This window comes from Sceloporus occidentalis, unplaced genomic scaffold (genome assembly GCF_023333645.1).
Source record: "Sceloporus occidentalis isolate IW3139 unplaced genomic scaffold, rSceOcc1.0.p SCAF_3, whole genome shotgun sequence".
In the NCBI taxonomy this organism is placed as follows: Eukaryota; Metazoa; Chordata; class Lepidosauria; order Squamata; family Phrynosomatidae; genus Sceloporus; species Sceloporus occidentalis.
Window position 1 is genome coordinate 190,619,486 of NW_028316983.1, and position 72,089 is coordinate 190,691,574.

The 72,089-nt window shown below is 39.3% G+C and overlaps 2 protein-coding genes across 3 annotated transcripts in view; one reads left to right on the forward strand and one right to left on the reverse strand.

The window, feature by feature from the left end:
- Positions 1-3,749: 3,749 nt before the first annotated feature.
- Positions 3,750-47,361, reverse strand: SS18 (SS18 subunit of BAF chromatin remodeling complex). 2 transcript variants are annotated; one of them, XM_089517211.1, is made up of 11 exons: positions 47,205-47,361; positions 42,227-42,303; positions 40,429-40,513; positions 30,807-30,960; positions 18,797-19,024; positions 16,887-17,054; positions 15,376-15,480; positions 13,028-13,120; positions 12,198-12,314; positions 9,739-9,872; positions 3,750-5,365 (listed from the first exon to the last, which is right to left on the reverse strand). In XM_089517211.1, exons 1-11 carry the CDS (start codon positions 47,271-47,273, stop codon positions 5,339-5,341), a joined length of 1,257 nt encoding a protein of 418 aa, XP_089373337.1. In that variant the 5' UTR covers positions 47,274-47,361; the 3' UTR covers positions 3,750-5,338. The 2 variants fall into 2 exon arrangements, with proteins under 2 accessions (XP_089373337.1, XP_089373336.1); XM_089517210.1 differs by lacking the exon at positions 47,205-47,361 and adding an exon at positions 43,778-44,121.
- A 21,088-nt stretch (positions 47,362-68,449) lies between these two features.
- TAF4B (TATA-box binding protein associated factor 4b) overlaps positions 68,450-72,089 on the forward strand; it is a 107,685-nt gene continuing 104,045 nt past the window's right edge. Inside the window, exon 1 of the mRNA XM_089518363.1 lies at positions 68,450-68,660. Within this exon, the coding sequence (XP_089374489.1) occupies positions 68,450-68,660 (211 nt within the window). The remainder of the gene's footprint in view (positions 68,661-72,089) is intronic.

A 72,089-nucleotide genomic window follows, 5' to 3' on the forward strand; every position in this document is an offset into this window, starting at 1 on the left:
GTTTGTAGGGCTCTCCAGTTAGATTAACTGGTTGAGAGCACCTACTGGAATAATTCTGGCAGTGTATAGGCAGAATTTGGAAAGTAACTTTTAATTAGGGTTGCCATAATTCTCTACTAAAAACCGGAACAAAATGTAGGACAAAATTTAGACCAAAAGATAGGACAATTGTAGGATAAAATTTAGCCCAAAATGTAGGACATTTAAGGTCCTCCATTTTTCTTAAATGTCTTACATTTTGGGCTAAATGTTATCCTACAATTGTCCTATATTTTGGTCTAAATTTTGTCCTACATTTTGTCCCGGTTTTTAGTAGAGAATTATGGCAACCCTACTTATAACTACAACAAAGGAGTCAGTGATATTTATAATTTTTATTTTTTTAACAACCTCTTTATTTGCCCGTTTGTCAAAAGTAACTAAGGTTGTTATTTATAAGTTAGTTTCTTTTGAAAAATCTGAATATTATTAGCAGCTGGATTGTAGTATAAAATATGTTTTCCTCTTGTTGATTCTTGTTGTCACTGCATGTAAAGTAGAGCATAAACCAGCACTTAACAATGTGATATTACCAAGTAGTGATGCCACAATCCTATATCTATAAAATTTAGAATTTAATAGCACTACAAAAGAACTAATATGAGTTATAGCGAAGTTACAACAGTAATGTAATGCATATTAGATGTTCCAGAAAGGAACTGATTATAGTTAATGCTTAGTTGTAAATACAGTGGGCCCTTACCTTATGTGGGGGATCCATTCTGGACACAAACACCCCCCCACACACACATAAGGGGAATTCCATGTATGCTCGAGCGCCATTAAAAATAATGGAGCTTGTGCCTGCGGCATGCACACCACGGGCGCACGCGCCATTACCCCTTCTGGGGATGCCAAGACTTCTTCTGGCACAGCTTTCAGCATATGCGGATACACTGCAATTACTTCTCAGCTCTAGTATTGCCAGTGGGAGATGAGACCAATACAAAGACAAGACAATTCAGAATATGTTAGAATAAGAGATACACCCTAGAAATCTCAAGTGCCTCCAGCTCACATTGTATCCCCAGTTTAAGCCTTCCATGATTCAGTTGTTGCCACTTTCTGCTCTAATATCCCACTTCCAATTCATCATGATTGTGTGTCATTCTGTAGAGAAGCTTACAGTCTCACCTGTTTTACTTTGGTCACATACACTCACAAAAGCTAATTAGCATGCTACATTAAAGAATGGGAGGAGCAATTAGTACTAAAAGCATAACACCTGAAGGCACTGAGAAGAAGAAATATCAGGAAACACATAGATAGGTAGCACAAGCACTCATTTGAACAACTGTCTCATTACTACATATTGAGCAAAAGGCGCCTTTGGATTTACTGTATCCTCCACTGCAGTTTGTGGGCGGAAACATCTAGCTGAGTCTTGGGAGAAGAACATCGTGGGCTAGATGGAATGCATTAGGAAACTTTCTACCATGGTAAGAACAGCAGTGATGTTGCAAAATCATTGGTATTGCCATAGAGAAGTAGATCATAACTTGCCAAATCTGTGATGAGTGCACAATATCTTTCAAAATATCACTAATAATCCCGTTGAGGAATTCCTCAATCTTGAGGAAGACAGAGAACAGAGCAACCTTGGCTCCTATATCCATTTGGCTCTGTTGCCCTCCAGTTGAAAATTTCTGGAAATGCTAGAATGTATATCCAGAATGACAAATCAACATTTGTTGTAGGGCATTCCTTTTCTCATCTGATTTTCACGGGCAGGAAGAACAAGGTATGGCATAAAGACTTAATACTTCTTTTTCTAATAGCATGGCTTGACATTGCTAAACAAGGGAGGACAATAGATTGAATTTCTGTCTCAAAATGGCTGGATAGAGTATGGACAACTGTACTTATGGATAAATTAACCTGTCAAATTCAAGTCTCCAAAAGCTTAATAACAGATATATAGTGCTCCCTTACTTTACACGGAGGATCCGTTCCAGACTCCCCCGTGTAAAGCAAATACCATCTATGCTCAAGCCCCATTTAAATGAATGGGGCTCATGTACGCAGCGGTGTGGTGGCCCCATTCAACCGTATGGGACATGCCGACCCTTCTGAATGTGAGGGCTACGCTCCAGGACTGTATGTGTAGAATGATAACCATGGATAATCACAAACTCTATTTTTCCTACCCAAAATGAACACCATCTTTAGCTTCCAGTGGAAGCTGAAGCATACCATAGAATTGTACTAGAGAACCTAGAAAGCACACTTCTCTAAATATTTCTAGGTTCTCCAGTGTGATTCTATGGTATGCTTGGGGAAGTTGGACATAGAATTGTACCTTTAATCTGACCAGACCAGAATACTACATCCATTAAAAGCTCTTACTGTGTCTTTTGTACCTATCTTGACCTTCTAATGAACTTCCCTTACATCAGAATTTTGTCTCAGCATGGTACTATTCTCCCTTGCTCCACAGTGGGCAAAAATAAACATGTGTTCAGACAAGCTGCTGAATGACCATTTGTTCACTAACAAGGTGGCTGGCATATTTTCTAGGGAGGTAAGCATACAGTAGGGAAGGCTGCTAATCACTTATGATAGCTTTACAACCCAAATTGTGGAGGTCATGTGAAAAAAACAGACATTAGTCATGACACAGATCTGCAGTAAACTAACAAGTTCTACAGATTTTACTATTGTTATTGCTGAAGAAAACTTATTATACAGTCTCAGGAACATGATTCTTTATTTTGGCCACAGAGATTTATAGGGTCACATTTTATTTTTATTTTCCTTGAATATGATTGCTACATTAATTGTTACCTTTAACTGTCTACCTTGTAGATCTTTCGTTTTTCCACCTCAAAATACTTTTAACTTCAGCCACAATCATATTTACTGTACAAGGAGACAGCCACTTGCAGCATATAGTACATCATAATTTTGCCATTTTGTGGTATTCTCTGAATGGAATCCAAGTTTATCCTACCTAGAATAGACCAAATGAAATTAATGAGACTTTGTCTCAACTGAGTTAAGTTTCACTTGATTTCAATGTATTTGCTCTCAGTAGGAATAATGTAGGATTTAACCCATTGTTTTGGCATTTTACTTGATGTAGGGTTCAGAATACATTAAACTAAGTGCAAATAATCAAAAGGGAACTATCTCCTAATTTGTTGTTTTAAGGCAATATCAGAGGAATTAGGTAATGTCTGTCACCACCAATTAAAAACTTTTATGAAATAGGAGTGTTATAAAACAATTAAACCTTGAAAACACATTATTCCCTAGAAGAGAAACCCTGGAGGAAATTCTGCTTATTAAAACTGCAATTTTAGTTTCCATTAAAAATGAGAATAAGACAACAGAAGATCGTCTGGAAAGACAAATTATTTCTTAATATCAGCTGAGCTTATTTAAATGAGATAACATATCTATAGTAGGTTACGTTCAACACATTTTTTGTCTCAACTCATTTATCTAATTCAGTCATCTTGATTATAGCCTCATGGACTATCATATTCAGAAAGAGTTGTGTAACAAGCAGCCTTCACATATAACAACATGCTGATTACTGAATAGTTAACTCTAATTAACTTGACTAAAGCCAGAGAATTTTGATTACGTTCTAAAATACAAATACTATTTGGTTATCCTGGACCAACCATGACAAAATAAAAATTCATAGCAAAGCCTCCAAATGAAATGCTAGAGCAATAGAGATCTAATTTAAAGGAGCAAATGAAGAAATTAAAATCACAAATAATTTATTCTTCTGTTAGAGCTGATGGAATACAGTTTTAAACAGCAATGAAGTACACAATGGTGGAGAATTGGCACAGAACCTAAAAGCACTGCATTCATACCAATGTACCTCACATTTTCAGTTCAAAAACTTGATCTTAATATTCAATCAATGTAAAAAAAAAATTGTTCTCCATTAAAAATTATGGAGGAATGTGACTTTTGCTGTCTTATTAATTCTGGTTCAGTTATTCCCATTAAAAATATAGCAATACATAATAAACATACATAAGTTTTGGGCTAAATTTAGTTATATCCTTTTAAATATTTACCAAGACTGTTTAAATGCATGTATCCCTGTGCAACACAGTATTCAATAATGCACCTGAACTACAAGAGCAGGATGGTCTTGAACAGTTGTGTCTTCCACAGCTCTACTGCTGATTCAGGTAGTGGCTCCCTTACATGCAATGCTGTAAGCATTAATACAGTTCACAACAGAATTTGGCATTTAAAAAAAAAGACTGCACTAAAATTGCTCTTGGTCTCATATTAACCAGTACGAACATGGACATACACAACAAATGCCTTCTTTCTTAAAGATATTACCTCTCAAAGTATACAAAAAGCTTCTATACTATTTTTGTTACATAGAAATCATACTACTAAAAGTTAAATACATTTATGAAATAAAATATCTGTCAATCTATCTATAGTTTATTTTAAATAATTTGTATATGTAAGCCAGGTTCAATGAACACTTTTTCAAATTCCTTATTACTGCAATCTGAAAAAGATCACAGCTTGACTTTATATGAAAGCATTACAAGACCTTTATAAATTCAATTCAAACATTCCCGTTACCAAAAAAATACAGAAAATTGCCACTGTTAGAAACCATTCTTACAAAATAGCTTCACACAAAGTATTTCAAATTAATTCTTCATACTAGACTATGCCTTTGTTGTCCATGATCATCTTTTCATTCAAACAGTTCAGATACAAATTCTTCATACAAACATCTGTCAAGAATGTGTGGTGAGCAACTCTCCTCCTCATACAAGACCAACACAGTAAAGAATTCATCATATCCCAATCTATATTTCCTATCTATATGGGTTTATGACCTTGCGTAGTGTACTGCCTTGCATATTCCATAGGAAAAACATAATATATAAAATATTGCTGTTGTAAAAATTTTCCCCTTCCCCTTACAAAAGAATCTGTGGAAAAATATTAAATTCCCTTAACCTTCATAAACATATAATGCTGTTCACATTTCAGTCTGTAACAGTTTGATGTCCAATTCTAAGCTCACTGCAAAATTGTTTGTGAGTGTATTTTCTGTCCAATATTGCCATCTAGAGTACAGATGCAAAAATTTTTTAGAAAGACTATCACTTTTGTTTATAACTAACCCAGGAAAGCAATATATTGCAAAACAGCCATTTATCAACAATGTGGGGGTATTTTCTTCTGTGTCCAAAACTAGACTGAATTGAAGATTCTCTTCAAAAGGTGACATCCACAATGCTGAAGTAACAATACAGTGGCTAACTTGTACTTGCTATTTTGTATTGAATGTATTTTTTCATTGCTGGTAGTTTCCATACTGCCCCTAAAAATAAATTGAAAGGGTAAATAGAATGTAGCTTTCATATTTTCTCAAAACAAAACCAACATGCAGGGCTTAAATCTAGAAGTCACATAGCTTATACACATTCTTGAACTTTTTATTTCTTCTAGAATTGACAGAATATTAGCATTTACTTATTTCATATCTCAAATGTACACTTTTTTTACTTTAAAAACTGATTATGCTGGAAATTAACATCATACTTCAAATAATTGTTCTCTAATTTCCAATTTATTGAATGCCCTTTATCAAATTTTTATATCCTGTACTTTCAAGACAGTGTTTCCAGTGTTCATAATAAAAATTAAGCATATTATTAAAATAAATGCACAGTATAAGATATAACAAAAACAACAGATTAAAAACAGCAGCAAAACTCAGCAGACAGAAACTTCAGGTAGTACAGCAAAGTAAGAACACTACCTCAAACTCGTCAATGAAGCTGCTTTAACTGTAGCCTTATTCGGGTGTTCAAAAGATTACATGAAGGTACAAACACTGGGCAAATATGCCCAATGTACCTGCATGTGTTGCTCCCACCACTCCGCCTTTGAACACTCAGCACAAGCAGTGATGTTTGAAGAGAGAGTCTAAGCAAATTCAACAGTACATGCTTAGCATTCACTCCAGAGCAAGCAGGAACCTTATGCAACCAGAGATCCTAATAATGGAGCAGCTTTAAGCATGATCAACAGAACATGCATGACTTCCATACTCAACATAGGAAGATTGAGGTTGGCAGCTTTCCCACACTGGGGACAAAGTTGGCATATAAGGCTTCCAAGTCCTCTCCATAATGCATGTCATCATGCATTCTTTTGAAGGCTTGACTAGAACTACAGGCAAGTGACAATCCCAGTGCCTGCCCAATATCAGTGCAACTGTATTTTAAATCAATTCAATACCGTATAATTTGCATAAAACATAATGCAAAAATCTAGCCTGAAAGGTACAATTTATATACTATTACATAGTAATGACAGACACTGTGGTTAAGGGCTAAATGTAGGAACAAAAAAGCGATCTTTTCTAAGTTGAAGAAATAGTAGAGGCCTAGAATTTTTAAAAAAAATGAATACTTTCAGCAGCAAATAAGCCTCCTTCAATACACTGTGATACCTTCACAAAACCTTTAAGTTAAGATAGTGTTAACTGAAAAGACTAATATTTACAGATAATAATTCATATTATCAAAGTACAAATCTTTGGTGCAGAATACCCAAAATTAAAAATAGAGATGCCCCTTGCCCTCTAAGCATTCCTACATTAAGGATATGATCTGCAGCAACACTGGTGTTGTCACTTTTGTAAGACATATGAGAGCAACATTTTTGGGAAAACTTATAGGAGGATGGCAAACAAATCCTAGTGCATTCCTAATAGTCACGTGCTGGCCCTTCAACACTACCTAGCCTATGTACATGCATGCACACACATACATACATAGCTCATTAAGGGAGCTGGGAAGGCAGGATAGAAAAAACTGCAGGAGAGAGAGAGGAATCAACAGACATAATTGAAAAAGATATTTGTCCTATGTCTGATGGTTGTGTGATTGTGGATTGCTCTTATAGAGTATCAAAAGAATTGGCTTTTTCTTGACTAACCACATGGATGTTTTCCAACAGCCAGAACTCAAGAAAGTCAGTATGACGCATGTGCAATTACAATACAGTGTTTATATTCTACAAGTTCTGTCTATTAGATCAGTATTGCACTGTGAAACTTCCTTCCCCTGAATTTCTCCATGCCGTCTGAAAAGATAGCATCCAGCTACAGTGCTGTGGAATAAAAAAGGAGCTACAAGTGGGGAAAGACTGGTCCACCCACTTCTAGTGGATTCCACTGTTCAGACAGCAAAGTACAATACTGGATGCTGTTCTTACTGTCTAGTAAAACAAACAAACAAACAAACACCACCTGACATGGAAGTGATCAGATGTTTAACTGTCAATCTGGATACTAGGTTTTCTGGTATACCGCCTTCAGGTTAATTTTCATTCAAACAGCTTCATTTATATACCGCTTCATACTGAACTAACAGTGTCTAAGCAGTTTACAACTGTAAGCTATCAGCCTCCAACAATCTGGGTACTCATTTTAGCGACCTCAGAAGGATGCAGGCCTGAGTCAAGCTTGAGCCCTTTCACTGGTATTGAACTCGCAACCTTATGGTTTTGAGTGAGTGGCTGCACTACAGGCATTTAAAAACTGTGCCACCAGGGTTTTTAGGCTGAAATTGAAAGAGGTTTACACATTCAGTGAGATATTTTATTTTCTCCCCCCCCCCCAGGGGATAGGAGGTCCACCTGCAAGACCTGAGACTGCTTCTGAAAGTCCCAGTTTCAAAAACTGTTTGGCATGTGTTTTCAGGGGCTACTATTTAAGAAACCAAATCCCAAAGCTCTCAGGAGCATAGAACATACTGCAGTTTTCTTTGGATTCTGTTCATAGTTTTTAAAAGGCAACATGTCTTGAATCCTCCGCAAAGGGTAGAATAAAAATATAAATAGCAACTCCCACAAGTGCAAGGCCCCTGCAAAATAGTATTACAAAAACATTACCTACAAAACATTGATTTGTTCATTTGTCTCTGTTTTTCTATGTCCAATGGCATATTTTCATATCTGAAGTGAATGGAATTACTCTTTATTCTGCTGTAGGCCTCTGTGGAACCACACAACTGTTCCAGAGTTATTTCTGAGCCTTCTGGAGCAGGTTTATAAGATGCATATGGTGTAGCGAGTGGGAGGGAAAGAAAATCCTAATTCTGAGGGAAGAATGGGTTCCATGAGAAATGCACCACTAGATGTACTACCTTAAGTATTTCATTATTCAGTTTCTGAGTATAAATTTCTTCAGTGTACAGAAGTCTTTCCTCTCCTGAATTTATACTGTGTTGAATCTAACATTAGACTAGTGAAAAAATACTACAATAGCCTTGTTGCTAGCACATGCAGCAACTAATTTGATGATGATGATGTAATGAGTTGTGCAATGTTTGTGGCAGTCATGTAGAACCTTAAACACTAGTATGGTGATGATGACTGACACAAAAATCTATTTCATTAGCTTTCATGCAAAAGCCAAATGCCAATATGAATCCATTATCCTTTACAATACTAGAGGATTCTTTTTTGCCTTTACATCAGCAGACTGACCAGTTACACCTCTGCAGTGTCAGATCTATATTCAGATTTAGAAAGGAAAAGGAGAACCATTATAATGCAGAGACACCAAGCAGTGTTAAGACGTACTCTCCAAAAGTCTATGCATTCAGGTCAAATTCTCTTCTCCATATTAATTCAGTGGATAGTCCTACCCTGAAAAGGGCTTTGTTAATTTTCTTGCTTGGTCAGATTATCTACTTTCTCTTCAAATATGCCTTTACTTCTTCCCGCACCATGCAATTTTCTATATGAATGTGAGTCTTCTCCCTGCCCCCACAAAGTATTGCTAGAAAGGGCAATGAGAGTCCATATACAATTCCAGTACTACTTCTCACTCCAGTTGAGAAGCTCAATATAAAATACTGTGGCTTGGCTTTTACAGGCCTGCATGACCAAAAATGAGGGATGTGGTGGCTTACTGGTTAAGACACTAATTCTGATTACCATAAGGTTGGAAGGATGGCAGTTCGAGGGCCAAGTGCCACTTGATGGGGTGAGCTCCTGTCACTAGTCTCAGCTTCTGCCAACCTAGCAGTTCAAAAGCATGAAAATCCAAGTAGATAAATATGTACCACTTTGGTGGGAAGGTAACAGCATTCGGTGCAGTCATGCTGGTCACATGACCACCAGAATAGCCCTCGGACAACGTAGGCTCTTTGACTTAGTAACTGAGATGAGTACCATGCCCTACAGTCAGTTACGACTAGACATTCACATCAAGGGACGACCTTTACCTTTATGAACAAAATAACACCAACATGTCCTGTATCAGGTCATGCACTAGCTGCAGTCAGAAAAGTAGGCCTCTGAATTGTAAACTTTATTCAGTTCAGTAGAACAGTAACAAAAACTAGAAGTCCAATCTTTACTAGTCTAGTCCCTAGGATAGTGGCAGGACTGAGTAAATTCATTAAGTACTAATATCCTCAGTACAATTAGCCATGTAATCTTGGTGGTATTTTGCTTTATCATTCAACAATTATTCATAACCAAACTGTTACATAAAAGTAACAAAATATTTGTAAATATTAGAAAATCATAAATGATACACATATTTGGCATCTGATACTATCAAGTTGTTAGATGTGCTTGTCAAACATATGCTGCCAGAATGATTCTAAGAGTTATCAAAAAAAGTAATGTTTTCTAGTTTTGCAACTATGTATACAAAATTAAAAAATGTACCTGATCATATCCATAAGGCCTTTGTTGTGGTGGCTGTGGGGGTCCAGGTTGTGTAGGTCTATATCCTCCATACTGTTGGCCTTGCCCTTGAGGATAATTGGAATACTGAGGTCCTGGGGCATTTTGTGATGGACCTGAAATATTTAGGTACCCAGATTTCAGCAATTCAACCATTAAAGCAACACAACCAGAAAGAAAGTAATAAAATATAACAGCACCTATACTTTTCATTTCCTTGAAGCAGAAGGCATTTATACTATTTTTAAAAAAATATATTTAACTATCTAGCTTTACTAATAGGATCACTATTTAAAGCAAAGCTCCTAGCCTTTTTTAAAAACAAGGACGAATTATAATTACAGTAGGCTCTTCCTTTATGCAGGAGAACCGTTCCGGGTCTCCCCGCATAAGGGGAATTTCGTGTATGTTCGAGCCCCATTCAAAAGAATGGGGTCTGTGCCTGTGGCGTGGTGCGTGCACGCGCCATTACCCCTTCCGGGGGGCGCCGACCCTTCTTCCGGCGTGGGTTTCAGCATATGCTGAAACCTGTGTAAGTCATGCCCGCATATGACACAGGTGCACTGTACCATGTTTCTCTGTTAAAGTTCAGCTTTGATAAACAAATCCTGGTTGTTGTTTTTTGTTTGTTTGTTTTGCTTTCTGGCATGAAGGCAGGCAGGGCATACGAGTATACTAGAAATATTCCTATCAGAAGCAAGTGTAAGAACTCTTTTGGAAGCCTTAATTGTTCCTTTCCAAGCACTCCACGTGCTTGATGATATCATCTTTGTTCTACTGTCAAAAGGAAAACATAGCTAGTGGGATCTAGTGTCCAAATACTCCAATGCTTCCTATGAGTCTGTGGAATCCAATTAAACTAAAAGAGTTATAACTATCTAAAAACAGTAGGGAAACTCTCAAATATAGCCAAGCCTATTTGTGAAGATAACTTAACTTGATTCATCACTTGGAAGCATGTTTTTAATATGTCATGAATCTATGAGATAACACAGTGGGTCCGGTCCACAAGGTAATACAATTGTCACCCAAATACCCTTCACATGCTCCTTGCCCCACACAGAGAGAATGCTTCAAGAAAAGTATTTTCTTGAACAATTGTGGTTAAAACTGTGGCAATTCAGATACAGGAGAACTACCATATTGGTTCGGGACAACAGTGTATTTACCCATTCTCAGATATAGCACAATTAACAAAAGGATGACTCAAGTGCAAGACAATTCCCTGCCTGAAAACCAGTCTGAACCTCTTTTCAGCTTTAATATTCCAACTGGAGCTTTATTCCACCATCTAAATATGTCCTGCTACCTAGGTTGGTATCCAGAAGTTAGTATCTAGTTGGTATCCACTCATACTTTTAAGATTAAAATCAAGTTTAGAAATGAGTATTAGTCAAACAGAAAACAAATCCTGTCAAGCAGCAAATGGGCTAGTAAAGGGTTTTCCATCCAGGTGCAGAGCCTGACCACTGTGCATGCAAGCTCAAGGCTATTTTTTTTAATGTGCAACAATAAGTCACAAATGAATATTATGTCTAACAGGTGTTTCTGTTTGCTTACTAAACAGTAAAGTCCCACTCAGATCTTTCCATTTTATCTAGTTAATGGGTGAAATTCTGAAATAGTCCAGAAGTTTGAGGTCCTATTTTTTTTCCTGAAACCAAACCTATGAATTTGCATGCACCCTGAGAAAGCTCTGTTATGTTGGTTTCATGATAGGCTTTACGTAAGCCCCATTTTTTTTACTGTTATTATGAATTGCAACATTCCAAATGGTAGGTGATGTCACTTATCCCAACACTGGAAATATTGCCATTTTACAACAATGTTACCCGAGAGGGTGGGTTTTGTTTTGTTTTGGACACTGAATATATTCTACTACAACAGGGATGGAAATCAGGCACCCTTCCAGATGCCATTGGACTTCAGCTACTAGCATTCCTTACTATTAGCTGTGCTGGCTAGGGCTGTTGGGACTTGAAATTCACCAACATCTGGTAGACCAAATGATTCCAATCCCTTTGGTATAAGATAAATTCTTGTTTCCTGTTTCTTTTGTTATCTGGAGGAGGAACAACATACTTGAAGATGGCAGGTTATCTCATAGAGCGGATCCAGTTTTAAAATAGTCTTTGATTCTGAGAAACTGTTGGCAGACTCTAACCCTACAGAGAAAAATTAGGCATCTCCTTTTATTTGTTTCAAATGATTCAAGTTCCTTACAATACGTCTGTATTAATTCATTATACTGTACACTGCCTTTGGATTTGAATATTCTGTATCTTCCTGCATTCACAATTGCTCTGTTGCACTGTATTGCCACTTTTAAACAAACATTTTCACGGTCAAAAGAGAAGTATGAAGAACAACTGGAATGAGGAAAGCAATCACTACTGTCTTTCCTTGATATTTTAACAAATAACTTATCTCTTCCTACTTACCATAGCCTTGCTGTTGTCCAGGATAACCCTGCTGACCTGGGTACTGCTGCTGCTGATAGCCCTGCTGTTGAGGCGGTGCTTGGTATGCATCCTGCTGTTGGGCATACTGTGAATTTCCTGAAATATGAGGTTAAGCAAAAAGAATTAAAGGCACTTTCTATGGTTTTGCTCTGTTTTGTTTAAAGATGCACAGTGAACACCACAAAAACAAAATGTAAATGCAATTTTGATCTCAAAAACTGAACAAAATGAAGAAAACAAACCAAAACAGAAGGAAGTCAGCCAAACAAACTGCAGTTAAAGCCAAATTTTGCAAGGCTAAACTGCAGCATTTTCAGCATCTCTGCCAAACGAGCATTAAGTTTACTGGAACATGATGCCATGACTTGAAAAGGCCATGACTATGCTAAATGGAAAAAAAAGGACAAAATTAAGGACAGCTACAGAGCACAGACTAGCTACACAAATCAGCAAGCTGTTTCCTAATGGCACTATATTTATATGTTTATGTACACACAAAATATATAACTAGATCAATGGGTTTATGTTTAAATAAAAGATACAGTTGAAAAAAAATGCTAACATTGTTTTAGTCATTTTACTGCTGTTAGAGAATTGACAAATTTAAGGTTATAAGTTTAGATGTTTGCAAGAAACTAATTTGAATGCTTCAAGTCCCCTGCAATTTTCAACAGCCAGCAACTAGTAGTCTACAAGAGCTTTGCATGGGTAGGAAACAAGTTATGTTGTGCAAGAATTGGTGTTCCTTTGTGGAAGGGGAGAGGAAAGGGAACGTGTGTGCGCATGTGTGTGTGAAGGTATATAGATACCTCCTTCGTAGTAATGTTGGGAGGAATCCTCATAAGGCCTATCGTAGCCTTGTTCAGGATACGACGGTTGCTGATAACCGTAATCACTATGACCTACATCGATTCGACAAGAGACAGGAAGAAACGTTAATGGCCTCTGAGTGAAAACCCTAAAAAGATTTCATCTTCAGTGTCAGCTGGAAATACATAAAAAGAATCTTTGAACTGAATTATAAGGATTTACCAATAGGATTTCTTTTCATACTGAATTAACATGTGACACGGGGAAAAATTAGCTAATGAAGAACATTTAGAAAAATCACAGAGAGAAATGGTCTTAAGCTTCTAATAATCTTTGTAAGGGGGAAACGTACTTTATCTTCTTTTTAATGAAAGCATTTAGTCCTTTCACATGTAAATAACCTGAATTTAATTCAAATGAACAAAGAAACCAATTATCATACTTTGCTGAACACCTGTTCTACTGATTTCCAAGTCAAAAGCATATGCTGTTAAAAGCAGTGTGAACTACAACAAATAAAGCTCGATGAACTTCTAAATAACTTTTATACAATAGTTGCATGAAATATCTATCAAAAATTAATATCAGCCACACACACCCAAACCATTATTCATCGATTGTAAGGTGTACAAAGAGAAATTCTAGTACAAATTCTCATTTACCATATTTGCATAACCAGGGAATATTAGGGACGCCTGCCACTGGGATCCAAGTGACTTCATGTTTCCTTTGCTTTAGGATTTCATATAGTTCTGCTTGCAGTTAGAAATCTAGTTCGTTATGTACTCTTGGACAGATACATATATAATCTAATAATTCTTCTTAGAACTTTTTGTTGAAAGGGGGCATTACATATTATCAAGACACCTACCAGTTTTATAGGCATTATCTGGCTTAAAATGTTTATTTTCCTGATTGTGGGTTTCTCACATTTTATTCATTGATATATTCATAACTAATTTTGTTTACAGTGTTTAATCCCAATATCTTGCTATTTTTCTGGTGGTTAAAGCAAGTCCTTTTATAATTACTACTTGGTTTGTAGATCACGTTTTACATGTCAACTGTTGGTGAGTGGTACTCAAAAGTAACAGAACAGTGGAGCCTTTAATTTACCTTATTGCAGATCAACTTCAGAAAATGTTTGCCCAAATTGTCTAAGCCATAGTCTCTAAAGTGATCAAAATAATTATTTTGGTGCTGGGTTACGCATAGCATAAAGCAGCCATGTGTGAGATCTCTTCTGGGAATTATTAACCACATTATTAAGATAGGTTTTTGTGGAACTCTGTCTTACCGTTTTCTTACATGTCACAAAACTAACTCCAGGCTGGCCCAGCACAAATGTTACTCAAAGCTATGTTGTGACGTGTATTAAGTAAACCACGAACATGATGGTGACTAATATCAAATGGGTTGCTTTAAAACTTAGCAAAACCAGCTTGAATACGTTTAGAAAATAACATACAATTGATCTGTAACAACAGTCACTCTGAAATAAAGATTACATTGCAAGAAGTAATCTACCATGCACCCTGAACTTCACAAACTAACATACAAAGTGTCATGCTTGCTTTCACAGTAACCATGAATTAATAAATACTTCTTTTGTCTCTCCTTTATACCATTTCTAAAAAGTGAATTTAAAGCAGATTTACGTCTCTTTGCATGTATAAAAATATCTAATTTAGAAAAATAGCTTTGGAGCTCAGAGAGACTGACTTTGTTATCCCTTGAAATGCAATTCATTCCAAAAATTATACACTGTCTAGAATCAGAAGTATGCATAAAGGAAAATTATGCGGTCTCTGTAGTTATTCAAATGTGTTATTATGGGTATAGCTTCCCAAACTTTTATAAACACACATAAACATACACACAAAGAGAAAGAGAAAGACAGAGAAAATACTAACTATTTTTGAAAGCATATTGATTGTTTTGTTAAAGGTTCTGAATGTCAATGCAATCAGCTAAATTCAATTTAAAATGTGTTTTTTTAAAAGTAAAAATGGACTGTATATAGACATATTACATATGTCTGTGAGTAGACATACTGCATCAACTAATCTATACAGAGTGTGGGAAAATGCCATACTTGTAGACAAACAAGGGGATTCTAATAAAAAGTTATTAAAAGCTGTACCAGGGTAATAGAACCAATTACAAATTTAATATTTTAGCTATAAAATAGAGTTACTGATTTGGGCTTCAAATTACTGAACTTGTAAGCGTTAGCAAATACTGTATAAGACGCGTTCTAGTGATCAGTTACTAAAAACTGTTCAGCCAATAGTTTTGTTGACGGGCAGGTATGTAAAATGGGAAAGTTAACATTATGAGAGATTACCATCAGGGTAATATTGCTGGTTCATGCCTTCTGGAGGACCTTGTCCACCATGACTGTATTGGTCCCCATAATAGTCTTCCTGGCCTGAGTACTGCTGTGGTGGGCCTGAAAAACCACAACCAGTCAATATGTAAATAACTTATTTTCTCACTTATGTCTCAATTTAATATGAGAAACAGCCCTCATCTACAGACTTCCCCCACCCATGTCATTATGTTTTGGAAAGCATACTTAATGTTTTGTGATTATACATTTATATATTATGCAAAGCTACTGAACTTTGCTAAATACCAGGATGATATAAATATATATTTCTAAAAACATAGAAACAATATATATAGATATATATAGATATATATAGATATATATACAGTTGTTGTTCTTTTAAAAAGAGGAAGAAAGCTATATGAACATTTAAAGTAATGACCTTTTTTAGCTTCAAGTACTGTTTTGGGGGATAATGTAATGCTATAAGCTTGTAAATAGCCATTTGTCAGTGTACTTCGGGGGGGGGGGGATCTAGATTTGCCTTCAAGTGCCAAGGAAAGGGAGCTTTACAAAAGCTGGCTCCTTTAGGCCTAAGATGACCAGAGAGTAGGCAGGCAGACATTTTTTAAAAAATCTTATTTGCACACTAGTACTTTCAGTATGCATCTGAAAAGTTAATACAAAGAAATGTAGAAAGTATGCAGGAATATAGATAGAATCATATACTAACTGCAGTCTGACCTTCTTCCAGTGCTGGGCCTTATGTAGCCAAAATAGCACCATCCACGCAAGGGCAAGCTCCAGTAATTATAGGACAAAAACTGTTGGCAAAAAAACCCCTAAAGGGTATGTGGTGCGTGTGTAAAAAAAACAACAACAGCTCAGTAAGAATCATAGAATCGTAGAGTTGGAAGAGACCACAAGGGCCATCCAGTCCAACCCCCTGCCATGCAGGAATTTACAATCAAAGCATCCCCGACAGATGGCCATCCAGCCTCTGCTTAAAGACCTCCAAGGAAGGAGACTCCACTACACTCGGGGGGAGTTTGTTCCACTGTCGAACAGCCCTTACTGTCAGGAAGTTCCTCCTAATGTTGAGGTGGAATCTCTTTTCCTGCAGTTTGCATCCATTGCTCCGGGTCCTTGTCTCTGGAGCAGCAGAAAACAAGCTTGCTCCCTCCTCAATATGACATCCCTTCAAGTATTTAAACAGGGCTATCATATCACCCCTTAACCTTCTCTTCTCCAGGCTAAACATCCCCAGCTCCCTAAGTCGTTCCTCGTAGGGCATGGTTTCCAGACCTTTCACCATTTTAGTTACTCGACTGAGTATACTCCATGGTCACAGTATTTTGACTACTGGGAATAGGAGAAACTGAACGGAGGAGTCAAAACCATGAGTTCTCCATATTACAGCGTTTCTTCCAGGTCCCACTAGTTAAGATATAAACAAGATGCTCAGCTGAAAGCTTCTCATGTGTACTAATTAGTCAAACATTAAAACATGCAACTTCTAAACTTACCCTGCTGTGGTGGCCTGTATGGAGGAATCTGCCTCTGTCCCATCATGTGGTTTCCTTGGTTAACTTGGCCCATCATTCCCATTGGTGGCTGTTGTCCCTGATAATGCTGTCCACCTCCCTGGGGCATGTTGTACTGCTGAGAAGGAGGTTGCTGGTGCATCATTGGGCCTACAAAGTTAAAATCAATAGCAACTTTTAAACCTCCTGTCTTCCTGTAGCTTAAACTGAAGAATACTCTAGCCATAATTTAGTGCAAAATTGACCAAAACAATCCCTGAAAAATAAAGTCTGTACAAGATATGTGAAAAATAGGTGTGGCATGCAGAACATCATATATTTTCTACATTAATTGTTTGTTCAATTTATACCTTGGCCTTCCTCATACACAATAAAAGAAACCTATTCATGGTCTCTTACTAAGATTGAAATTGAAAGTGAATTTTTAAAAAGTAATTTAAACTGCAGTAAGTACCATGTTTCTTTCCTTCCAAACTACCAGAGAGAAAGGCTGGATATAAGTGCAAGCAAGCAAGCAAGCAAGCAATAAATAAATAAAGTTCATGGCAGCTCATTTATGATAATTTAAAAGCCGATAGTATTTTTGGAATAACATAAAAGTTATTTAAAAGGAGAAACAAGGTCTGGTAAATGCTGAAGATATTCCAAAAGAATTTTGAGTTCCGCAGTCCTTGTAGTGTAGCTAGAAGGTAGCATTGTTCCTTTCTTCAAATAAAAATTCTGAATCCCAGAACATTTTTCTTCACTTCCGAAATTTCAAGCAATGCAGAGATTGAGACACTGAAAATCATTCTCACTTAGAACACATATATTAACATTCCTTTGGTCGTTTTGCCTGTCCCCTTCATTCGGATGCCTAAACTCTATTGCTAAATGCTAAATGAATATTTAAATTACTGCAATTTCATCCTTTGAGGGTAAAGATGGGTGCTCAGAAGGCAATTGCTTCTTCACCACTTTCCCCCATTTCCCAAGTTTCCCATTGCTTTCAATTATTCCCACTAAAACTTCAACTTTCTTTAAGCTAAGACTACTCCAGAAGAATCTCATGAAAAACATTATGTGGCTACCCATAATACACAGGTCTTCAGTTCAACGTGAAGTCCAATTCATGTATGAACACACTATATTACTATGGGGAAGGTTTCTCACTAAAGTTGGAAAGATATACAGCAAACAATAAAATACAGCACGCCTGCGTCATACGCGGGCGCGCCTTACGCAGCTTGAGCATACGTGCTCAAGCCGCGGGGCGCGCGTGGGGTGCGCGCGGGGTGGCGCATCCCATTCAATTGAATGGGCGCGTGCGCCCGTTGCGCCCGCCGCGCCACGGTGCATGAGCCCCGTTGTTTACAATGGGGCTTGAGCATAGGCGGAATTCGCCTTACACGGCGGGATCCGGAATGGATCCCCACATAAGGCGAGGGCCCACTGTATGTTCCTACAGCATGAAAAACATCCAGAATATGATGAACTGTACATCTCCTTCTTTTTTAGTTCATGGTTCTCTTTATAACTGAGGAGATGGAGGTGGGAGTATGGAGAAGTGGAAAAATGAGCAAATATTGTTGATACTAGTTTCTGTGTTCTATGAAGGGTCAACAGAAAATAAAATTATATATCTAATATGAAAATAAACATCATATAATATATACTGTACATGTATATTAGAAACTTATTATGGCTTTCCTTCGCATGCTGCAATCCCTTTCTAGACTGCAAGAACATTCAGAGAATTGACAGAAAAGGTGTTAAGAGAAACTAACTCAATACTTGTTCATCTCACAGAAGAAAAAAACATGAAAGTACACTTTGATTGATTTAGGAACTTTAAAAAATCTCCTTAATTAATTTTGCTTTATTTATGACAGTCAAGACATTTCTTCATTTACCTTGATTTGGTGGCATACTTATGTTTGGTCTGGGACCATAGTTGGCCATAGGCTGTCCTTGGCTCATTGTCATTTGATTCTGTCCAGGCATACTCTGAGAAGATGGCACTGAATGATTGTAACCTCCCATGGACCCATGACTATTTGCAGGTATGTTCATAGAACTGTTTGACATGTTAAGTTGGTTCGGTCCAGGTCCAGGTCCCTGCATAGGCATGTGGTTAGGTCCTTTGAAGAAAAACAAATTATTAAAGTATCTTGAAAATACAGATCATTCTGATAAAATTAATGATTGGCCAGATCAACAAAATCTGTCATTTAAAAATCTAGTACATGACAGGTGACAATTACCTCATATGTAATTTATTGACTTCCTCTGAACCCAAACAAAAAAGTTTTATGGTAGCCTAAATCCAATTGTTAGTCTCAAATAGAGTAGCCATACTGAGTCAATGGAATTGTGTAAACTGGATTTTTTACGCCATTAATTGTTAACATTTATAAATCTACCTGTATGTTTCTACCTGCAGATCACGCAGCTACTGATGACCAAAATAGATGTTTATACAAGTTCAAACACTTTAAATTAATACCTGAAGGGTAAAACCATGGTTTTTAATTGCTGTCCCTTAGAAAGGGTTCTCTAAGAAGAAAATACATTAACAGAGATTCTTCCAGCTAGGAAAGCTTGCCAGGCATAGCCCATCTCCCCCCTGCAATATGCAGCCAGGATAGCCAATGTTAAAAAATGGTGAGTGTTAAAGTTGAACAAGATCTGGAAGGCCACAGAATTCCCATCCCTGTTCTAGACTGCACATTTAAGTTTTGTATGGCAACAGTCAAGATACAGTTGTCATCAGCCATGTTAAAACAGGGTTAAAGTAACATATTAAAAGAAGTGGGGAGTTCTCACAGGAGAGACAGGAATCACATGAGGCCATGGCACACTTTTCTTTTCCTAACTGTAGTTATGAGATTGGGAATGAAAAACAAGCTACAGTTATAGTTCATATTACACAAATGAACAGCTTCAAAAGACTTATGTTTATTATAAGTTTATTATAAAATTACTCTTGACAACAGTTACTAAAGTAACTATGTACATGCACAAAAGGAAGCTGCATATGCCACAGATGCTCTCCCCACTTTTAATGACCATACTTTGCCAGCTGATATGGCAAATTTACTGTTTACACAGAACAGCAGTTTCACTTTTCACTAGAAGGGTTCAGATTACAGAACTAAAGAAAGAAAACCATATATACCACTATATTTCCACAGAAACACTCTCATGGCTTCAAACTCTCAGGAAATCCTCAACGGATGAATAATCTTATCATATATACAGAAAAATCTCTTAATTAATGTATTTTCTAGAACTCTAAGTTGCATCCTATTCCCTCTTTCCATTATATCCCCTTACTAGGTTTTTTAAAACATATCATTAAGATACCATAATTTTAAAAGATGTGTTGATGTTCCAAGTGGCATTTTCACACATTTATTTGTTTTCTTGATCAGAAAATGGCTACATGGAAATCATGACTCTCAACCTCCATGTTTCTGTTCAGAGGATGGCCAGAACTACTTAGCTTCTGAGACTGAAAATAGGGTTGCCATAATTCTCTACTATAAACTGGGACAAAATGTAGGACAAAATTTAGACCAAAATTTAGGACAATTGTAGGATAAAATTTAGGCCCAAATGTAGGACATTTAACGTCCTCCGTTTTTCTTAAATGGCCTACATTTGGGGCTAAATTTTATCCTACAATTGTCCTAAATTTTGGTCTACATTTTGTCCTACATTTTGTCCCGGTTTAGAGTAGAGAATTATGGCAGCCATAATTGGAAAGGACTGGATTCCTCGTGACTCATATACTGCCATAGGCCCAAGAATACTCCTCACTTATTTCTAATTTTTTTTCAGCCCGTGTAAAACCTAACTAGGAAATGCATGAGAGCAATAAATTTGACACACAGTTTCCAGGCTCTCTGGAACTATATATCAAATTTATTGCTCTCCTGTAGTGCATGACACCAATTTGAAGTTGAAACAGTTTTCTTTTTTCATTATTAATACATTGCTTGAGGTATACATGCATACATTATTGTGAAAGCATCACTGGCTCCTGGTCCATTTGAAAATCCAATTCAAATTGCTGATTCTTACCTTTAAAACCCTAAGCTGCTTATGACATGAAAATTAAAAGGGCCAACAACTCCATTTTCCTTTTGACTCATATTGTCAGAGGCGATATCATGACTTGGGAGTTTTGGGGACCAGTTTTGACTGGTCCACTAGCTGCGCCTTTTTCCAGATATGGTTAACCAAAGTAGCACATGCACCATTAACTTCCAGAATGAACTAATGCAGTTTTGTTCATTTGGAGCTTCCCCACAAGTATATTTGGAAGCTACAGTTATCACAAAATGCCACAGCTAGATCCATCACATGGAGACTGTTTGATTCTGGCCTTTAAAAAATTGCACTGGTTTCCATTATATTTTCAGTCTGAATGCAAGTTGCTACTGATAACACTTAAAGCCTCAATACGTATTTGAGACCTCAATACTTTAAAGAAACTCAATACATAATGGGGACCTCAATACTTTAAAGAGCACTTCTCTCTGTACGTCCACACAAGACTGAGGTCTGCTAAAGGGGTCCTCCTTTGTACCCCACAAGTGGGGGCAACATATTGTGTGAGAACATAAGAAAAGGCTTTCTTGTAAGACGAATGCGTGAGTTCTGACTTAAACTCAGAGCTGAAGAACCGAAGAACCAAGGAATTGTGCTTTAAACATAGCTAAAGGAACAAATAAGATGGTTCCGCGCAAAGCACTGATGTGACGAAGGTATTTGGCAACCGAGGCGAGGAAAGTCTGAAAACTTGGAAGCTGAAGCGGGGTGCCGTCCAGGTGTGACGAACCATGACCGGGAAGAACCTTATCTCCTGAGTCGCCATGATGAGGAACTGACAGGACAATGGAGAACTTTGAACAGAACGAGTTGCTTTGAACACAGACTGATCTGAACAACCTGTCTGTCCTCCCAAAAAGAGGAAGTTGAGTAATGGGCTGCAATATTGCAAGACTTCAGCAGCCAAGAGCCAGAGAGAAGAAAAAGTATAAAGACCCTGGACTTTCATCTCCATTTTGTTGGCACCATCCGCGGCAACGGTGTCATCCCCAGCCTTCGAGAACAACTGATCAATGTTCGGCGGAAGGAAAGTGTGTGTGAGTATTGTATGAATGTGTGAGTGAAAGAGCTCTTGATAATCAATGTTTGTGTTACTTGTGTGATTCAATAAATGTTACATGCATGGTGTTTAAAACCAAATTTGGTGTCTCAATGTCTTTCTCAGCCTTGCTGTGAATAGGTCCACGGAGGGAGAGGTTTTCATTACACGCTCTCAGGATAAACAGGTTGCCCTTACAATCTTGGGCATAACATTCTGTAGTATGGCACCCCAGTTGTGCAATGCCATCCCCTTAGAGGTCCAAACGGTGTTAATCTGGGCTTCAGTGTCTGCTTAAAATATGGCTTCTTATTAAAAGCTTTGGAATAAAATAATTTTATTTGTTTATGTACATGATTTAAATGGTTTAACTAATAGCTAATTTTAAAATGTTTTAGACTGTGAATTACCATCTACTATTTTATGTTTTAAATCACTTAAATTGTACACTTCTCTGAATATAGAGGGTAGAATATAAATACAGGGTAGGAGATAAATATTTTGTAAAGTCGAAGGCTTTCATGGCTGGCATCCATAGTTTTTTGCTGGTTTTTCGAGCTATATGGCCATGTTCCAGAAAAGTTTCTTCCTGACATTTCGCCAGCATCTGTGGCTGGCATCTTCAGAGATAAATATTTTATCAATAAAATAAAGCTATAAAATAAAACAGTAGAAATAATACACAGAAGAGCTATACAAAAGAGATGATAAAGCGAATGACACATGGAACAAAGAATAATACCCAAAATTTTAGAAATCAAGGTGGAACCTGCATTAAGAAAAATGAGGAAGAATGAATCACCAGGAACAGATGATACTTCAGATAAACTGCTACTATCCACACAGACAGAAACAAATCTAGTGTTAACTAAAATATGCCAACAGATATGGAAAACAGTGGCCAACAGATTGAATAATCAATAAACATCCCTATCCACAAAAATGAGACACAAAACACTTCAGCAGCTAAGGCCATAGCATTAATTTCCCAGGCAAGCAAATTTATACTCATAATTGTGCAGCACAGACTTCAACCATATATTGAGAGAAAAATCCCAGAGGTTCGTGTGGGGGCTCAGGAAAGGAAGAGGCACTACAGACCAAACTGCGAACATACAATGTTTAATGGAGCAATCAATATATTCCAGAAAAAAATCAGCATGTGCTTTATAGACTATATCAAAGCCTTTGACTGCATAGATCACAAAAAACTATGGAAAGCCTTTACAGAAATAGGAGTACTACTCCATTTGATAGTCCTGGTGAGGAATCTCTAATTAGGACAAGAGGCTATTGTTAGAACAGAATATGGAGAAGCAATGGTTCCCAAGTGGCAAAGGGGCAAGGCAAGGCTGGACTGCATTCTATCACCCTATTTGTTCAACTTGCATGCAGAAAATATCATAGGAAGTGCAGGTTTAGAATAAAAGGTGGAGGAGTGAAGATAGGAAAAAGGAACATCATCCAATAAGATGTGCAGATGACACCATACTACTAACAGAATAAAATCAGAGACTTGGAAGAATTACTAAGGAAAGCTGAAGAAGAAAGTGCAAATGCTGCCCTACTGCTGAACATAAAGAAAACAAAAATAAGGACCACAGAGATCTACATAAATTTTAAACTAGATAATGAGAAAACCAAAATAATTAAAGATTTCATGCACCTTGGATCAAATATTGATCAGAATGGAGAATGTAGTCAAGAAATCAGAAGAATGGGAATGGAAAGGGCAGCTATGAAAGAACTAGACAACATCCTAAAGTGTAAAGATATACAACTGAGCACTAAAGAATTGCCCCAGCCATTGTATTCCCTATCACCACAAATGGATGTGAGAGCTAGACAATGAAGAAAGGAAAAGAAGAAAATCAACTAATTTGAGATGTGGTGCTGGGAAAAAATGCTAAGGATACTGTACACAGCTAAAAAGACAAACAGATCAAGCCTGAACCTTTCCTGGAAACCAAAATGATGAAACTGAGCCTGTAGTGCTTGGTTTGTATTAAAGAGACATTGCTGAATGAAGCTAAGTGTTTGTTTTTTAAGACTGGTGGTTGGGACAGTCTCCCTTACTGAGTTGGCCGAGTTGGTAGTGTTGGAGTTCATTTAGCTTGTTATACTGGGAGATGTCAACATCCAGACAGTCACTGTTCTGTCAGGAGCATGTCAAGACTTGATGTTTGCCATGAAAACATGGATCTGTCCCAAGTAATATCAAGTGCTACCCTTGCTGCCCAACAACCATTTCAATCTGATTTCAAGACTAGTTATTGGATGAAGACAGTTTTGTTTGCCTTGGTGCATGAACTATGCAGGGAACTGGACAGAGGGAGTGTGTCCCTGTTGATTCTGCTGGACCTCTCAGCAGTTTTTGATACCATCAGCCATGGTATCCTTCTGGGCCACCTCTCTGGGATGGGACTTGGGGGTCATGTTATGTAGTGGTTCTGGTCTTACTTGGAAGGGTAAACTCAAATAGTAGTAATGAGGGACTCCTGTTTGATACCCTGGCCATTGACCCATGGAGCCCTTCAGGGTTCTACGTTTCCCCCAAAGATGTTTACATGAAATTATTGGGCGAAGTCATCCAGAGTTTTGGGGTTCGATGACACCAGTATCCTGATAACACTCAACTCTATCACTCCTTCGCATCTGATTCCAAGGAAGCCATCTCCATACTGAACCAATCTCTGTTGTCAATAATGGACTGCATCAGCGCCGTGTAAATTTACAGCGCTTTATAAATAAAGGATGATAATAATAATAATAATAATAATAATAATAATAATAATGAGGATGATGATGATGATGAAGGCAAACAAACTTAAATTTAATCCAGACAAGACAGAGATGCTCCAGTCAGTCATAAAGCAGACCTGGAAATAGGGACTTCACCTTCACTGGATAAGGTTACGCTTCCCCTGAAATCTCAGGCCCACAGCTTGGGTGTTCTCCTGAACTCAACTCTGAGACTGGATGCTCAGGTTTCAGAAGTGTGTTTGTACAGCTAAAACTAGTGCACCAGCTGCACCAGTACTTTGAGACATCAGATCTGGCTACAGTGACATATGCCTTGACTAAATCCTGTTTGGACTACTGTAACACATTCTATATGGGGCTGCCTTTGGAAAATGTTTAGAAACTTCAGTGGGTTCAAAATTCTGCAGCCAGAATGCTGACCAGGGGCTGTTATAGGGAGCATATACCGTAACTCCCTTGCTAAAAAAGCTTTGCTGCTACTGGTTCTTTTTCCAATCATAATTCAAAGTGTTGATCATGACCTATATAGTCCCATATAGCTTCAGTCCAAACTATTTAAACAACATTTATACGAACCCGTGAGAGCTTTAAGATCATCCAGGGATGATCTTATGTTTGCTTGGTGAGGACACAAGAGAGTCTTCTCAATGGCTGCTCCCATACTCTGGAATGTCCTTTGACAAGAGGCTTCACTGGGCACCTTTGCTTTCCTTTTGCCAGCAGGCAAAGACATTTTTGTTCAAGCAGGCTTTTAATATGTAATCTCTCTCAGGGAGGCTTGTTATTGGGTGAGTGCTGTCTTTACTTTTTTAACTTTTGTATATTTTAAATGCAATTTTATAATGTTTCAATGAAATTTAATTTTTTTAAAAATTGTATTGGTAGATTTTAACCAATTTTACCTATAAGGTACATTGGGTCCCATCCTGGGAGAAAGATGGCATAAATAAAACAAATAAGTGGTAAGAAAGACATGCTAACATGAATGACCGGCTTAATACAGTGGAAAATTGGAAAATTCAGTTGGTTCAAAGAGCTGCTGCCATGCTATTAACAGGGGCAGGTTACAGAGACCATACAATGCCCCTGTTGAAACAGCTTCATTGGCTGCCAGTTTGTTTCCGGGCACAATTCAAGGTCCTGGTTATTACCTACAAAGCCCTAAATGGCTCAGGTCCACACTATTTGGCAGACCGTTTCTCTTGGTATGAACCGGCCCAGACTCTAAGATCCTCTGGGGAAGCCCTTCTCTCTGTCCCAACATTATCACAAATACAGTTGGTGGGGACACGAGAGAGGGCCTTCTCAGTGGCTGCTCCTAGACTCTGGAACTCCCTGCCCAGGAAGATCAGAACAGCTCCCTCCTTGATGGCCTTCCGCCGGCAGGTGAAGAACTACCTGTTCACACAGGCATTTAGGGATTTACTATAAGAACAGACTGGGATGTTCGATGTTGGACCAGTTTAAAAATTCTTTTCAATGTACTTTTTATTTTATTGTACTATTTTTATTTTTATTTTTATTTCTAAATACTGTGAAGCCGCTCTGAGTCCCAGTCCTGGGAAAAGAGCGGGATACAAATCAATCAATCAATCAATCAATCAATCAATCAATCAATCAAAATAATACATGTAGGAAAAAGAAAATTAAACTATTTTCTAATTATGAAATAATCTGTATTGCTGAATGAAATCAAATCCCCCCCCCCCCCCCGGTGCAATTACTGCCGCTTGTCTTTACTTTCTTCTATATTTTCTCAGTGAATTGCATGGCAAGTCAGACTTGTGGCATTTTCATAGATCTATAGCTTTTTGCCATTGTTTTTTTTAATGATTTTTAAAAAACCCTACACTATTCCGACAAGAATATCAGTAGAAGTACCTGTGCACAACAAAATATTACTGCACCCTTACAACAAATGACTGTGCATTATGTGTACCACACCAGGAATGTGGTACCTCACTAGAACATTAATATATATATTAACTTGCATAATATATTGCCTCACCTTGAGTAGAATCTCCTTTGGATATCTTTAATTGGCCTTTTTGGGGAGTGCGTAATTGTGTATTACTGCATGGCAGGAGGTTGTACTAGTAGTTGCTTCCATCTCTATGATTCTATAAGATCATTTTATATTGTTCCCCTCTTCCCACTAGCCCCCTCAGCAACTGTACGGTAAGCTTGCTAAGAGCCAGTCCTTCCACTTCCAAGTCCAGCATTTTAAATATTGTTTTATACTGATGTTCACTATACTGACCTGAGGGACTGGACTATAGCAACCTATTAGCTACCTAATAATTTGGTTTGTCAAGTACTTATACAAATTAGAAGAGAGAACTGGGTTCAAAAGTAGAATATTGAAGACTCATAAAGACATTTTCTGACTAAAATGGGACAAGTTTAGGAAACTGGTACAATATAAAAAGGACACTTGTTTTATTTACACCATTTATCTAGTCCAGCATCTTTCATCACAGTGACCAGAAGCATGATTTGAAGACATACATAAGATGAAAGTGAAAAAAGAAAGCACAGTTCTTTATATATAATCACAATCAGGAATGTGTGGTTCTATCATATATTCCAATAAGTTTCAATTGCTTGGTTTTCTAAGGACACAGCAGATGTAGTTTGCTGCTGTTGTTGTGTGCCTTCGTTTCCAATTTATCACGACCCTAAAGCAACCCTATCATGGCGTTTTCTTGGCAAGTTTCTTCAGAGGGGGTTTGCCATTGTCATCTCTGCTACATTTGTGTGCATGAAGTTATTTAGGACCTCTTCTATATCCCAGGTTTGAATTTTTTTAAAAACCCCAAAAAACTCTCTCTTCTTGGAACAAATATTCATTGTGACATTACTACAATCCAATAAGCACTCAAAAATAGACTACAGTAGATTGTGGTAACTGTGTGATGAAAACATTTGATTACTTTTAACTGTTTTACAACTTGTTGTCGATCATCTATTACCTAAAAAAAATTCTTTCTGTTAAGTTTTTATTATTATTATTATTATTATTATTATTATTATTTGTCAGGTAGTTAACAATAGCATTTGTGCACAATGTGGCAGTTACATTTTTAAGCCACAGTATTTCCCTAAAAAGTGATTCAAATGCAGTTTCACTTGTAAATTATAAGAGTATATATTTGAATTACAATAATGTACAGTCCCTTGGAATATGTGTCCCTCGCCTGTTTGCAGGTGGCAAACGGAAGGGGATAAAATGGAGCATGTGCCCATGGGCACACAGCACCATTCAAGCCAATGGGGCTTGAATATTGGCAATTTTCCATTTTTTGGGGGGAGGGTCCGGAACGAATCCCCCATGAAAATGGAGGGCCGACTGTATTACACTTAGATTTATTGTGAAATTCAAAATATTTGTTATATTTTTGCTTCTTCATGGAACTGAAGTGAATGTTTAATTTTACTTTCAGCAAAGGAATTCTACTTCTGCTCAATGCTATTTGGTAAGAGCTTTTTTCATGTTTCTCACCAAATAATATGGTCATAGGTCAATTTTCAGTTGTTCTTACAGTGATTGCTTCAATTTCTATGGTATCATTTGAGGTCAAAATATCAGTAATAATTGAATACAAATCTTGCTGAATACTTTATATGCTATACTGTTTGAATATGTACAAATATTTTTTTGAACTTCATGGTTTGTTTTAATAAAACAAACATTGTGTCTAATAGCCAGCTATTCTACTGGCACTGGATGTGGAAGTACACCACTGGACACAGAATTATACCACAGTACTTTGCCCACAGTGGTAATGCAGGATGATAGCACAAGGAAAGCCTATTAAAGTAGACTGCTATATGCTCATGCAAAATTCAAGATCCCAAGGAAGCATATATGTGACCTCAGCAGTGGCGCTACAATCTCCTTTCATGCAAGGATCATGTAAAGAGGACTACTGTTGTTGTGTGCCTTCAAGTTGTTTCCGATTTATGGCGATGGGTCTTCTCTTGGAGTTTTCTTGGCAAAATTTATTCAGAGGACTATAAACAATCCTACATTGTAAAAACATCTACTGTATCACCAGCAAAACTGAATAAAGCACTGTGAAGACCATACCATCATTCTGACCACTGTATTAAAGAGGACATTTACAATGTAACTTGTCTAGTCTTCACTTGATGAACTGATACCCCCCAAGCGGATGTCTTGACATGCTAACTATGCCAGAATTCTTGAACTTTTAATGACTGTGTAGAAAAGGGGAATGTCAGTCAGTGAAACTTTTCTCACTCTTACATGCCAACATTTCTTATTTATACAAAGTTTACAAGACCCTTGTCTTCCTTTGTATCTGGTCATTCTTGATCAGAACTGAGCCACCTGTAGAGGTTTTATGAGTGCCATTCCCATCACCCTTAGCTGGCACAGCCAACACATGGAAGATCACAATTTGCCATTTTCTGCTCTTGACACAACTTGTATAATTAAATTATCTCATGTGTTGAGGCTAGAGACTCCTTGGGATGGATATGGAGAATGTCAACATATTATATTCACTACTCTTTTTTTGCATTTATTATTTATATATGTATACAGTGGTCGCTCCAGATTCACAGGGGATACGTTTCTGGCCTCCCTGTGAATCTGAAATTTTGCCAATATTCAAGTCCCAATGTCACCAATGACGGGCTGCCACTCCTCTGTCCCTCCCTCTTTCTTCTCCCCTTCCGGCACCAGGGCCACTGGGGCCTGTAATGCACACCGATCGCATGGAGATTTGCTTTACCAGCAGAGCTCGGGGCCCGGCATGAGCACTCCCCGCCTCCTCTGCCACAGCCAATTGATGTATCGTGTGCCCACTGGCTCCAGAAGAGGGGGTCGGGGCGGGGTGTGCACACGCTGGGCCCTGAGCACTGCTGGGAAAGCGAGTCCCCATGTGGGTGGCATGGATTACAGGCCCCAGTGTCGGAGGGAGGGAGGGAGGGGAAGGGAGGGAGGGAGGGAGGGAGGACTTGCCCTCCACGAATTATCAAAATTGTGAATGGCAAGTCCGTAGATACCGAGGGACAAGTTACATATAATTAAACAGAGTAATACTAAGCCTTTTTACCTATATGTAAATTCTATTAAATGATACCCCAAAAGCATGTTGCATACTATAGCAAACTGCAGTCTAGGTTATTTACCCATGACCTGTTGGATAAAGTCTTACAAGAGTTTAGAAATGCTGGTGGCAGATTTCTCTCTTAAGGAATATGAAACAGAGCTCGCTTATGTAAGCAGTGGTATCAAACATGAGGAGGATGCAGCAAATCAAAAAAATTAGTAGCTCTGAAATGGAAGTAGCCGACATGAATCAGCACTACAAATTTTATGACAAATATCCTACAAAACTGCCTTTCAATAGAGAAAGTTTGGAACTGACTGCTTAAAGAAGCCATTCTCTCCATAGCAAGTATTAATAACAAGCAAAGCTGTTTTGTTTTGCTCCTCGCAAATACTGATGTTTTTCACCTTTTTGTTCACTAATTAAAGCCTGGCTTTAGGTTTAGAAACAATGGTTAGGGATATTTTCCCACACAAATAGCTTAATACAAATTGTCTGTTTTTGTCTGCTCGACTAATCTGTCTAAGTGGTTTTTCAATAAACCTCATTTCTTACTCATCATCTAACTTAGTTGTGATGGTTTTAGATAATTTCTTCCAAGGAGAACATGTTCAGCCATAGGCCAATACCTTTCTTTATCGAGCCTTCTAAACACAGCTGTACTGTGCATGGTTTCAGACAGACTAAATTTAGACAGTTCTGTTCAGAGGAATGCTGTGTGTCAGCTACATCAAAGCCCAAGGGCAGCCTGATAAACACAGAATACAGGTCACGTAGCTCTGTAGCTAACAAACTCTAAGAGAGCGTTTACTCAGGGGCATTCAAAGCAGTTTTGTCATCAACAATCTTCTATCCCCTGAGTGCATATGCTATTTCAGTTGCTGAGCAACCCTGGTGTTACTATCTTCTAGGAGAAAAACTTACCAGGCATCTGGCCGTTCATCTGGTTCTGCATGTGTGGTGCAGGAGGGCCCCCACCAACCATACCATCTGAACCCATATTATGAGAACGTGGAGGTGGGGGAGGGCCGCTCTGACTCATTCCTCCTGGACCCATCGGCATATTCTGTGTCGGTGGCTGTAAGAAAATTAAATGAAACAGAAGCCCTTAGTTCAACAAATACACTATAATGTCCTTTTGTTTCTCTGACACACGACTCCTCCTTAGCATCTAATGTCTTCAGTTCTATGAGATTTTACAATGCAGCACTATTTTACAGAGCGACTGTTAAACTCAGCCCTTATCTCTTAATTCACTTACTGTTTACTCTTTGAACCTATTTCTCTATTTGTTATCAAACAAACCACAGATTCTACTTTAACTGCCAGTTTTAAACATGAACCATTTTAAGCCTTTGCAATATACATACATCCCTTGAAGAACCACTAGGTTGTAGCCAAAGATCCCACACAAGAAGTGCAAACTTTGGGTGATTTTTACCAATTCTCACATACCCTGACAGACCCTCTCACAAAATGTGCTTTGAAGGACTGGAACACCCTTCAAAATATCAATGGAAGTAGCATGGGAAACTTCAGGGAGGGAAGGGCCATCACTTATTTAACCAGCTTCAAAACAGAGTTGAAGACCATCCTGTTCAGAGAAGCGTTCCCAGGCATTGCATAATTGTCGCTTGCTATTTGATATTCTTTTGATGCCTGTTTTATCGAACCATTTTCTGTACTGCTATGTAGTTTATATGTATTAGCCTACTACCCCCACCTCCTTTCCCTTCTCCTTTTATGTCATGTCTTTTTAGATTGTAAGCCTGAGGGCAGGGAACCGTCTAATTAAAAAGATTGTATGTACAGCGCTGTGTAAATTTACAGCGCTTTATAAATAAAGGTTAATAATAATAATAATAATAATAATAATCTCCCTACCTTCTATTACCAGAAGCTTCTATTAGATTTTCTTTTTTAAAAAACTGCTTCCACTCACAGAATGGCCTCACTGACCCAATCATTTGTTTCCGTGATTTTGTAAACACTGACAGTGTGAAAAGTACACATACACCCTATATGCAGGTTGCTGTACTATAGGATTTCTTGATTGCCTCTTTGCCATTAAAGAACTAATATAACATTTCAAGCGGTCATCCATACCTGTCCAAAACAATATTTTGGCTGGTTTCTTAAGGTTCAGATTATATATTTGGAGGGAGGCATATTTATTAAAGGAACTGATTAACCATGAAAAGTTTATAAGGCAAAGGAAAACACATAAAATACACTAGCTTCTACTCCAAAAGAATTAAGGTATATTGAAAGTAATTGTTAGCAACTCTCCTTATCATACAAATTTCAAAAGATTCTATGCAATCCCTCCCACATAACATCTCCCTTTTTTTACAACAGAAGGCTTTTGTAATAACACCTACAGCATTGATTTAGTTGATAAACAAATCATTGCTGATCAAATATAAAGAATGCTCATGGGGATGCAAAACTACAGACAATCCTTGAACTTCACTGGATTTCTGAGTTTAGATCCTTGCAAATGGTAAGAAGCAATATACCAACTTCAAGTAACTTCACAAGTTCCTAGCTAAGCCAAATGTTCATCTTGAACACAAAGAAGTTTATTATAGTATCTAAGCCTTTATCAACAAGCAACTGAGAACATACAGTGGACTCTTGTTATACGCTGGGGTTTGGTTCCAAGATCCCCCGTGTATAACAAAATCCATGTGTGCTCAAGTCCCATTAAATATAATGACATAGCAAAATGGTGTCCCTTATAAAAAATGGAAAATCAAGGTAAATTTATACTTTTTTGGAACATTTTCAAACCGTGTATGCTTGAATCCGTGTATAAAAAATCCGTGTATAAGAAGGGCCGACTGTACTATTAGAAAGGAACCAGTGTTTCCCAGCCTTTGATCCTCGATTTGTTTTGGACTTTAGATCCCAGAGGCCCCAGCCAACTGGGCCAACAGTCAGGAATTATGGAAGCCTCAGTACCCTCAGATCCTCTGGGGTACCCTCAGATCCTCTGGGAGGAATTTGTTGCAGTCCACAAAGACCAGATTGACAGCGACCTCCCAGAGGACTTTTTCCGCAATCACTCCCACTTTATGGAATCGCCTGCCAGATGAGATCTGTCAAACTGCCAACCTTGAGAGCTTCAAGAAAGCTGTCAAGACGGATCTCTTCCGGCAGGCCTTCCCAGAATAGATCCCGGCCATGTAATGCTCCCCCCACAGTCATATACAAGCGAAGACTCTGCCCTCCGTTATTTTATTATTGTAGTATTGTTTTTAGATTTTTATCGTCTGTAATTTTAATGGATGGAATTGTTTAATCCTTTTTTAAGGGGGGAATTGTATATATTGTATTTTTTTAAAAGGTTGTACACCGCTTTGATTGTGAAAACAAAAAGCAGGATATAAATTAAATTTTTAAATTAAATTAAATTAAATTAAAATTTTTTAAAAATTAAATTTTTATAAACATCTGGAGGACCAAAGGAGGGGGACCACTGAAATAGATAATTTAATCATTACAAGTTCTACCACAATCTGTACTGCAAAATTTACCAGAACAATAAAAGCAAGCACCAAACTGCACAAGAAAAAGACTGACTGGTTTTCACATTCCTCAGGTCTAAGCTACACATTATAATAGCATCAAAGTTTCATAAAAGCTGGTGCATTTGCCAGTCCAATTTGAAAGCCTTCTCTTCCCATCAAAGAAACACCCTTTTCAGCTCCACTTCATTTCCGCCCCAACCCAATGTTAAAACCTCTCCTCCAGCACCTGGGAAGTGGTGTTTGGTGGTCGAGAGAGGTCCAGAGAAAGAGAAGGAGGTACGGAAGTTGTGTTTTCCCCTTTCCATTCTTTGTTATAGCCCTCTAAGTTTTACCCTCAGCTTACCCACAGGTCATATCAGAATCCATGATTTTGACCCTGAAATCTTCCCGCAACTTATACATGAGGTCAACTTGTACACGAGTATTTACAGTAAACATTTATAAACGGAAAAATCTAATTTATGACATTTAACTGTTAAAAATATTTTTGTTTGCTTCTTTTATGTTAAGGAAAAATGAGTTTGATGCCAATTTGCAGAACATTAAACCTAAATACAAATAATACCCATAAGCATTAATTTTCAAGGGCTGTCAAAGATGTTATACATAGGTTGGAATCTTTAAAAGTTCCTGGAAAGTCATCCCAGGATCTATATAGCAGATTGCATTTCCGGTACCGGAAAAGACTTGTTCTTAGAGGTAGAAAGCTGCCCTTATTTGCTCCCCACCAGCTCCTGTGAAAACTTCTCAGGCCTTGACTCTCTGCCACTGAGTCCAGGAGAACATGGAAAAACAAGGTTTGTTATTTGGAATTTATACTTTTTGGAATATTTTCAAACCGTGGATGCTTGAATCTGTGGCTAAAAAAATCAGTGGATAATGAGGGCTGACTGTAGTAATTGAGCAAACTGGATTGCTCTAGCTATGGCAGGAGAAGAAAGTCAAGGTATGGAATTCTACAGTGGCTGAATACCAGTAATTCTGGGTATGCTGATTTTCAGTGTTGGGAAATCTAGATTTCCAATTAAGCCCTGTGCCTGCATGTTGCTATAGCAGTGTGCCAGGTTTAGGGAAAAGCAAAGATGAAAGATAATGGTAGCAGAATTCATTACGTTTCTCTCCTGCATAGCTTCTGAGCAGATCATTATAAGCCTACATAGTTTTCTCATCTAAATTACACTTGGATAACGTTCAGATTTATCATGAACCACAAAAGAGAAAATCTGGTCTTCTTTTAATTAATTGTAAGCTGCTCTGACAGCCTTTAGGGCTGAAGGGAGGGGTATAGATACCATAAATAAATAAATAAATAAACAAACAAACAAGAGCAAGGATGGACTAGACCAGTGATTGCGAACCTATGGCACGTGTGCCAGAAGTGGCACTCAGAGCCCTCTCTGTGGGCACACATGCTATTGCCCTAGCACAGAGTTTGCCAGAGTTTCTTACTAGAAAGCCAGAGGGACGTGGCACTTTGCAATAAATAAGTGGGGTCCAGGTTGCAGTTTGGGCACTCGGTCTGTAAAAGGTTCTCCATCACTGGACTAGACTAGTCTCTCATGGAAGAGAATTCCAGAGGTTAGGTACAGTCATTGAGAAGGCTCTTTCTCATATCCTCACCAAGTGAGCCTGTGATGGTGATAGGACAGAAAGAAAGCTCTCGTCTATAAATTAAGATACTGGCAGGTCCATATAAACAGATACCATATTTCTGATAGTCTGGACAAAGGCCATATAGGGCTTGACCAGCACTTTTGAATTGTGCCTGGAAATGAGTTGGTAACCAGTTGAGCTGTTTTAACTAGAGTTACATGTTTCCTGTAAACGGCCCCAGTCAGCATTCTGGCTACAGCATTTTGAACCTGTTGTTTCCAAGCAGTTTTTAAAGGCAGTCATATGTATGGTGAGTTACAATACTCCAAATAGGATGCAATCAAGGCATGTGTCACCATGGCTAGATCTGATATATCAAGGAATGGGAGCAATTGGTGTACTACTTTTAAATGTGCAAACACACTCCTGGCCACTGCTGAGAGCCAGGCTCAGAGCTGAGTCCAGAACACCAAAGCTGAGAGCCTGAGATTTCAGGGGAACTGCAACCCCATTCAGCACAGGTGATGTCTCTATTCCCTGATCTGTCTTTCAATTGACCATGAGAGAATGAGTATTGCTGACTGCAAACTCTATGGAGCATCTTGGCTTATAGTTTTAGAATGCTTCTGGGTTCATATCTTAATTCTGATGTCTAAAGTTATGATAGCAGCTAGCAGAATTTTTAACCACCTGTACAAAGTAAAAAGATGGCAGTCTTAAGCTACAGCCAGCTCAATCATTTATGGATGCTCTTGCAGTCACAATGGTTGACACCCACAACTGAATCAATTTAGGGCCTGGTGACTGTTCTACTAAAGTCACCACAGTGCAGTGGTTTGAGCACTAAATTCAAACCCTGGAGATAAGGGTTTGATTCCCTGCTCAGCCATCAAACCTCACTGACCTTGGGCAAGCCTTAAAGGCAAGCAAAAACAAACTTCCTCTGAATAAATCTTGCCAAGGATACAATGACAGCTACATCCATAAGCTGGACTTGACTTGAAGGGCCTTAACAACATAACAGAGAGTGCTCTAAAGCTTCAGCATGGGCCTCCACAATAGAGATGGTTTATCGGGGATTTGTTACACTAGTGTTCCAGCAAATAAACATATCATAAAACATTCTTGGCACAATTTGAATTGCTTGGTGTCAGCATCTAATCAAATATAAGTTGTGTTGTGCCAATTGGTTATTCATGTAGTAATATAGAGGGAGTAATATGTGTACTGTGGATATGGGGAATGATGGGAGGTGTAGTGTTAGAGAAAATCTTTCTAGAGGTTGATAGAGAAGATAATTACTTGACTCAGGAATACTAAGATGCTGCTTGTCATGGGAGAAAAGATGTTGAGGGAAAACTGATAGTGTTTAAAGGAGGGCTGGATGATTAGACGAAGAAGACTGATACATGGATATGTGTTGATTTATGGACAAATCATAGCGAAGCCTATGATGTTCTACAGTGGAGTACTGTGAATATTGGGTATGTGTTTGGGGATGATAGCAGTTCTGTCTGCAAATGTCTTCCTGCTAACACCTATAGTTACTGGAATAAAGCTATTGCTGTTTGAAATACAGAAGGCTGGTTTACTGAACTGTGGGGTGGGGTGGGGACAGTTCTTGACACTTGGTTTCAAACTGTAAAACAAGAATTTAGATAGCATTTTAAACCCTTACATCCAGAATGCCAATACAGTATGGGACTCCATCAAGTCTGCTTGGGAAGCCCTCAATCCCTCCAGACTCCCAAGACCATGTTTTTTCTAACCAAAGATTAGCTTTTAAAACAGCTCCCTTCAGTCATTTTTTCAAAACTAGAAAGTTACTGTCAGGGAATGGAAGACAGAAGAACCCCCAAAAATAGAGGATTTGAAAGTGAAGGTTGAAGAAATGAAATATATGGATAAAATGACCTCCATGATTAATCAGAAACTGACACAAAAAAATAGAAAAGGAATGAAATTTATTTGAAGATATTCTCCAGAACGAATTGTACTAATTGAAATAATTCAAAGTCTTCGAGTTCTACACTGCTTTAGATTTTAGTTTGAAAGAAGAAAATGGGATAAAATAACAATTCATTTATGAATTGGGATTATAAAACAAGGTTTTTCCCACAATAATTATAACATTTAAATTCTGTTCAGAACTACTATATGAAAGAAATGGAAAGAAAGATAGTTTCTGAAATTAAGAGAACTAAATGAACTTGATATATGGGAGAAAATAAGCTTAAATAAGGCAGACAAGATTCTTTTTTTTGTTACCGTATTTTCCGGTGTATAAGACGACTGGGCGTATAAGACGACCCCCCAACTTTTCCAGTTAAAATATAGAGTTTGGGATTTACTCACCATATAAGACTACCCCTCTTCTAACGCACACCAAATAAAAATTAAAAAACATCAGATTTGATTTCAATATGGTAATTTTAATTCAAATGCTTCATGCAGATACTTAGCAGGAAAACCTGTTGTATACAAAGCCTGCTTGGATTGGTCAGCCCTCCCTGTCTGCCCAGCCCTCCCTGTCTCCAAGATTTTCTTCTACTGTACTTGTACAGCACCGCCCTTGCTGCTTTCATATGGTCACCACATACGGAGGGTATGCGGCCACGGACGTTTTTGAGCTCCCCCCACCATATGCAGTGAGCACAGATTTTCCAGTCCAGCTCAGAAGTTTCAGCCCTATAAGATGACACCCGGAGTATAAGACAACCCCCGACTTTTGAGAAAATTTACCTGGGTTAAAAAGTAGTCTTATACGCCAGAAAATACAGTACATAGGGAAAGGTTTTCAGTAAGCAAATTAAGCAAACAGTTAAAAAGGGTTCTACATAAAGTAAGGAAATACAAAATGCATAGAGATAATGTCATCTTTATTGAATACTAAATATCTTGGTCACAAGGTACAGAGAAGATATCAGAAATACCCGAACTTACAAGAATAACAACAAGGAAGTCAAGTAACATCATGATAACTATATGTTAAATACTGTGTATTGTAATGCAGTTTTATATATATGTTGTGGTGTGTGTATGTATATATATATATGTGTGTGTGTGTGTGTGTGTGTGTGTGTATATATATATATATATATATATATATATATATATATATATAAAATAAACTTATAAAAAAAACTAGAAAAGACTTCCAGCCGCTGATGGCAGGTTTTTTGGGTTTTTTACATTTAGAGCAGTCAATTCCAACCCAGGACCAGTAAATTGGTATAAGAGCCCATTATAGCTGCTGATTCTTGTTCTAGCATAATGTGCAAATCAGCCATTCAGAACAGAAGATGATTTTTAAAGGCAGAAGAATATAATGCAATAGGTTTCACCAGCACAGTGTTTATTAATTGGAACTAAGGCCTGGTACAGACAGACGGCTCCATGGCGCTTCTCTTTCTCCCTTGTCAGTGCCACAGAAGCTCTAAGCGGCTTCTTTTTTTACAGCGCCGTAAAGGGGAAAGCCGCCATGATGCCACTTCCTGGAAGTGACGTTCAGACGCTGCACGGCGGCGAAGTCATCATGGCAGCCGCCATGTGAACAGGAGGCTGCCATGATAATAGATAATAATAATAGATTTTATTTGTATACCGCTTTTCCACAGATCAAAGTGGTTTACAGCCGTAGAAAACCATTACAACCATAAAAAACCGTTACAAAACATCTCTAGATAAAAACCAATTATACAAAACTTAAAACACAGTCATACAGCAAGGTAAGGCAGGGAATCAATGGCATCAACATACACAGGGGGGAAGACTTGACAAAAAAGGAAGGTTTTAAGCCTTTTTTAAAAATGTTTCTTCTCTGATGACAGAGTCCATACAGACTAGGGTTCTGGAGTGTGCGGTTGGTGCACGTCCCAGAACCCTAGAATCGGCATGGGCACACTGCTCTCTGCTTGGGCCTAAATAATTCCAATTAACTATATAACATTTAAATTCTAATTAAGCAGGTTTTTTAAACCAACTTAGAAATGAATATATTTTAAGGACTGACTGATAAATGTATCTTTTTTTAAAAAAGTGATTATGCATAAACGGCTATGCTAGAATAACCGTATAAACTTGATGAAAGTCTTAAGACAGGGGTATTTCTACTAAAATCCATCAAGAAATAGTAATGATTTTTTAAAAATTACATCTTGTATGGGAAAACACTAAAGATGTGCAACATAAGATGAAAGAAGCCCTGAAACATAGTTACCATCTACATGTAGTAAACACAACACTTTCATTAATTACTGTATATTCTGAAGTATAAATTGACCTCATATACAAATCAAGGGCAGGTTTGGGGGCTAAAATTATGGATTTTGATATGACCTGTGGATAAATCAAGGATAAAATGTAGGGGCATGTAACAAAAATTGTAAAGAATGAAGCAAAAGAAAATTATGTCAAAGAACTTGCAAAATTCTGGCAGGCATAACTGTTTGTTCTCCCTCTAAATTCTAAAATTTTGATGGATGAGCAGGGAACTATGGTAAATAGTGGTTTTTTGAAGTATGGAGGCAACCAGGCACAGGCAGATTCAAGAAAATGCATGTGTCAAAAATTATGTAACAGCAAGACTAATGTAAGGGCAAGAATTAAGGTACAGCATTATCTCTTGCCAAAAAAGGAGCTATCCCCTTCTCTAAATAAAGAGGTGAAAGGTGAGAGCTTAGTCCATTCTGGGACAGCCTAAAAGAAGCACTTACCCCCTCTACTCTCCTGGCACTCCGTTGAAGGGAAGTGTCAAAGAGCCACTCCTGCCATTATTTTTCTGCCCATGAATTTTAAAAGGGCAGAAGCGGAGGTGCAAAGGAGTAGAAGGAGCCACTGCTTCTTTTAGGTTCTCCTGTGATGAACTAAGCTCTCTCCTTCTGACACTCCGTTTGGAGAAGGTGATGGTTACTTTTTAGATAAGAGTTAAGGTCAACTACTTACACTGACCTGTAGATAAGTCAACCCGGGTTTTTAGGGTCAAATTTTGAATAAAATTTCTAGACTTATACCTCTTCATTCACTGTGATTAGGGATGCAGGACCCCTGTGAAAGTGGAAAAACCGCAAATTAAAAACTACTTTTTTAACATGTAAGATCACCGCTCTAAAAATCTCTAGGTCCTCTAGAGCAATTCTATGGTCAACACCCACTGAAGGCTGACCACAGAATTGTGCTGGAGAACTTACAAATGTCCAGAGAAGTGTTTTCTCTAGGAATCCAGCATGACCGCTGGAAGTTGGCCACAGAATGTTGCTGGAGAACCTAGATTCCAAGAGAGAACATATTAATGAAATCTACAAATAATCAAATCCACAAAAGTCAAAGCTACTAACATGGAGGACTGACTATACATGAGTTTATACAGTATATCTTAATGTAACAAATAGTACACATAATTGTTGTTGTACAGTACTTACTGGTGGAAGTATAGATTGCATATTTTGATTGGAGTCTGCTATCGTGGCTAGGTAGACCAGGTTTGTATGCAACAACTGCTGATACCTTTTTTTTAAAAAAAAGAGTATGTTTCAAAGTTATGGTTGTTGTTCCTGTTAATATTGTTGCTCTTGTTGTTATTAATACATTTATATCCCACCATTTTTTTCAGTATTCTAACAAAGTTAAAAAACTTACAAAGTCTAAAGAATACAAAATGTTATTATTAAAATGCCATGTAATTATCCATAGAAACTACAACATATCCATTAAAACTGTTAAGATCAACAAAACAACGAACTATTAAAAGCACTAGGGGATAATTTTAAGAAGGCTATTCGGACAGTTAAGTTTTTGCTTGCTGATGGAAGGACAGCAAAAGAGGGAGCCATCCACAGAAGGAGATCCAAAACCCGAGAGCAGCCACTGAAAAGGCTCTCCTTATTCCCACCAAACATGCCTGGGAAGATCGAGCTGAAATCAACTCATATTGGAATATATGGCCTTTCAAACAACCTTGAGCAGAGCTATATAGGGTTTATTGGTCATAAGCAGAACTCTGAATTGTGAAATGGATCAGAATTGTATGCTCTCTATCCAGCCCCAAAATTAAAAATGCGTCACCTCTATCCAATAATACAGTGGACCCTTGTTATCTGCTGGAGTTTGGTTCCAGGACCCCTATGAATAACAAAATCCGTGTATGCTCAAGTCCCATTAAATACAATGGCACAGCAAAATGGTGTCCCTTATATATAATGGGAAAATCAAGGCTTGATATTTGAAATTTATACTTTTTTGAATATTTTCAAACCGTGGATGCTTGAATCCGTGTATGAAAAATCTGTGTATAAGGTGGGCCAACTGTACAATGTAGCTACATAATTACAACCTCTTATGTAAACTGTCCATCAGGCTGCCCTGCTGAGAAAGAGGAACAGGTGTAGAATCCAATAGCCCAATACTGATACACCACAGAATAGAATACTTGTGTATGCACTGACAATGACTTATTTTAGGGCATGTCTCAAGGTGTTGGTTTTCACATTTAAAGCTCTGAATAGCCCTGCTGCAAGAGACCACACGGAAAAAAAAACTGTCCCCTGGGTATCTTCTTGTCCAGGAGGCAGTTATAGTGAGACTGTACTGGCTGTTCATTCTTTAACCAGAGTACAGTGGACCCTTGTTATACACTGTGGTTTGGTTCCAAGATCCCCCGTGTATAACAAAATCCGTGTGTGCTCAAGTCCCATTAAATATAATGACACAGCAAAATGATGTCCCTAATAAAAATTGGAAAATCAAGGTAAATATATACTTTTTTGGAACATTTTCAAACCGTGTATGCTTGAATCCGTGTATAAAAAATCCGTGTATAAGAAGGGCCGACTGTACATAACCCATCGTTTAAAATTCTTTTTTACAGTAATCTAGACCCCATCTCTAGGAGAAGTTTGATTTTTTTATGAATTTGCAGAGCTGTAGTAATACTGCATGAGTGGGGAACTTGCTATTCCTTTAACTTACCTACCTGATACTTCACCAGTATGCTGATCTATACATCCCTGCATTTCACAGAACAGATATAATGGCAATCCAAATGCCCAGGAGGAAATGTTACTTATGCAAATGAGAAAATGACAGTAATGCTGGTGCTGTTTTCTCCATACAGAATCCATACACTAGCTTGCACAATTTGTTTCATGCACCTAAAAGAACTGCTCCACTTGCATGCCATGGTTCTCATGAACACCAACTACAATCACATAGTCAACTTACTGAGAGCATTCTGAAGTTTTGCCTTTGTTCTGATAGTCCATTATACACTGAATAAGATGGTTGTTTTCATCCAACATCTGAAATAAAAAAGATGCTGAGAATAAGATTAACACATTTTAACATACATGCAATTTTACTGTTTAATTGGATGTTCTCACTTAGATCTCAGACTGTGAATACTCATGTACAAACTATAAGTAATTTTCAGCCATTCTACTAAAGTTCTTGAAACTTTAAAAACTTCACTCTAGGCCTTAAAGCCATTTATTATCGTACATTTAGGAAAAGCATTCCAGCAGTTTGGTGTTATCATCTATTAAAGTAACAGATTTACTCACTCTAGATACAATTTGAGTTGTATTTTATTAATATATTTTCTTTTCATTCTAGACCAAGAAGTCTGCCAGCCTAACCTGCAGGATCATATGTTGATTTCCTTACCTTATTATTGTTATTATTATTACATGCCCTATTTGGAAATTCATCACCTATGTGATTTAAAAAACATTAAGTGGACAACCGAGAGGAACCCCTGGCTTGTTCTTATATCTTATGTACTTCCTGTCACTTTCTGCAGCCCTCCACAAATTGGATGGACAAATCTCTACAATATGAAACCAGCTGCAATAATCTCATCTCCCTGTAAAATTTAAAAAGCTAGTAAATCAGGGTTCTAAACTGCACAAGGAGCTAATATGATAGAGAAGGTTCCCCTCTGCAGAGTTTGCTCTTCAGTATGTAGATGGAGACAAGACAAGGCAGCAACTATGGAGGTCAGGGGACAGGGACTACAGTCTTACCCTTGCTATGCCCCTGTACCATTTCCACATTTTTAGTATGTTGTGAAACTATGTTTCTTGAAAACAACTACGTTTTATTCTGAGTAAGTATGTTTTCAGGAGTACTGTCAAGAGCGTCAGAATTAGACAACTCAAATATTAAAATTTTGAATAGAAAGTAAAGCATTACTTGAAGAGGTGACAATATTTTACATATGGAAGCACTAAAGCAGAAATAAACAGTTTCTAGATTCAAAATAGTCCTGAACAAATAAGAGACTGTAACAAATCTTGTGTGAAAATTGCAGCCTAGATGTCTGCAACATGTACCAACAAGTTTTACATTCTCAGTAAACTAATTATCATTTTCACAAACTAAGCAACTCCACATGCCATAACACCTACACATTTCCTATACTAATTTTTCCAGTCTTACATGTGTTTGCAGCTTATGTACTAGGTTTAAGTTTAACAGTTCACAGATCTCCTTTAACCTTCTACCCACCATAATCAGACTTTGGGGGTGGGGGGGTGGGGGTTGACATTGCCACTATACCTTACAATTAAAATTCTAATCTCAAAATATATGCCTTGTTTTATAAAATTCCTCAAGTAACAGGTCCTTCAATATTCAAAAGATCCACTATGCAGTCTTGTAAGTTGCATGTTCCCCACACCCATCTTTTCTACATCCCTGTGCTACCAACTGCTGGTTTTCTGTACTGGCTATTGGAAATTATTAACTGTCAGAGAGATGAAAGATTTCTCCTACCTTTTTGAGCCATGGCCCAATGTATTGCTTGGTTCTTCTACCTCTGTCATATAACCTGCTTTCAATTTTGCTGCATACCATCCTTCTCTTTGCTTTAATGTCTCACTATACTATTTGTGATGAAAACCTACTACTTCCTCTCCCACAAACACATACAGGGTGGCTGAGCTACACAAGGCTGAATTTTTGTAACCACTACAAACCATGCTGAGAGTGTGTGGATTAGGGAGCTGGTCAAACCCGACAAGCCATCATCTTAATGCTCCTATAAATCTGTCTCTTCCTATGAAGAGACAATATGCTTCAGGCATGCTCCAAGAATCAAGCATGGGCCTTAATCCAACTGCTAGTTTCAGAGTAGACAAACTAATGAAAGAATTATTATTATTATTATTATTATTATTATTATTATTTCTTACCCACCTGTCCCCATGGATTGAGACAAGGAACAATAACAGACCAACAAATACATAACGTCAGTTAAAAATACAACTTCAGTTAAAAACACACATCAATTACAAGAACAGACAAAATACAAACATTAAAAATAATCCACATTTAAAATTCATGTTAAAATTTACAATTTAAAATCATCTGGATGAGTTTGCTGGAAGAGACTGGTCTTTAATACTGTTTTAAATTTGGATAGCTTATTCAGCTGTTGAATCTCTTCCAGCAGGTTGTTCCAGTCTCTGGGCGGCTGAAGAAAAAAACAGTTGTCAGCCTAGTCCTGGCTGAATGGAGTAAATGTCCCCCAGAGGACCTGTGTGTCCTCTTTTCATAGGAAAACCCTAGGAAATCAGTGCTTACATAAATCCCATTGATGCAGTAGGCTTACTTTAGGTTGGACTAGCAATTTGATTCATGCTAGTGGGCCTAAATACCCTAAAGGCACCAGAACCCATCTGATCTTGGAAGCTAAACAAGGTCAGCCCTGCTTAATGCTTGGATGGGAGACTGCCAAGGAATACCAGGTGCTGTAAGCTATATTTTAGAAGAAGGAACTGGCAAAACTAACTCCAACTATCCCATGCCTGAGGAAATCCTATGAAATTCATGGGTTGCCATAAGTGGACAGGCAAAGTGAAAGCACATACACACACCCATGCAACATGCGGCTTGATGGTATCCATGTCTCCTGCAAAGCAAATCTGCTGCTTTCAAGGGGGCACACACAAGGCTATTTAACTCCCTTTAAGTCGATACTGAGTTGTGGCAACCCTATGGATGAGACATCTCCAAAACCTTTGTCCTTGACTGCTCTGCTCAAGTCCTACAGACTGATGCCCATGACCTCCCTGACTGAGCCTATCCACCTGGCATGTGGTCTTCCTCTCTTTCTGCTGTCTTCTACCTTTCCTAGCCTTATTGTCTGTTCTAATGAGTTGTGTTTTCTCATAATGTGGACAAAGTACAAAAGCCTCAGTTTGATCATCTTGGCTTCCTGGAAGGTTTCAGGCTTGATCTGGACCCATTTGTTTGACTTTCTGACTATTCACAGTATCCTCAGACACTTATCCAGCACCACATCTCAAGCAAACTTATTTTCTTCCTATTCACTTTCTTCACTGTCCAGCTCACACATCCATACATGAAGATGGGGAACACAATAGCTTGAACAATTCTGACTTTAGTGCTCAGTTGTCTATCTTTACACTTTAAGATCTTGTCTAGTTCTTTCATAGCAGGCTTCCCCATTCCTAATCTGATTTCTTGACTACAGTCTTCCCTCTGATCAATGTTTGATCCAAGGTATGGAAAATCTTTAACTATTTCAAATTCTTCATTGCCTAGGTTGAACTTACGTAGATCCTCTGTGGTCCTTATTTTTTGTTTTGTTTATGTTCAGCATTCAGCGTACTTTGGCTGTGACCTTCCTTAGTAATTTCCTTAGTAACAGTAATAGTACTACCTTCCTTAGCGATAGTAATAGCTTCCTTAGTAATAGTACTGTATATACTCATGTATAAGTCTAGAAATTTTAGTCAAAAAATTGACCCAAAAAACTAGGTCGAATTATCCATGGGTCAATGTTAGTACTGTAAGTACTGTACCTTAACTCTTATCAAAAAATGAACCATCCCCTTCTCTTAGTACAGTGGCAAAAGGCGTAAGTTTAGTCCTGCTGGAAGAAACTAAAAGAAACATCACCCTTCTGTTTTTTTCCATTACGGTGCCACTTCTGGCCATTTTGAATGTCTGGGTGGGAAAACAACAGTGTGCTTTGCCATCATTCCCCCCCCCCCCTTAATCCTTTGTATCTCTTGTTACGTGCCCCTAATGTATAATAACTTATACATGGGTTATATAAAAATCCATAACTTTGGGCCCAAAACCTGCTCTCAACTTAGACATGAGGTCGACTTATAGTTAAGCATATGTGATAATTTCCAAGTCTGCGATGTTTTCCGCTAGTGGTGCGGTGTCGTCCGCATACCTTAAGATTGCCAATGTTCCTTCCTTTAACTACACTCATCCCTCCATATTCACAGCTTTGATATTTGTGGCTTTGATTACTCACGGATTTCATTAACACGTTCTCTCTAGGAATATCTAGGGCCTCCACTGCAACTCCATGATCAACATTTAACTAAAGGTTGCACTGAAAAGACCATTCCTAGAGAGAATACTGGACATTTGTAGCTCCTTCAACGCAATTCTATGGTCAGTGTCTGTCGGACATTGACCACAGAGTTGCACTGGAGGACCTAGAGATTCCTAGAGAGGTGTCTTCTCGGGTAAAACATGGGGTTTTTTTTGTTATTTGCAGTTTTTTTCCATATTCACGGGGGTCCTGTGCCCCTAACCCTAGTGAATATGGAGGGACGAGTGTGTATTTCTATTTCCTCACTGAAGGTATGAACTTGTATATATATATATGTGTGTGTGTGTGTGTGTGTGTGTTTTAATGTCGACATCTTTACAAATACATAATATTTAAAAGGGGGGGGGGGGGACCCAGTACAAACACAACAACGTTATAAAACAAACCACCAACACAACATAAAATAATGTTTGAAATAACACAGAGAACTTGTATATATGTTGTATATGCCTTTACTCTTTAGGGTCTTGCCTATTGAGAATGGGAGTGGAGGGAACAAAGGAGGAGGGCATTAGCACAGCTAGCAGGGTTTGTACCTTCCTCCCCAGGTCCCTCTGCATCCACACTGGAGAAATAACCCGGTTTGGAAGCGCTTTAACTCTTTGTCTGGCTGTTTGCTATGGAATTCTGGGAGTTGGAGTTTGTTGTGGGGCCCAGAGCGGAGCTCTGCTCCGCTCTGGGCCCACAACAAACTCCAACTCCCAGAATACCATAGCAAACAGCCAGACAAAAGCGCTTCCAAACCGGGTTATTTCTCCAGTGTGGATGCAGCCTAGGCTAGAGATGGCCCTCCCCAGCCCTCCTAGGCCCCTCTCAGCCCACCTTCTGGATAGCAGCCGGCGTTATCTCGCCCTTCCCCCGCTGCCTGGGGGCGGCGAAGGCCACCGACATCTTGAGAAAGGTCTGGGGCTCCCGCCTTCTGCCCTCCTTCCAGAAACACAACCTATTCGCAGGAGGCCAAAGAAGGACTGGCGAAGAGTTGGAGGAGGAAGCGGAGGCCCGTTGGGAGGAACCATTCCCGCCTTTTCGGGGGGGGCGGCTAAATTATGGATGGCCTCAAGACGCCGCGAACTGGGGCTAGACCCTGAGGTGTTACTCCGCCGCGTTTTGTTTTCCCGAATGTAACGGGCATTTGTTTCTCCTGGGCTGAGGAACTGAGAAACTGGTTCTAACGGCTGCGCTTCCTCCCCCCTTTTGGTGTGATAATGGTACGGTCCTACTACCCGACCTCCTTCGAGCTCTAAAAGGGAGACAACAAAACGTTGCTGCCTCAGTCAGAGAAAGAGAGAGAAGGAGGCGGGAGTTGTCTTCCTTGCCTTCCTCCTCCTGTTTATTCAGCCCACTTCCCTCGTTGAAAGACACCCCCTTTTTGTCAAGTCTGCACTGCAGACATAATAAAGCAGTTTGACAACGCTTTTGTGTTTGACTTAGTAGATCCAAAACACACTGCAGAAATAATCCAGTTTGAGACCGCTTTAACTGCCCTGGCTCAGTGCTGGGGAATCCTTGGGAATTGTAGTTTTGTTGTGGCACCAGAGCTCGCTCTCTCTCTCTCTCTCTCTCTCTTTTACAGAGAAGGCTAAAATGTCTCACAAAACTACACTTCCCAGAATTTCCCTAGCACTGAGTCGGGGCAGTTGAAAGCGGTCTCAAACTGAACTATTTCTGCAGTGTGTTTTGGACCTTATTCCACAATTGTTGTTGTTGTTGTTTTATCATGTGTTTACTGAATCCAAAGATATAGCTGTGTACAATCAGTCTGTAGAGAGATCTTGTGGCACCTTTGAGACTGAAAGAAATTGACAGCATGAGCTTTCCTAGACTTTAAGTCTACTTCCTCGATCCAAATGCATCTGAGGAAGTAGACCGAAGTCTAGGAAACCTCCTGCTGCCAACTCCTTTCTTTCAGTGAGTTTTAAAGGTGCTTCAGAATCTGGGGAAGTAGACTTAAGTTAGGAAAACTCTGCTGTTAACTAAAAAATATACAGCAATGCCATAAGCCCCTTCTGAACAAATCTTGCTAAGAAAACCCCATTATAGGGTTTTATGGCCTTGGGGTCACCGTAAGTCAGAAACAGCCACCGGCACTGCAGAAATAAGCTAGACTCATGGCTCAATGCTGTGGAATTCTGGGATTTGTAGTGGCACCAGAGCTCCCTGCCAATACAAATAGAAATCCCAGAATTCCATAACGTTGAACCATGACAAAGCGGTGTCAATCTGGATTATTTCTTATGTACAGGTTGATGTTGTTGTTGTGTGCCTTCAGATCATTTCTGACTTATGGGGACCCTAATGCAACCCTGTCATGGGTGTTTTTTTAGCAATATTTATTCAGAAGGGGGTTGCCATGGCCATCCTCTGAGGATGAGAGAGTGTGACTTGCCCAGTGGGTTTCTATGGCCAAGCTGGGATTCAAATCATAGTCTCTAGAGCCATAGTCCAGCACTCAAACCACTATGCCACGCTTTCAGTTAATGTTTACTGTATTCTTGAAACGACAATGAGGTTGTTTTCTTAACTGAAACAATTAAAAAAATGCCTTCTGGCCACTTGAAAGACTGAGGCCTTTTATTTGGTACAACTTTCCAGTTTTTTAAACACACACAAGCATACACATAAAGCCTTGCGTGCTAAAGTAGGCATGCTGCAGAGCCATATGTCAGACCAAATTAGGGTTGCCCAGTTTTCTTTTGGAGGGCTTCCCGTACCATCCATTGCCGCTTTCCAAGGCAGCGACTCAAGGCTTCCCATTGGTATGGCTGTGCTAGAACAAAGTGTTATCTGCTGAACTGCCTGTACCACAGCTTAGGTTGCCAATTATTTTCTCACAGGAGTCCTGTGAGGTTCAAAAACAGGAAATTAACCAGTGAAGCTTTATCTAGCATGGAAATAGAGTTATGAGGAGTTGTTAAAAGGCACCGGGACAAGAAATGTGATTTAATTTAATTTGTTTTTAATGCCACTTATTCATAGACGGGGTTCCATGGATTTCCTATTTAAGATTCAATCAGGTTCATGTCTACAGTATTCTGCTAAATACTATTAGTGCTTCCTAGCATTGGCACCTTACAGATGGGCCTAAGCGGCGCCGTCGTTGCACCAGGAATACGCGCAAGGGACGGCGCTTCCGGACGCGCGTATTCCGTACGGCAAGATGGCGGCGCCCTATACAGACGGGCGCGGCCATCTTGACGTAACGGATGCATAGCGTCCGGACGTCTAAACCCAGAAGAGCCGTCGCGAGTGCGCGCTTTGGCACTTGCGGCGGCTCTTCCGGGTTGCCGGAAGGACTGCGATTTCTGCACTCCTTTTTTGCAGCGCGGAGGAGTCGCGTGGTTTGGCTGCTGCGGCTCCTCCGTGCTGCAACCGGCAGCGGCCCAAGACCGCCCCTTTTGGGCGGTCTGTAACGGGCCATTGTGCCAGGGCAGTTAAAGTTATCCCAGGGTCAATGTGAAGGCAATGGCAATGCAGGGGCAATCATGGGGTTTCAAGTTAGTTTATCACACAATGCCAAACACAATTAGGAGCCATCCTAAACACAATCGGGGGTCATTCCAGGGTTAGGTAAATTTAGGGGGAAAAAGAATTTACCTGACCCTGGCATGACCCCTGATTGTGTTTAGGATGGCTCCTGATTGAAACCCCATGATTGCCCCTGCACTGCCTTCACATTGACCCTGGGATAACTTCAAATTTTGCTCGTGTGATAAGGGCCATAGGTTCAAAACAGACTGTGGAAATAATCCAGTTTGAGACCACTTTAACTGCCCTGGCTCAATGCTAGGAAATTCTAGGAAATGTAATTTTGTGAGACATTTAGCCTTTTCTGTCAGACAGCTCTAGTGCTACAACAAACTACAATCTCCAAGATTCCCTAGCACTGAGCCAGGACAGGTAAAGCAGTCTCAAACTGGATTATTTCTGCAGTGTGTTTTGGACCTTAGTGATGAACCAAGCAAGTCATTTTACTACCAGTGACAGGAAATACAAATGATATCCCTGTAACAGAAAATGCACAATAAACCAAAGAATTATCAGCTATTTACCTAACAGAGGGCCACACAGCAATGTCAACAACTGAGACACAACGTAAGATAAATTCAGAGTGAAAAAGAGTCTTTTTAGTTTCTAACACTTTGACACCTAATCGAATCTGAAGGGCAAGAGAATGACCTGAGTTTCTTTACTACTGGGCAGAAAAATGCTGATAACCATCTCACAAAAAAAGAATGGCATTCTGCTCTAGCTGATACTACTACAGTGGACCCTCCACTGATCTATTATTTTTTGGCAATAGTATAGATTTAAAGATGAGTATCTGTGATTTGGAATGGTACCTTCAGTTGTACAATGCTACCTCCATATGTGCTGGGGTTAGTGTCACTGGACCCCTGTAACAGTGGGAAAACTGCAAATAATAATAATAATAATAATAATAAACACTATTTCTTAACCCAAGACAACATCCCTCTGGGAATCTCTAGATCCTCCAGGGCAACTCTATGGTCATTTGTAAAGTCGAAGGCTTTCGTGGCCGGCATCCATAATTTTTTGTAGGTTTTTTGGGCTATGTGGCCATGTTCTAGAAGCGGTTCTTCCTGATGTTTTGCCAGTATCTGTGGCTGGCATTTCTGAAGATGCCAGCCACAGATGCTGGCGAAACGTCAGGAAGAAACTCCTAGAAGAACATGGCTACATAGCCCAAAAAACCCACAAAAAATCTATGGTCATTTGTCAGAAGTTGACCATTGAATTGCACTGGAAGACCTGCAAATGTTTAGAGAAGAATCCTAAGAATCTCTAGGTCCTTCAGCAGGACTTGATGGTGGTTGATCACAGAGCTGCACTGGAGGACCAAGAGATTTCTAGAGAGAACATATTAATCATATTTGTGAATAATCAAATCCACAAAAAGGCAAAGCCGCAAATGTGGAGGGCTGACTGTATAGCTGTCTGTGCTTCCCTACAAACTAAACAGCAACTACCTCCAGAAACCTTTACTGAACTTCTGTGAAGAGCAAAAAGAAAAGATAAACTTGCCTTACTAGCACACCGGGCACGTTAAAAAGCATCAATTTATAAGACTGGCTACCAAAACAACAATCATAAGAAAAATGGAACAACAGAATCATAGAGTTAGAAGAGGTCACAAGGGCCTTCCAGTCCAACCTTCTGTCATGCAGGAATACACAGCTTGGCTGCACTTTGGAAAAAGCCTTCAAGCGATCTCTGTAAGGTTTCAGATGTTTTCATTTATTTCTGCAACGCTTTCGTGACTTAGTTCTTTCATGCACTCCAGGATATTGTTAGCATTGAATGAAAAGTCTGCTGAAACATGTTGAATGGTTCTTTTTTGTAGTTTGGAACCTATCCCTGTTCTTTCCATGTTACTTTTGCCTCTGATATCAAATGTTCTGTTAAAGAATTGCGAAGTCTAGAAAGACATCTAATTTATTAATTGAGGTATGGGCTTCAACTACACCTCAGAAATTACACCACTTTCACTGTCATGGCTCAATGCTGTGGACTTCTAGGATTTGTAGTTTGTTGTGGCACCAGAGCTTTCTGATAGACAAGGCTAAATATCTCAGAAAACTACAAATTCCAGATTTTCATAGCTTTGAGCCATGGCAGGTAAAGTGGTGTCAAACTGCATGATTTCTGCAGGGCAGATACATGTATTCACCCATTATCTCCTGCTAATATTGCACTGCAAACTACTGTACTTCAGAATAGAGTTTTTCATCTTGATGTATATTGATTATTTAGTAGTTATCTTTCTTTCTTGCCTGGATGAAAATCTTATCAATAAATTTCTCTAATTCCAAGACTCTGGTTTTGGACAGAGCTAACACAAAGCACAAATGGGTTTTAAACCAATATGTCATAGAACAATCCCATTTGTTTACCATGTATATTTGACTATAAGTCGACCTCATGTATAAGTCGGGGGCAGGTTTTGGGGCCAAAATTATGAATTTTGATATGACCCACAGATAAGTCGAGGGTAAAACCTAAGGGCATGTAACAAAGGATGAAACAAAGGAAAGCAATGCCAAAGAACATACAAAATTCCAGCAGGCATAACTGCTTGTGTTCACCCTAAAGGCTGCATGGATGAGAGAATAGAGAGGGGTCAGTGCTTCCAGGACAGATTACATGCTTGCCTTTTACCCGAGGATGGTTTCTTTTTTATATATGAAAGTTAAAGTACAATACTTACATTGACCCATGGATAAGTCACCTTTTTTTGAATCAAATTTTTGACAAAAAATTCTAGACTTATACATGAGTATATACAGTAGGTATTTGCAAGCTGTCTTCAGCAGGTCTCTTTTATGGAAATACAACAGGGATGTGGTGAACCTAAGGAGCCATTTTTGCCTAAGCAGTGCATGGGATGGGATTGGGCCGGAACAGGGAAGAACGAGTGACATCGCATATAAAATTGCTACTGCGCTGACACCCAACCATTGCCTGTCCCCCAGCTGTGCTTCTCCCTGAGATTTTGGTAGTACAGAAGTTTTCTGTACTACCAAAATTGGTTGCTAGAGCCAATTTCCTGTTCTGTCCTGATCCCGTCCCATTCATGGCTTGGGCAAAAATAGCTGTGAGATAATCTCCTAAGAGAAAACTGTAGGAGCACTGATGTAGTTTTATTGCAATAAGTGAGGACAGTTGATTGAGCCCACACTAAACATTCTTAGCAGTAAAATTCAAATGTTTTATGGCATTGAAAGTTCAGGGTTTGATATTACTACTATCAAGCTTTTGCAAATAATACAGAATGAATTCTTCCAAAAACTTTTCTTTCTCCCATCTGGAATGCCTGCAGCTTTTTGTGTGTGCAGAATCTGGTTGACCATCAATTAAGCAGATTGTGTTTAGTTTAGGTACTTTAAGCAAATTGCCACTCTATCAAATGAATGTCTTCCAGCACTACATTATGCAGAAGTGAGCAATAATGAGTACTGGAAGCCAAGCTTCTACCAGTTCCTCCTTCCCTGAACCAAACTTCTTCTTGGGTATGGTTAAGAGGGAATTAAAGGACTGGCTTATTCTGGATAAATTCATGGTCTCTCCTTGAAATTCTTTCCATGTTTTCCTTTCTCTTTTTCTCTCTTTGAAAACAAGATTTTAGAGCTAGTTATGTGACTAACTTGTATGCCAGCTTCTACACGTAATGCTTTCATCGAAGTGCAGTTTCAAGCTATGCCAACTGCAGTTCTAGCTGGATGATATAATGTGCCATTTTAAAATTATATTTAAAATTATATATTTTTGATCAATGTCAGGTAGAAGAGATAATTCAGTATATGTTCATCTGTCCCTTGTTGTGACTGTTGTTGTGTGCCTTCAAATTGTTTCCAACTTATGGTGACCTTAAGGCTACTTTATCATGAAGTTTTCTTGGCAAGATGTGTTCAGGAATTTGCCATTACCTTCCTCTCAGAGTCCATGACCCACCCAAGGTTATGGCTGAGCCAGTAACCCAATCTCTTGGAGTCCTAGTCCAACATTCAAACCACGACACCCAACATGGAGATTTTGGGAACCCTTGCTCATTCATGCAAGTGGGAATGCCATTGTAGAGGTGGTTCACTTTCTCGAGTCACACCAATGGTTACATAACACACAAAGTAGCTCTTTTTCTTGGGTTGCGATAAAACAAACAAAAAAGATTAGAAAGACAATTATATAAAATCATTACAAATTGTTTTGCCGACTCAGCATATAAATTTAAGTTTATTACTGGTAATTTTGAAATTCTTTTTATATTATGTGTAACATTATCTGTTATTGACTGGAATTTCATTTGATGCCTTTTCATTTAATTTTAATATAGATGTCATGGCTTTCACCTAATACAATATTGGTGATGATACTGTTAAAGGTACAGCTATGGTAGCTGGTTCAGAAGTTAGTAACCCTAGTTATGTGATTTGGAGCTTGAGAAACTTAGGGCCCAAACAGACAGGCAAAATGAACCCGCTTCAGGTCACTTTGGAGGTATGCTGTTTAAATGATGCATGTGTCCTAAGAGGCTGGATACTGCACCAAAGCCACGCTCCAGTCCTGATTGCCTTGCTTGTGTCCCTTCCCTTGGAATTTCATTGTGCTGAGTTTAGAAACAAAAATGAAGAGAAAGAGGGGCCCTTGCATATCAACACAAATGAAACATTAAAAACAACATTTCATATAAGAGAAAAATAAGCTATTTGGCAGATGGCAGGGTAAAAATTAGGAGATAAAAAACTCTTGTGTTTAAGCTATGCTCCTCAAAATAATTTAATTGGGAGTACTGGTGTGAATCTCAGACAATAAACTCCAATTAGATTTTTATGTTTCTTTTCTTTCTTGTTTTCACAGAAGATTCTGCAAGATTTCTCTGTCATTACTATTTATAATATTGCAACATCCAAAGTACCAATTCATACACAGAGTCTCGTTGGTGTTAGAAACAATATAACATGTTAGTATTGTGTGTCTATTTGGTATTTCTATCCCATGACAATCTGTAGGGACTGAGCAGGAAATGAGAATTTAACATGCGTACAGAAAAACCCAACCTTCCCTGCCCCTTTATGACTGATTCTTTCTACAATTGCACAAATTGGGTACAGTCCACATAAAGATGAGTCAAAAGCCCCATTGAAATCAACAGTACATAGTACTTGGCCTAATATGTCTACTTAGAATTAAATCCTATTCATTGCAATAGGTCTTATTTCTAAGGGACTATATGCCTATGATTGCAGTCTTTGGCAATTACCTCTTGCTTGAAACTAACTGATTTCAATGAGATTTTTATTCCTGTCTTTCCCTGGATTGTTCCCATAGTCACTGGCATAATAGATAATGAGGTGTCACATCTTAGCTCATGAAAACAGCTTTGTGGAGTGATGTGATCTAGCTTTTCTTATGATGCTGTTTTACTGCATATAAGGGATTATATCAACAGGGAAGGATGCCTTGAATTTACTCCATTTATTGGTTTATTTTGTCTTACTTGGCTTTTTCAGTTTTGACATTTATGATTTGCATTGGATATTGGGTGGAAGATTAAAAGTGTAACAGTTGATATATGAGTCTCTGTGTCCCGATGTAAAAAAGAACTACCAAGCAACACAGCATATTTGCAAAGGCATAGGTGTCTGAGATAACTTCCAGAGAGGTCATAATGAAACAAGAGACAGTCACAGGGATGCTAAATTTTGATTCTATTCTGTGACATGTTAGTCGGCAAATATAAATATTTTGGAATAAGAGAATACATATCTTCTTGAGTAGTCAGCACTAATGGGAGGATGTGGGATTGTCCTAGTGACAAAATCTTTCAAACTCCTGACTTTATTTTTTGAAAGGGAGTCTCCTACTTGTACGATTGCGTACATAAATAAAAATTAATATGGCACTATCTTGTCTAACGTCCCTTAAGATTAAATGTCTAAGAAGGTTTTCTTTTCTTTTCTTTTCTTTTTTTTTAAAGAAAGCTCTGTATCACTCACTTTTGTATCCTTCTTTACCTCCAAAGGGTTTGTGGCTCTGTAGCTTATTACCTCTTATCCCTTAATCAGCTTGAAAATAAAATTAACATTGAGATAGAATGGTGAGCTTAAAGCAGCCTGATGAGTTCCATTATTAATTAATTATAATTAGCCTGAACCTCTAGTCTTCCAAATATTTTAGACTTTTCAGAAGTTCCAGCCAGTGTAAGTCAGAGATCAGAGATTTGGACTGTGGCTTGTGTTATTTTGCTGAGCACTGAATGAGATCCTGTAAGACTCTGTGTGTGTGTGTGTCCGCACACACACGTGTGTGTGCATGTTTAAAGGCGAAAATCCTACTCCTTTAAATCATTCATTGTTGTCTGCAGATCCTATGTGGGACTTCTCTGTCCTTTAGGAATGTATTGCTCTGTTGTTCCTGTTATATGAGTGACTGCAACCAAGTGTTTAATTACTAGACTGGAGTACACATTTGTGTACTTAGAATGCTTGATTGTTTAATGAATTGAATGTAATTAGGCTTACAATGTAATGAAGCTCAGATTATTCAATTAGATTCTGCATATGCCCAAAGTTCAGGCCAGTCATGTTATTTGGTATGCAAAAGTCTGTCACTCTTTGTCCCTTACTTTCTAAGAAACTCTTGGTGATTGCTGAGAAAAAAAACAATCCTCGGGATTAGTATCTTCTCTTGTTTTGGGGTCAATGTGCTAGATGCTTTCCCCTTTTTATGTGCTTGGAGTCCACACTGCCCCCAGATTTAGAAACTTTTCTTCATCCTCAGAGTATGCTGGTTTTTTGGAATAAATTAATAGTTTCCAATCTGCTCACAGATTCAGTAGGTGCTGGAAATGACATTCTTATGGGTAAATATGACAGTGGGTGAGTAATTGATAGCATCACTACACACAGTAACATTAAAAGCAAGGAGAACAATAGTAGACAAGCTTTATTTTCTTATTCTTAATGAGGAAGCTCATAAAAACTGAGCCAATGCCAAATTAAACTGAGCAGTGCTGTCACTAGGGTTGGTGTCACCAAGTGCGATAACTCGTGGTGTCACCCGCACACTGACTTCCTCTCATACCACACCATATAGAATCCTCGGTAATGTTTTTGTACTAACGTTATGCATAAATTATAATTCCTGTATATCAATGAATGTAATGGTAGTAGTTGTGACATAAACAACTAGCAAAATTAAATTATACCTTTAGATCACAATATTGTGCATACAGCCTAAATGTATTTACGAGTACATAGTTTAATGTGGTTAAAGAAGAGCCCTCCCTCCAATCCATCTGCCTTGGTCCAGGCCTTAGAGGGAGAGAAGAACCACTGGACCTCATCCCCTTTCCCTCCATCATTCCCTTCTCCTTTTGTTTCGTGTCTTTTAGATTGTAAGCCTGAAGGCAGGGAACTGTCTGATTAAAAATAATATTGTAAGCCGCCCTGAGAGCCATTAGGGCTGAAGGGCGGGATATAAATACCTAAATAAATAAAAATAAATAAAATAAAGTGAAAATTTGGTAAGATGTGATTTTAAAAATAAATAAAACATAATTTTAAAACAAATATTTAAATTTTAAAATATAAAAAAGCCAGACCACTCTTTTTTCCTCCCACTGAGCATCACCCCACTCACATCATCTCTTCTGCTGACTCCAGCATTTTAAAGGGATGCAGGTGAATGCCAGAGCCCAATTCTGCCAAAAGAGAAGTATGAAGTACAGTAGTGTCATTCCCCTTAGGCTGTCACCTGGTGTGGCCTGAGCCCCCATGCCCATCCCTAGTTATACCCCTGAAACTGAGGTGATTTCCATCAGTCCAATCATTTCTAAAGACCCAAATGCTATTTTTCTTAGTAGCAAGAATTCATAAATACCAAGATCAGTGGCCAAGATAGCCCAGATGTTGCTGGATTGCATCTGTCACTATTGGGTGTTTTGGTGGTTGTCTAACCACTTACCTCTCTGAATACACATGATATTAGAAGCTAAGCAATGTCAGGCCTGGTTAGTACTTGAATGAAAGATCGCCAAGTAACACCAGAAGCCTCCAGGTAGACTAGGAAAAGAAGTCTTACCTGAAATCCTAAAGAGCTGCTGTCAGTAACAGTGGACAATTCTGGGTTAGCAGAACCAATTGTCTAACTCATATGGCAGGATCTTATGTTCCAATGTAGTGGGAGCTGCAATCCAAAAATATCTGGATAGCCACAAGTTCCCCATCATTGACCCAGGTCATCTTCTTCAGAAAAATGAGTCCTAGGAGTTTATCACATGAAGGAGATCAGGCCTTTATCCCGTGAATATCCTGGAATAATTGCATAATTATGCAAAACAATTTCACACGACGTCGCACAAAACCCACCATTAAAGTGGTCACAAAGAAACATTAACATGCATCTTTTTACTTTCAGGATTGCAGTGAGAATGCATTTCCGATATAACTTTATTTGCGCAATTGCATGTGATAACCATTTGCACAATTACAATTTTTTGCTTTATTTGCGGGATGCTTTAAATGTGCTTTAATCTCTCTTTAATGCCAAAATTAGCCCCAGTGTGATAAACTCCCTAGACTCTTTGGCACAGTGGTCAGTTCTCTGCAAGTTTTTAATCTACAATATTCCAGTACAATAAGAGATAATGCAGTCACTATATCCCTTGCCTACCTCTCCTGCCTGCTGTGCCACAGTAGAGTAATCTGGCTGCCTATAACAGGTAGAAGGAGAATGGCAGAGTGGAAATGAACAGTTATATCATCTCCCTCATTTTTTTCCTGAGGCATGCTATAATGAATAATTTCTGGATTAAGAACCTAGCAACTCTACAGAGAAAAACACATAACATCTGTCAGTGAAGCATCAAAGTTGCAAACAAGTGATACTGCAAATCTCCACGGTAAGTCATACAAGCAGTGTTTCTCCAGTGGTTCCTTAGTTCTTTTACCATAAGGGGGGAGGGGGAACCACTGACTCTCTAGAGATTTTGGAGAACAGTGGGCCCTTGGTATCCACTGGGGTTTGGTTCCAGGACTCCTTGTGGATACCAAAATCTGTGGATGCTCAAGTCCCATTACGTTCAGTGGTGTAGTAAAATGGTGTCCCTTATATAAGGCAGTAAAATCAAGATTTGCCTTTAAGATTATATATATATATATATATATATATATATACACACACATACACAGTTCAAGGATTTTCAAAATACTTGCAAGTCAAGTCTCAATTCTAAAAGCCTATTTTAACAGAAAAAAAGGTGGCAGTGGTGTGCGTGTGTATATATATATAATTTCAATAACTAGAAAATCAAAGTTAGGAGGATGAAGACTCCTCAGATTCTTGGCCATAGTATTGCCAATATCTGTGTATGGTTGTGAAAGCTAGACAGTGAAGCAAGTTGACAGGAAGAGAATGAACTCATTTGAATGCAGTGCTAGAGGAGAGTTCTACAGACAGCATGGACTGCCAAAAATCAAGCTTTAACTCTCTCTAGAAGTCAAGATGACTAAACTGATATTGAACAGAAGACATGACTCATTAGGGGAAAAAAACATGAATGCTTGGGAAGGTGAAGACACAGGAAAAAATTAAGACCACATTACAGCTGGATAAGCTTAATTAAGGAAACCAGGGTCATTATTTTGCAAGACCTGAGCAGGTCTATTGTTAACAGGGTGACTTGGAGATCTCTCATTCATTGGGTTGCCATACATTAAAGTCAACTAGATGGCAGCTAACAATAACAACAAATAACTAATCAAGATGCATCAGGATATGCGTGCAAATCTAAGATAATGCTAATTTACTTTGGACTTTGGAAATAATGGTATACTCATGGTTAGGGGACCGAAACCCACTGCCTCACAGACAAAGTACAACGCTAAAGAGGAAACTAGCCTGACTTTATCCATTAACCAGGGAAAGAGCAGCAGCAGAGGGCTTGTTTTACCCCCCCCCCCTTCCAAATATCATAAAATGCATGGTTCATGGCTTCGCCTTCCAGTTGCCCAGGACCTCTGGACCTATCCGTTGGACAGGGACCTCAGGGCTATAAGATTACAATGTATTATAGTCTGCTCTGAGGATGAGCCTTGAGAGTCAGTCAATAAAAATGTGAGATATAAGGAGCCAAAGGGAGAGGCAATGGCAAACCTCCTCTGATCAAATTTTACCAAGAAATCCCATGATAGGTTTGCCTTAAGGTTGCCATAAGGTGGAAATGACTTGAAGGCATACACAACAACAACAACAACTACTACTACTACTATAGTACTACTATCCAAATAAAGTCTTAAATAATAGTACAGTACTAGCAGATAGACTTTGCTTTGACAATAGGAAACCATCTGTTTCAGGTATGAATGATTAGTTAAACAGGAATAAACAAATGGCACCTGTATAGAATTGATATAAATTATTCTTTCCAGCAACTGTGCCTTCCAATTGAAAATTTATGAAGTGCACAAGGTGTCTCCCAGCATCTGGTGGTACAACATTATGTGACTTCTGTTGTCTCTGTCTCTAGACCATCAATGCTGTGAGTTATAGTAATTGATGCTAATTTATAATATACTGCAAGAAGCCCCATATTGAGAACATTACGGGTATGAAAGGGTTTTACGAAAGCATATGAAAACATAATTTTGTGTATTATTTAGGGGGAAATTACCATCCTAATTTCCACAGTGTGACAATCAGTTTTGTTAACATACAATTCTGAAGGATAGTCTTTACAATTAATATTTCAGAGAAAACATACCACAGCTTTCATGATTGCTTTTGTGCATCTGCCACAGTGGGAAAGATATACTCAAGGCAGGGAAAAATTAAATGGAAAAATATGGCACATGTTTAGAGGTGTGTGGCGGGGAAGAGAAGCCACTTCCTCACTTGAAGTACAAAAACCATTTTGTTAATAGAATCTATGGTATCATCAGGTTCTGTGTAAATTCACATGCTTTTTTTTGGCATTTAGGGTTTTTTCTCTATTGTGCTGTACTTTGTGGATCTTTATAAAGGCCAACCTATTTATATTTATATTCATTGTGGATAAATGTGATCATGAACCTGGTCAAAAGATTTACAACACAATCCTATGTGTGTTTACTCTGAATTGAATCCCAACCATGTTCAGTGGTACTTACTCCCAGGTAAGCATCAAAAAGGTTGCAGTAATTATGCAACAGAGCATATGACTGAAACTACACTCCCTTTTGAATGAGTACAACAGGGGTAGGCAACCTGCGGCCCGCGGGCTGGATGCGGTCCAGCGAGGCCTTGGGACCGGCTCCAGCCCAGTCCTGCCACTGATTGCCACCGGGGCCTTTGGGGGGCAATTGTCTATAGAAGCCTCAGAAACATGCATTTATATTAACATTTTTTAAAAAATCAGCAAATTTTTTCGCGTGTCCTCCATTTTTTTTTAAAAAGTGTCTTCCATTTGAAAATTTTGTCCTACATTTGTCCTGGTTTATTTATATAATTAATTTTAAAAAATTATTTAATTATTTATTTTTTGGCTTCGGCCCCCCAGTTGTCTGAGGGACAGCAACCCGGCCCCCGGTTCAAAAAGATTGCCTACCCCTGGAGTACAACATAAAGTATACCTCCCATAAAGGAAGAAGATAGGAAATATGCTATAATAATTTCTGATTGGTTGAATATGTCCCTAGCCTTGAAAGCTCCAAAAGCTGCCTTAATGCATTTTGGATGTTTATCTACTTGGAAGTAAGCCCGATTTACTCTCATTTTTCAATGACCCCAGAGACCAGCTCCACTATGGATCTACTTGGAAGTAAATCCCACTAATCTAAATGGGATTTATTCCTAGGTAAATTCAGAATAGGGCTGTGATGTCAGTTATTAGTCTTGGTGGAATTGATGGTGGGAGGAAACGGAGAAGAAAAGTTGTGCTGCCCTGCAGGGAGGGAGTTTACAAAAATAATTAATATTTTTGGATTGAAAAATAGTCTTTTTTCCCATAGAAGCCAATCTAGCATGGACCAAATAACAAACTAAACCCCAATTGTACCTATTCTTGTTTCTGTTTGATGGCTTCCAGCAGTGTGGGGAGATGTGTGCACACGTGTGGGCCAGAAAATACACTAGACATGTTGACAGGGAAAGATACCAGGCAAGACTTTGCTAACAAGAGCACACATTATGGATGAGGGCAACGACGACAAAAAAGTATAGCATTGATGGATGCTACAAGAAAGTACCTGCCACCAAAAAGGCAGCAACAATTGGAACCAATTAAATTGTTGACTCTGATTGCTGGTATTGTTGCTGTGTGCTTTCAAGCTGACTCTGACTTATCGCTTCTGCTGTATCACAGGGTTTTCATGGCAAGATTTATCCTGAGGAGATTTATGTGAGGTGCAATTTTAGTTTCCGAGGTGTTAACCCTTTTAAAGGGAAACAAAAATATGCAGGTATGAAAGTTAAACTTGTTAGAGTTCAGCTTTCATCAGCAGGACAGCAAAAGTGTGGGTCAGGCTATTATTTTAAATCTGTCTTCCTAAAGAATAGAGACTTACTCCAAAAAATAACAAACACACAGTTTGTACTTTAAAACAAATAATAATAACTTTAATAAATAAATATATAACAAACTAAAATCCTATCCTAACGGGTGTTAATATAGCAGGAAGAGACTGTTAACCTCACTCAACAAAGACTGTTACTTTGACTGAGACTGAGAGGAGACTGTTTAGAATCTTGAGAGAGAGTCTGTTAAACAGTCTCCAAGAGTGAATGACAGGAGTCACATACACAGATAGAATGAGATAGATAGAGGGAAGCCCCTGTCTATCTAAGAAGGGAAAGGAGATTGCAATACATAAAATTTCCAACAATTTATCATTACTTTCTTTTAATACGAGTGTGACTTGCTTAAGGTCACCCAGTGGGCTTTCACAGTCAAGAAGGGAAATAACCCTGATGAAACCTAAAGAATGGGAGTTCTAGGTCAATGCTCAAATCATTACATCCTGTTGGCTCTTTGTTAACTCTCATAGCACTAAGGAGTTTATCACATGGGGCAGGGGTCGGCAACCTCTGGCCCACGGGCCGGCCGGCCCCGGTCCCTCCCGCCGCCGAAATCGCCGCCGATTTCGGCGGCTTCGGACACCATTTTGTCCTTCAAAATGGCGGCGCCCATTAAGAGGCCCGCTGCGGCCTCCGGAGCCCTGAAACGGGGCTCCAGCAGCCGCAACGGGCCTCTGGGAGGCCCGTTGCCGTCACTGGGGCCCTCCAGGAGGGCTCCGACGGCGGTAGCGGGCCCCTGGGAGGCCAGTTGCCTTTGCTGGGGTCCTCTAGGAGGGCTCCGGCGGTGGCAGCGGGCCCCTGGGAGGCCAGTTGCCATCCCTGGGGCCCTCCAGGAGGGCTCCAACGGCGGTAGCGGGACCCTGGGAGGCTCGTTGCCATTGCTGGGGCCCTCCAGGAGGGCTCCTGCGACGGCAGCGGGCCTCCCAGAGGCCCGTTGCCTTTGCTGGGGTCCTCCAGGAGGGTTCCGGCGGCAGCAGCGGGCCCCTGGGAGGCCAGTTGCCGTCGCTGGGGCCCTCCAGGAGGGCTCCGATGGCGGCAGCGGGGCCCTGGCGTCAGGGGCCAGCAAAGACGGGGAGGCCTCCAGCGCTAGTGGTCCCCGCCGGCTCTTTCCTGGCCTCTGACAAGGCCTGGGGCCCCGTCAGGGGCCGGCAAAGAGGAGGTGGCCTGGCCCCTGGGGGTGGAAGCTCCACCCCTGGGGGTGGAAGCTCCGCCCCTGGGGGTGGAAGCTCCGCCCCTGGGGGTGGAAGCTCCGTCCCCGGCACACGGCCCTGCCCCCGGAGGGTGGAAGCTCCACCCCCCGGCTTCGGCCCCCCAGTTGTCTGAGGGACACCAACCCAGCCCCCGGCTCAAAAAGGTTGCCTACCCCTAACATGGGGGAAATCCCGTGCAAGAACAGGATTTAAAAGCTGGGGGAAACCCCACAAAAGTGGGTTGATTTTCACACATGCTGTTGTTAAAGTGGTATTAACCTGAAAAAGCCACTCCTTTTTACTTTCAGGATTTTCCAAAAATAAAAAGGAGTGGCTTTTGTCTACTTTCCATTCAGGTTAATACCACTTTAACAATGATGTCGTATGAAAATCAACCTGATTTTACGTTTCCTCCCTAGATTTAAACCACTGTTTCTGCACGTGATTCCCCCTGTGTGCTAAACTCCTAAGAAAGATGTCCATTACTTATTTCCAATTAAACATTTGATAATTAAATACTAACTGTATTTATGTTGTCCCAAACAGGTGGAACAAACATGTGGAACATTTGTACCCCTTTTTTTTTCATTATGGAGAATGCAGATGTGTTGTTCAAGCAGAGAGAGAAAAAGTAGAAACAATTATACTGTGACTGTTTTTCCTGCGTATCCAGGGACTTATGTTGTCTGAAGGGAATTCACAGGTCTTGAGTAATGCAGTCAGAAAATCCGTTTCTGTTGAATTTTAGTTCAGCAGAAAAATGGGATTTAAACAATAATTTTAACCGGATACAATAAGTGGACGCAATTAGTGAGCAGTTATTCTGTAGGACAGTGGTTTGAAGAAACCTTTTATTTACATGTTATCTGAGGAAAGTTCTGCTCATCAATCAGGAATGGTTCATTAGCAGATAAGGAGATATTTCCAGGGTGTATTAACTGATTATATTTAGCCCAATCAATCAATTGTACTGGGTAGAATATATTTTAGATCCAAGTCTACTGCCACAAAGACTTGCTCAAGATGAACAGCCCAAGCGTATGAATGTTGACTCAGAATTTTAGTGATTCTTACTGAGACGAAAACGCCTTACTCCCAAGTAAGTAAGTAAGTAATAATAGTATTTATTTATAGCCCGCCTTTCCCTGTGTTGGATCAAGGCGGGTAACAGCATATAAAAAGAGAAAACAATAATATCAAAAGTATTCAAATTGGTCCAAAGAAAAACAATTTAGGCACGCAGAGAGTGAAATTAGGGGATCAATTTGGGAAGGCCCGCTGGAGGAGATATCTTTTTATTGCCTTCTTAAAGGCCTCGAAAGATGTTAGTTGGCGGATCTCATCCTGCAGATCATTCCAGATTTTTGGAGCAGCAGAAGCAAATGTCCTCTGGGAGGTAGTTACTAGTTTAGTTCTCTGTGACTGTAGTAGGTTTTTCCCTGAGGACCTGAGTGTGCAGGAAGGATTATATGGGAGGAGGCGTTCCCTCAGGTAAGCTGGACCAAAGCCATGTAGGGCTTTATAGGTAATAATCAACACCTTATACTGTGCCCGGAAGCTAATAGGCAGCCAGTGTAGGGATTTTAAGATAGGTGTGATAGAATCAAACTTGGAACTCCCAGTCACCAATCTGGCTGCCATGTTTTGGACCAGTTGCAGCTTCCGAGCATAAGGGTTGCCCCATGTAGAGTGCATTGCAGAAATCGAGATGAGAGGTTACCAGCGAATGTACAACCATTTCAAGGTTTTCCCGTTCCAGGAAGAGGCGTAACTGGTGTATCAGCCGAAGCTGATAATTGGCCCTCCTGGCTGTCGTGTCAACCTGCAACGACAGGTGAAGCGACGAGTCGAGGAGCACCCCCAAGGTATGAACACAGTCCTTTAGGGGAAGTGTGACCCCGTCCAGTACTGGAGAGCTTATCACCATTCCCGGATTAGTATTGCCTATAGCAAGTACCTCCGTTTTATTTGGATTCAATTTAAGTCTATTTTCCCTCATCCAATCCATTACCAACCTCAGACAGTCATTCAGAGGAGAGATGCCATCCTTGGTCACTGAAGCAGTCCGAGGCATGGAGAAACAATTAAAATATATATATATCATTGCAATAAAAAAGAGACAATAGATGTTTGGCTTCACCCCCTCTGGACCTGAAACCTGAAGACACCTTGAAGGAATTGGTGGGGAAAGGGGATTTAAACAGGTTTCTCGGCACATGCATCCCATTCCCAATGAAAGCAAGACTTCTTACTCCTGGGAAGGCAATCCTTTCATTTTGGGCAGGGGAAAGAGGATTTAAAGGGGTTTCGCTGTATCCACACCAAATCACATTATCGAAGGCTATACATCCATCAGTAATACAGAAACCATTTGTGTAAAAAATATTTCTTCCTGCTCCGAAAAGTGGGGGAGGGATGGAAGGGTGAATACTAAGTGGAGGTTCCATGGTTGGATCAGATGGTTATTTATAACATGTTGGAGGGAGACCTAGAATTCATCAGATACATGAAGTGGGCTGTGGTCCATCAATTTGTTGTTAACTGCCCTTGAGTTTATCTCAACTCATGGCGACCCTGTGGATGAGACATCTCCAAGGCTCCCTATCGTTTGCTGCTCTGCTTGGTTCCTGCAAATTCTTACCCATGACCTCTTTTATAGAGTCCATCCATCCAGCATGTGGCCTCCCTCTATTCCTGCTTCCCTCCACCCTTCCTAGCATTATTGTTTTTTCCAGTAGTTCATCTGTCTCATGACGCGTCTAAAGTATGACCACCTCAATTTAATCATCTTGGCTTCCAGAGAGATTTCTGACTTGATCTGCTCTAGGACCCATTTGTTTGTCCTTTTGGCTGTCCATAGGATCCTCAGCACTCTTCTCCAGCACCACATCTCAGGTTTCTTAACTGTCCAGCTCTCACATCCATGCATGGTAACAGGGAATACAGCGGCTTGTGTGATTCTAACTTTTGTGCTCAATTGTGTACCTTTGCATTTTAGGATCTTTTCTAGCTCTTTCATAAACATACCCCTCCCCCCCCATTTTTAATCTTCTTCTGATTTCCTTGCTGCAATCCACATTGCTGTCAATGCTTGATCCCAGGTATGCAAACTCTTTTACTATGTCTATTTTTTCATCGTCCAGGGTTGAATTTGTGTAGGTTCTCTGTGGTCGCTACTTTAGTTTTATGTTCAACAGAACGCCTTTACCATAACACACTGGTGAGTTTTTCAGTTATTTTTGCTGAAACAGACCAATGTCTTCTCACCTTAAGTCTTTCCCTCAAAATATAATAATAATAATAATACTTATTATTATTATTATTATTTATACCCCGCTCTTCAGCCAAGGCTATCACAGCAGCTTACAATTTGTAAATTAGACATATAATGAGACATACATGCTGGGTCAGACAAACAGCCTAATTTAATAATGATAATGATACTACTACTACTACTAATAATTTTATTTCTCACCCGCCTCTCCTCGCGGCTCGCGGAGGGTTACAACACAGTGAAAACACAACCGTTACATAAAATACACATATTAAGCTGCATCTTTACACTGTATTTATATTACAATACGAAAGACAATAACTAAACAGAAAATTCATGTTTAAAATTTGTGATTAAAAACTGTCTGGATAGGTCTGCTGGAAGATATATAATATTATATAATAATATAATATTAATATAATACAATATTATAACATATACAATAAAGAAATATAATATTATATTTATAATATATATATATATATATATATATATATATAATATATATATATAATAAAATGTAAAATATAAAATTGTATTGTATTGTTTATAGGATGTTTTTAAGCCACTCTGATTGCCTTATGGTATTAGAGCAGTATATAAATAAAAGTTTTATTTTATTGTTTAATTTTTATTATAAAATATAAATAAAATATAATATTATAATATATAACTAAATAGATATAAATATAAATAAATATAATAAAATATAAAATACAAGTAAAAATATAATATTATAATATATAACAACTAAATAGATATAAAATATAAAATATAAATAAAATATAATATTATAATAACTAAATAGATATAAAATATAAAATATAAATAAAATATAATATTATAATAAATGTAATGAATATAAATAAATCTATTATAACGTATAATAAATATAATACATATATATATATAAATAAATATTAATATAATAAAATAAAACATAAAAATAAAATATAATTTGATGTAAAATGTGTTTTATATTCTGACTTACTTCTTCCTTTAGTATTTATTTGGCATCCTGCTCTCTCCAGGCTCAGATGGGACATTTATCATCATCACCATCATCCTGCTTTTCTCTCAAGGAAGGGATTTAAGGCCGCTTACAATTCAAGAGAAAGAATCCCTCCCAAACACACAGCTTTGCTTTCTCTCTCTCTCTCTCTCTCTCTCTCTCTCTCTCTCTGCATGCGAGGTCCTTCACCACCACGTGGGGCTGCCAGTGACGTCCCAGCCCGCCGTCCAATCAGTACCTTCAGCTCCGTCCAAGGGGGCGGGGCCGGGGAGCGCGTGCTCAGGGGGCGGGGCCGGGACGCTCCGCGTGGCTATATAAACACAGCGAAGGCGGGAGGGCGCCTCAGAAGGGGGCGGTCGTTGGGAGGCGCTGGAGGCTCCGCCCACCGGCGCATGCGAGGTGGAAGGGAAGCAGCTGCACCTGCGGCGGCGAGGGCTGCCGTGCGTCAGTAGCTTCGCTTTGCTGGCGGCTGCTATGCTGGGCGGCGGCGTGGAGTTGGCGGAGAACCCCGTCCGCTCCCTCCATGGCGACCCCGCCGCCGCCGCAGCAACCCCAGGCGTCTTCTTCTTCCTCCTCCTCCTCGTTGGTGCCCAAAGCGGCTCAGGTTCCTCAGCCCCGCAAGCCGCCCCCCGCCGCTGCCGGGCTAAGGCTCCCCGCCTCCCTCCCGGTGGCTGCCGCCAAAGCCCCGCAAAGCGCCGCCTTACATTTACCGGCGAGTTTCCACATTGCCCCAGGTAGGTAGGCAGATAGATAGATAGATAGATAGGTAGGCGCCTCTTCCTGGGCTCCCTGTGGTTGTCCTTTGCCTCCCAGCCGCCTCCCTTGAGTTACTTCTGTAGTGCTTAGGAGTCGCCCAAGTTACTAGTTAGTAATTAAAAGTAACTCGGCTAAGTTACTAGTTAGAAGTTAAAAGTAACTCAGCCCAGCGAGGAGTTGGAAGTTAAAAGTAACTCAGCCAAGTTAGTGCTCAAGTAGTTAAAAGTAACTCGGAAGAGTTAGGAGTTAATAGTAACTGAGCCAAATTAGCAGTTGGAAGTTAAAAGTAACTCAGCCTTTTCACCTCCCTGAGTGGAATGGAGTAGAATAAACGGAAACCAGACTTGCCCATAGGGAAATATAGGGGGATACTTGCCCTTAGGGATATATAGAACATTTGTCCATAAGGATATATAGGGGAATACATGCCCATAGGGAAACCTATGCAAGTATGGTTTCTCTCTGGACAAGTATGACTTCCTTATGGGCAAATATTGTCATTTAGTGCCTCCCCACCCAGGTAACCCTCAGTGTGTGTGTGTTGTGTGCGTTCAAGTTGTTTCTGACTTATGGCAGCCATAATAATAATAATAATAATAATAATAATAATGATGTTTATGTCTTACCTGCCTCTCCAAATGGCTTGAGGCAAGGAACAACAACAGTGAACAGACACAGCACATCAGTTAAAATAAACATCAGTTTAAAAGGACAAATGAGGCATACACATATTAAAGCAATCCACATTTAAAATTCATCATTTAAAATCCACAGTTTAAAAATGTGGAGAGTCCTTGTGGCACCTTTGAAACTAACGGAAAGAAAGCAGTTAGCAGCATGAGCTTTTGTAGATGTCACTCTACTCCCTCAGATGCATTTAGTGGAGCGGTCTCTCTACATGCTGATCTCTCAAGACCTCTCTAACTGCTGATTGTACAGACTAAGGCGGCTATACCTTTGAATTCTACAATTTAAAAATAATCTGGATAAGCCTGCTGGGAGAGGCTGGTCTTTAATGCTCTTTTAAATTCATACAATCATATTCAGTTGTCAAATCTCCCCCTCCTCTTCAGTGGGGCTTCAGAAGATGATGTTCAGGGCGTTGAGACCTGGGCAGCCTCTTCTGCTTAAATCCAGGGCAGGGCCAGAAGGAGCCACAGGGCTGGTTGCTGCTTTGCTTGCTTTCTTGCCTGGGTCTCAGCCAGCCCTTCCTCCCCTTCCTGGTGGGTCTGTCCATCTTCCCCCCTCCCGGGTCCTTCTCTCCCAGGGGCCTTTCTCCTCCTCTTCTTGTCTTTTGGAGGTCTTTAGGCCCCTGATCCCCGGCCAAGAATAAGTAAATGAAAAATGAGATGGCAGAGAAAGTAATAGACAGGTGACATAGGTAGTGAATGATGTCATAGATGGAAGCTAAATACAAGAGTACAAGAAAAACCTTAGACATGTTTATTGTGTGCCTTCAAGTCACTTCTGACTTACGGTGACCATATCATGGGGTTTTCTTGGCAAGATTTGTTCAGAGGAGGTTTGCCATTGCCATCCCCTGAGGCTGAGAGCGTGTGACTTGCCCAAGGTCTCCCAGTTGGCTTCAAAGCCGAGCGGGGAATCGAACACTGGTCTCCAGATTTATACTCCACAACTGGCTGCCATAGAGGTGTACTTGTTGCAATAATCTTTAATCCAAACTTGAATCAGATATGATACAATGCAGTCATCTGATGGCAGATAACCAAAATAAAGGTGGCCAGTTATACTCATAGATAATAGCCACTTTGCACTGGTGGCGCAGTGGTTAGATGCCTGTACTGCAGCCACAAGGTTGTGAGTTCGATCCCAGGGGCTCCAAGGTCCATTCAGTCTTACATTTTTAGGTTGCTAAAATGAGTACCCAGCTTGTTGGGGACAGTTAGCTACACATTGTAAACTGCTTACGGAGTGCTTAGTTCAATGAGAAGCGGTATAGAAATGTACTTGCTATTGCTATTACTTGCTACAGAAGGGCCATTAAAAGTAATTTCCTGCTGTTTGAGGGCAAAAGACCAGTAATAATAATAATAATAATAATAATAATAGGTAAAACTTATTACTAACTGGCTGAAAGGGAAATAGATAAGAATGGCCTATAGATAGTATTAAGCTGCCTCTGGAGACAGGACATAGAGGCTGTTTATGACAGCCTCCAGTGAAGTGACACTTAACTGTCTGATGTCTGTTCTTGGCTGGTGAAGGGTAGTAAATACCTTTTAAATGCTGGGGAGAGAACCTATTCTTTAAATACAGGAGATTATCACACCTAGTTTTTAAACTGTGATTTCATTGGGAAGGAAGTGGCATCAGTGATGATGATCTCATGACACTACTTCCCTCCTGTAGCTGCCCTGCCCCTGCCCCATTCCTTTTCATTCATGGGGGAAAACCATGAATGAGCTGCTAATCCTGCAATGCCCCACGTGGGAAAAGCCCTTCCCAGGGCATTTGGGTGATTGGCAGTCATGTGATGTTATTGTCCTTTCCCCCTCCCCCTTGCTATTTTAATTTTTTTTCTGTTTTTCACACAATTTTGTAGCTCTGAAGACTTAGTTTCAAGAAGTAATTTTAAAAAGCTTAAATTGGAGATGCAGAATTCCATAATTGTGCAAAAAACAGAAAAAACAAAACCCAAAAATACTAAAGGCATGCTGGATAAGGCATAAGGGAGGGAAGGGTAAAGGAATGGGGAGGAAGGGAGTGCTATGGGGGCAGGAGCCCCCCTCACATGAATGAAAGAAGTGTGGTGATGGTTACTGTAAATTCAGAATGTTCTCATTTTATTTTTGATTACATGACTAGCAGACAAGAGGCGAGAAAGGGATTTGTGTGATAATCTCCATAGTATTAGATATTGCACTGTAGTGCAATGCCTGTTATTGGTATAACAGATGCTTCTGTTTTGAGATGCTTGTGGAAATGTATGTTTGCTCCATGGATGCCTGTTAGAGTAACAGATGATACATAGAATTCCTGATGAATACACTGCAAAATGCTTAATTCCTTATGAATGCAAGCCTCCATGGCTGTCCCTTAGTGACATTTCCTAAGATGAGTATGATATGAGATGTTTGATTTCTTACATGTTCTATATGTGTGTATGCACTATTTTATATATATTAATAAAATAACCTAAAAGATTACCAAGCTTCATTCACATCTTCCTATACTAAATACAGTGGGCCCTCTCCTTACGCGGGGATCCGTTCCAGATCCCCCCGCATAAGAGAAAATCCGCCTATGCTTGAGCCTCATAGGAAATAATGGGGTGCGTGCATATGGTGGAGTGCGCCATTGTTTTCCTTCCCAAGCAGCTTCCGCATAAGCTGAAAGCCATGGCATGGGAGCACTGTATCCCGAAGTTCCAATACATATTGTATGTG

Excerpts from the sequence above, each read along its gene's own strand:
- SS18 (XM_089517210.1), bottom strand. The coding sequence starts at position 43,858 with ATGGTATGCAGCAAAATTGAAAGCAGGTTATATGACAGAGGTAGAAGA. Across the intron at positions 42,304-43,777 it reads TTGGGCCATGGCTCAAAAAG|ATGTTGGATGAAAACAACCA; the intron begins GTAGGAGAAATC and ends TTTTTATTTCAG. Across the intron at positions 40,514-42,226 it reads AAAACTTCAGAATGCTCTCA|GTATCAGCAGTTGTTGCATA; the intron begins GTAAGTTGACTA and ends TTTAAAAAAAAG.